Source organism: Diadema antillarum, unplaced genomic scaffold (assembly GCF_040938485.1).
Source record: "Diadema antillarum isolate AM-2024a unplaced genomic scaffold, OU_Dant_1.0 scf00000081, whole genome shotgun sequence".
NCBI classification, from domain to species: domain Eukaryota; kingdom Metazoa; phylum Echinodermata; class Echinoidea; order Diadematoida; family Diadematidae; genus Diadema; species Diadema antillarum.
The window spans coordinates 2,099,567-2,171,655 of record NW_027270970.1 but is presented as its reverse complement, the minus strand read 5'-3'; the positions used below and the strand labels follow the sequence as shown (position 1 = coordinate 2,171,655).

Genomic DNA, 72,089 nt, shown 5'->3' with positions numbered 1-72,089 from the left:
GGGTTAATATTCTTTTATTCTTGCTGTCCCGAAATCTGAAAAGATAGAATGACCCAAATCTGAGATATTTTTTGTCTTGCCCTTGTCTTTACATGCAGGTCAGACTGTTCACTGACACCTGTCTTATAGGGACTTGATCTCTACCTCCGTGTCAGTATATGGGGATATGAAGTGTTGGGACACATAACAGGATTACAACGTATTTGGGCCCATGATTCATAAAAGAAGCTAAATGAATCTATATAAATCAACTGAAGAATTTACTTATATGCTTAAAGGCATTATTTACCATTTGCAGATGAAAATGAAACCCATCAGCTTTAGTGCTTCGAGATAGCTCTAAAATGTGAGTTAGGGATAGAACAACCAATGTAAAAATGTTCATCAGCATAATCAATGTTAAATATTCTTAAAATACAAAATGTGAACAAAGGGTATAATTAAATTCTTTCTGGAATGAATCATCTACGGTTAGGTTTATAGAGAAAAATAGTAATATCTCTTTATAATTAATTAGGCTTGATTGCGGTTTATACATATATATATATATATATATATATGTGTGTGTGTGTGTGTGTGTTATACATATATATATGTTATATATATACACATAATAGTTATATATATATATGTGTGTGTGTGTGTGTGTGTGTTTTATATATATATATATATATATATATATATATATATATATAATTATGTTATATATATAGCGACAACTTTTGAGCAAAGAAAATGGGTTTTCATCGGGATTCGAACCCGAGACCTCCGGATTACTAGACCGGTGCTCTACCGACTGAGCTATTGAAAGCCCTAGATCGGTGTTCGTCCCAAACCCTTAATTCTCTTTGCTCGTGTGGTCAGAAAAGCAAAGAGAATTAAGGGTTTGGGACGAACACCGATCTAGGGCTTTCAATAGCTCAGTCGGTAGAGCACCGGTCTAGTAATCCGGAGGTCTCGGGTTCGAATCGTGATGAAAACCAATTTTCTTTGCTCAAAAGTTTTCGCTATTTATTATTACAATTGTTTCTGGTCAGTTTTTCCTTCCTTGTTTCAAAGTATGTTATATATATATATATATATATGTATATATATGTGTGTGTGTGTGTGTGTGTGTGTATGGTAGGATGTTTCGTGACGCAAGTGACCAACGCATACATTTATCATGTGATAATTCGAACATTTTTTAAATCACTTCTCCAAATAATAAACAGGACTTTTAATCGAAGGATCTACTACTGAACTTCTAGGAGAGTATTCACATATACTTCAGAATATTCACATATTTTGTGTGACCAATTACTTATTGGCCGAAAGAGCAAAAGCAAATAATACTCCCATTCCTCTTCTTGATTAAGTTTTTTTTCTCCATCCATTCAAAGATCTTCTGAATTTATAAACTTTGAAGATATCAGGCAAATGTTTATAAAGAAAACCTTTTCTTATTGATCATGATGTTTTTTCCATCACACCAAATGAGTTTGCCATCAGAGGTGATAATGAGCCTTGATAATGCAACATGGTCGACTCTTTCATCTGTTTCCAACCCCTCCCATAGTGGCAGGGACAATTCTCTTATTCCCGCCTTACCGTCGTAAGGCATACGATCAATGGAACATAAATTGCTCTCTGCATCGTAGCATACAACATACGAGTCATCGGTCAAAGGATCGATAGCCGCAGTTAAAATTGTATTACTATGTTTTATCTTCGTCTGATCACCATGACGATCCACTACCAAAAATGTGTCATCTAATGGCCCACGACAAGCTATGATCTTCCCGCACGTCATAATTCCACGCATCCTGATCCTATTCTCAGACTTACATGAGATCTCACTTTCAATCTTTCCACTTTTCGAATGGATAGCGTAGATATTAGACTGATCAGCCTCACAAGCAAGGATCATACCATTCACATCGACATCAACGTCTACAATGACATCGTCTGTTGACGTGTATGTTGGTATGCCCAGGTGCCTAAGGAGTTGCCACTGCCTGTCGTACAGTGAGATGCACTCACTCAAGACTGGTCCCGAACAGCCTCGCCGCCACTTGCCACAGACTATCGTGTTGTCATCCAGTAGTGTACATGAAACGATACGTGTTTCACTGTCGTTCTGGATCACTTTCTCCGTCTTTTTGGTTCGGACATCTGTCACATATGTTTGCAAGTTGTCAACAGACCTGTCTAAAAAAACCACCTCTTCCTCGTTGATACACCCAGCTATCATTGGGAGTTTTACATCCTCTGGAATTTCAATTGAGTCGCTGAGTTCCCACTTTCCGCCACACCAATCGACTCTCCCCTTGCAACCTTTGCCTTCCTCACTTTTCACAAATCGGACAGTTTTCACTTTGCTTGAGATGGCTTCAGGGTTCTCCTCCTCCTTTCTATCATCAGCTGACCCAACGGCCTGGTTCAGTGACCTTACGACGTCTTTCCCTCCCTCGATCAGTCGTTTGTTACTGAGGAGAAGGGTTTCAATGTCACTCAAAACTTTTCTCATTGCGAGTTGACTCTCCCTAATTTGATGGTTGCAATGTTTGAATTTTCTAGTATACTCATTACGTATGTCTGTAAGTGAGATCGATAGTTCCTCTTGTACTTTGGCTACTTTCTCTCTCTTTGCTTTTGCCTTACTACGGCTGTGTAGCAATCTCTCTTCTTTTTTCTCATTAATTTTAGAAATTTCTTTTTCTGCTTCCCGTTTTATCATGTCTTCCTCGTTTATCATTTCGTCCACTCTCAGTGAGCCTTCACTAGATATCCTTCTTTGACAAGAAATTAAATAATACAATACTTTTAAAGTGCATATTTTTCATATATTTTCATAAAAATCATGGTGTCATATACCGGTGTTTGGCTATCAAGTTTTTAGATTTAACGCATGAGTGAACATTTTCTTGTTTGTCTTTTAAGGCACAAAAGTAAAAATATGCAGAAATTGACATATCGAAATGAATTTGCAAATGACCTTCAAGATAACAATGAGAACAAAATAGACATTCTTTTTAATTAAGGGATTTAAGAATTCATGAGACAAATTCAAGGACGAAATATTATTTCAAAAAATCTTAACTTGGAAGGACATTTTACATTTCTACAATTTTTGTTACTTTTGCTTCCTCTCATTAGTCCTTTGAATATGGATTTTACAGAAGATTCTTCATTTTCCTTCATAATTTTTTCCTTTCTTTATCTTTTGAGGGTTGCAGAGGCATTATAGAGATCATAGGTTGATTTTTGCAAATTAATTTGTATTTCTTATTTGGCTGAATGTGTCATTTGTTACATTGTTATATGGAAGAGCATATTACGCCTGAATAACAACTTGTCCATGTTTCCAATTTTAATGTTGTGCCTTGAAAGAAAAAAAATGATGTGTTCCCTCATGCGTAAAGTTTTCCCTTTTATTGACCTAGTACTAGGCTGATAGCCAATTAAATTACATTTAACATGGTATATAAAAGATTAATATTAGCCGAATAATTTATGAGAAAATAAATTAACTTGAAAAAGTGTTTTCTTTCTTCTCGTTTTCAGAATTTATTAAATATATGCATATAATTATGTATATATATATATATATATACATATGATTATATATATATATATACATATAATTGTATATCTAATATATAATTACATATATATATATCCTTCGCATTACATTGTTTACAGGAGAAATAGGTTGTATAAACACTTGCCTATCAAATGAAATCATAATTCGCAATATTATCCGCTTCGAGTAGAAAGTGCCGACATTAATGAGAAGTTCACTTTTATAATAGATTGTGAATTGAGTGAATACTTATAGCAAATCAGTAGAACACATCAATGAAAGTTTAGGGAAAATTGGACAATCCGTTCAAAAGTTATGAAATTTGAAGTTTCTGCACAGTCACTGATGGATGACAAAACTACCCTTATTTATAGATCTGTAAGGAAAATGAAAGACAATTTCACAAAATTGCATTTTCTTTTTGAAAAAGTGAACATTTGCTCTACTTGTCACTGACGTATGTTAAGGGTAATATTATTTCCCCTGTCTTTTGAAAGAAGTAATTTAAGTACTTTCGTATTATACGAGAAAAGTGAAAATGAGTTTAATTTCGTTTATATTTATTATAACGTTCTACACATGTGATATCACAAGCTGTAGGTCTGACATTGTCATAAGTGCGAGGTACCATGGCTGTACGTTACATGTTTTGTATACCGGTGTGTACATAATGCGGGCTACGTGGAGTCATGTATGAACAGTACCTGTGTGTGTTGTGTGTGTGTGCGGGTGTGTGCACTATCATTACAGCATATACACACCACATTTTATCCAAAATAACATACAAAAAGACTAAAATAATAAGCATTCAACTAATAGTTATCATGTACATGCAGGTTTGGCAATTAGGCACACAACATGTAGATAGATATGATAAATAGATAGAATGATGTACAAAAATAGCCCACTCTGTGTAATATGCATGGATTAAAAAGATATCATGTACCACCGGTTCGGTGTAAAAATGGCAGGGGTAAAAATGGCAGGGGTAAAAATGGCAGAGGTAAAAATGGCAGAGGTAAAAATGGCAGGAGTAAAAATGGCAGGGGTAAAAATGGCAGGGGTAAAAATGGCAGAGGTAAAAATGGCAGAGGTAAAAATGGCAGAGGTAAAAATGGCAGAGGTAAAAATGGCAGGGGTAAAAATGGCAGGGGTAAAAATGGCAGGGGTAAAAATGGCAGGGGTAAAAATGGCAGGGGTAAAAATGGCAGGGGTAAAAATGACAGAGGTAAAAATGGCAGAGGTAAAAATGGCAGAGGTAAAAATGGCAGGGGTAAAAATGGCAGGGGTAAAAATGGCAGAGGTAAAAATGGCAGGGGCAAAAATGTCAGAGGTAAAAATGTCAGTGGTAAAAACCATGGGATCCATGGGTTAAATTACACCCGGGGGGGGGGGGGGAGGTTGAGCAGTCTGGCAATAACCCCTTCCCTGTGTCCAAATATTTTATCAGTTTTATATGTACAATCTTCTTCTGATCAAGTTTGGTCCATATTGGTTCCATGGTCATTGCACCCGTCCGGGGGGGGGGGGGGGGCGGTATTTTTTTTTTTGGGGGGGGGAGGGGGGGGGGGGGAGGGGGGGGGGCTTGGTGACGAACCCGCCCTTGCAGGCTGATGCGCATTTTTGCAATGAGGGTGGCCCCAGTAACTCTGAGGGGTCAAACCTTGTGAGCTATTTAATAAGTGGGGTTTATGACCAACACCTAGCTCCTATCCTAGTACACTGTGATCGGTAACATACTGTTCAGCACAGGTCCTCTGTGTAACCTTTCTGGGATTCCCCGCCTTGTCTGACAACAATCCGCGCATGGCTACTTCACTACAGTACTCTCCGCGTAATCGGGTTTCGCTTAAACGGGTACTCCGTTTAATTGCGTATAGTAATGTCAAAATCAGTTCCAATGCACATTAAAATTACCTGATAATCGGGTTGCCTCTCCGCATAAATGGGTATCGCATTCTCTACTTAGTTTGCAAAGACCAATCATTTGGGGAGTGATTAAACATGAAAACACATGTACTAGTACCAACTTGCCACACGTAGAGGAACATTACACAATGTAGCTGGCACTCATAGTTGCATAGACAGACAGGAGTTGAACACACTTGCGCTCCTCCCTTGCTCCGCAACAACATTCACAATATGAGAAGTTTGCTACGAAATCAGGCCACGCACACCATGCAGCTTCATTATTTTACTCTTCCCCAGTCACTTCTCGAAAAGTAATCCGACGTTCTACGTAACCAATGCACGCAAAGAGACGTGTTCATTTCGGAAAACGCCAAAGTTTCTGAAGATATATTTGTTCATAAGAGTGCAAATCATTGCTCGTGACTGAGCAAGTGTAAGGTACAATGTTCCATGCAAGCACGCGTGTTAAGCATACAGTGTAGGTGCTTGGTACAGTGTACAATGCATGTGCCATACACATTATGTATGTCAATTGTGAATAAGACGTGTTTTCTGTTAATCGGGTAGTCGGGGAAGAAACGCTCTGCTCGAGCCTATCCATGGCCGATTAGGCGGAGAGTACTGTATTGGGCAGCTAAATATCTGAAAAGACAGCCAAACTATATTGTTCTATTATTATGTTAGTCAGTCAATGATATATGTTTCTTATTTGTTTCAGCCTGGCCTTTGCAGAATTTCAGACACTAATATAGTGTAGAGCTTGCATGGCATTGCCAGAATTACATGTACATGCACGTGTGCGTGTTAAAAAACAACAGAAAAGAACCATGCATAGTGGCCAGCTTAGAACAGTGCACCTTGTACAGTACATGGAATGGATGTACATGTATGTACCAAGGAATACGTGCGCTCCATAGACATAGTACACGGGTTGCTCTGTCGTACATACGATTATTGTATACAATTAGTACTGCTGGTGAGCATATTGAATATTTATAACACAGTCATGTGACGTGAAACAAGGCTAAGGGTTTGATCGAGTCAGTGACATGGATATAAAATAATAATAATAATAATAATTGATATGATTTATATAGCGCCAAATCCACTCTGCAGAGTGCTCTAGGCGCGGAAGGAAGAGAAAGTGAAGGAGATAAAGGACATACAAATATCAAGTACATGTAATGAGTAGTGCTTTTAGACTGCTTTTAAAGGAGTCTGATGAAGAACAATTTTTTTACGGCTGAAGGTAAGTTATTCCATAAGGTGGGAGCAGCATGGCCAAAGGCACGTGTGCCCCATATTGTAGTAAATCTTGGAATTATCAGAGAACCGGAGTTGGATGAACGCTACAACCGACGATTAAAAAGGAACTAGATTCTGTTGTATTGAAATATTAAATAAGCTGAATGAAGTTAGACTATTGTGGGTAGAGTGTATTACCTAGTCTCAAAGACCACGCCTATTTACGTCCTTTGTCCGTCTGGTGTATTTATACCCTTATCAATGCTGGCAGACTCAGAGGCGATGAACGCTGCGCACAACCGATGATAAAACACCAAAACGAGTGAAAACAGCAAACAGCAGCAAACTATGTAGATGCATGTCCACACATCACTGGGATTAATCGAAAAGAGGCAATCCTTCTGAGAGTAATGTTCAACTTCAACAGTTTGATGTTAGGAGAACGATGTCCGTACACATTCAGACGTAACGACTTACAGGTTGCGGTTGCTGGACCGGGCAATTCAATGCGGATATGTGCAAATAAATTCAAGTCTATAGCATAGAGATGTATACTAATAATATACTAGAGCGCGGACTGCGTGTGGCGCGTACGCAGTGCTCGTGTGCCGAGATGAAGAGGCCGCGCGCCATCTTTGTCCGGGCAAAAACAAGCATCGGTCCGGGCAGCGCAGTAGTGGTGGACACGTGAACACGTATACAACAAGCGCTCAAACACGTATTGCCTTTCAGCAAAAAGATGAGGGGGTCGGAGATGAGAGAAGGAAACAACTCAAAAATTTAAGTTGCTAGCAATCTCTTATTATGAGTGGTAAAGAAAATGAAAATTAAAAAAAAAATTACTTTATTCTCAACGAGGTAATACTTTCAAGCCGACCAACACGACCATGGTCCATGCAATACAAAGGGTTCTCTTGGTCTCTAGACTGCCGGATGCCCCTTGTGATACAGTATACTGCGTCAATTTTTGTATTTTTTTTTTTTTTTTGCAGTTATATTTTTTTTTTTCTGTATGAGGGGACTGTATTCTATAGTCCTATCTGTGTATACGAGTGTTTCATTGTATTTCTATTTTTTTTTCTGGTGGTGGTGGAAATGAAATAAATCATTTTTATAAGTACGTGTAGGCATATTGGTTCCATGACATATTAATGTTCAAGCTCGAAATGCTAATGTTGAAGCTTACATAAACCCTAACCCAAATCATAACACCCACGGTGACCCTAATCCTAATCCTCACCCTGCCTTTCTTACAAGAACCAAAAGCCCAATCAGACCCATGATGGTAATTCTACTTTCAGAAAGATATCATATGTCCTGTTACCAGGCATAGTAGTACGTATTCTGAGCTTTTCTCACACTATCTTAGTGAAATTAACTGCTGGTATAGCAAAGGGTGGAGGAACGATTTTTTTTTTTTTTTTTTTTTGGTGGGGGGGGGGGGCTCAAGGGCCAAATAGGACACTTAGAAATGAGCACTTTTTTAACTTAAAAAGGGGAGTTTTTTTTAAATGGGGCAAATGCCCCCTCCCCCGTTCCGCCGACCTTGCATATAGTTATGTACTGTATTAGCTATCTATATTATAGTAGCAATAGATCGAGAATAGATGAGGGAGGGCGGAGTGCCCCTGACGAATTTTGCAAGACCTTTTCTTTTCTTTTTCCTTCTTTTTTTGCCTTGAATCAATCTGTTTAACACACACTATAAATGTAATTTTAGTTACTTGTGAAAGGAATCTCCGCTCCCCTTCTTTTCTCCTGTTTCTACATCCAAAAGCAGCACATGAACCAGGCATTTTGCAACATAGATCTATGCTACTTTAAGTAGAATTTGCGAATTTAAGAACATTTTTCGATTTCCAAACTCCGATGGAGACCTTGGCATAGATGCCAGCCTACTGCCGTTGCATCCCGTCGTCGATCTCCCTGCATGCTCCGTAGCGCTACACGTTATCGGTACGGTCGCTAGTCGAAATTTGCCCGGACCAAAATGGCGAACGCCTCCTTCTATCGGTCACAGGGATTTTACGGAGTCCGCCCTCTAGTGTTCTTAGTATACATCTCTATGGTCTATAGCCAGCTTTCGAAAGTGTTCGTTACCGAGAAATTCCCCACTTCAACGCTCAGACGACTCAAAGCAGACACAATACACATAGACTGACAATTACCCAAGCTATTATTATGTGTGTGGAGTAAAGAACATAATACATCGAGTACAATTTCAGCATGAGTTAACAGCTTCAGAGCATACTTGTACACAGGTTCACAACAATAATAATTAGGACAATTCCGTGGAAGACGTTGTTTTAGCAGATTTTCGCCCATATTGCTTTGTTGAGTCAATGGCAGATTTTATTTTGAAGATGGTATAAATAAAAATAAAGATACCTCTTTTTATTTTGATTGGTGTAGTCTTACTTTAGGAGTCAAGCATGCGCATGGGCTTCTGACTGGATCCTAAGAGACTTAGCACCCTAGATCATTTTTTTTCTTTCCATTGTTCTTCCATTAATTTTTATCACAATTTCACGACACTTTGAAGAGTTTACTGTATGGGACTACTAAAAGTGAATAAATTTCTGTCGAAATGTCCACTTTGACGAAAAATGAATTTTTCAGAAGTATGTATGTGTGTGTACATACATAACCATGACTCATTGTATATCGTACGCGTATGGGTAAAATGAACTGACTGACATTTACACTTCCATAACAAAAGCATATCGATTTCATATTGATTCTCATGCGGCAATGGCCCAATAGCGTCGTGATCCAGCGATGACGGCACCAAATCTCTAAAAATTAAAAGGCTCTCTGTCGATTGGCCGATTTTCCGTTAACTTTTAGCGACGTGTTCTACTAATATCATTTGCTGCTTTCACTCCATCTACATTTATGTTTGGGCTTTGGTTTCCTTTAACACGGATTACTAAATATCAGAATGATCACCCTTTGTTGACTGACACGTAGAGTGATTTCCAAATCTATTGAAAACACCTTCTAGTACACGTAACTTTTGAGAACTATATTGTAACTACCTATATGAGGAAACTATCACGCCTAAATAAACAGTACGGTCCATGAGAAGTGTAGTCCAGTCAAAATATGAAATGACCCCCAACTAATTGCAACAGAAACGATTCCACTTGCATTTGACCTGTAAGAGCAACTAAAATAACATATCAAAAGTTCCCTAAAATTCGAGTGGTGGATCAGTGTCTAATTTGCATAAAAATGGCCGCCATACAACCTATTTATGCCTATGTCTCGGGATATATAACCCACAAAAAGTGAATTCCGGTGTCTAAACCTATGTTTTTTAGGTCACGGAATACAATTATGTTATATGTAGCAGCTTTCAAGCATCCCTTCATATAGTTTTTGCATATATTTGCATATAATTACATGCAAAATGGCCGCCATGTTGCCTGCGCAAGCCCGTATCTTCGTATATCATTAATGTAGTACACTCAGGAATAAGTCGCTATAAATCTGGACATAAAACCCGCAGAAAATAGATTCTGGTGTCTAAACCTATGTTTTTTAGGTCAGGGAATACAATTATGACATAAGTAGTAACTTTCAAACTTCCCTTTATACATTTTTTGCATATATTTGCATTCAATTGAATGCAAATATATGCAAAAAAATATCAAAGTCTCAAATTATGTAGTAGGAATCGTTAAAATATTTCATGATTGCATGATATTAATGTATTATAATTTGTAATTTGCCCTCATGTTCACTGCTTATTACTTGTGTCTATGTTGCAAAATCTTCATTTCTTCTTTTTTTTTGCCAAAGGGGGGGGGGGCATGTCATCAAGGTCATGATTATCCATAAGATACTCTACAAAAGTTTCATGAGTTTGGACATATCTCATATAGCTTTCAAAGTGTGCTTACGGTACACAAAAATTGGTCTTAAATCATTCCGCAGATTTTTTTCAAACATCTTTTTTTCTTACCTGCGATGATTTGCATCCATGTTTAGTCGATACTTGTGTCCTTTGTTGCAAAACTTATGGTAAAGGCATGTTTATCAATGAGCAACATATGACCGTGAAAATTTGTATGAAGTGGATTTCGTCATATTTTTGCGCGTTTTCACCCAGAGACTTACTGAAAATGTAAAACATTGTGATTTACAGCCAGATACAAAGAAAAAGAAAAAAAAAGAAATGCCTTAACATTTCTATTACTAGTATTCTGGATTCATCAGTCGATCAATACAAACAGCATCCTTCTCATCGGCTTCAAGCTCATACAACACGACGATCGTATAAATTCTTATAAGTCTTACTTTTACCATTTTTCGTGTTGTATCTGCAGCTTTATTAAAAGAAATGTTTCCTATTGCATTGAGGCTTCGCACTAATAACATTTTCATCAACACACAGGGGTTTTTTCGGAAATGGGAGCAGCGTGAAGGCTGCATTCAATTTTGCTGGCGAAAAAGCAGTCTTTAGTTAGACTAAAAACAAAATACATAACATCATTTTTTGTTCCTAACTCTCACAAAAGGTCCCTTCCCTCCACCTCAGTAGCAGCTTTTCTTCAAGTTAAACAGTGGAAGGGAAATGACATACAATCATTGGAATTGGGACGATTTGAGGAAGATGTTTAATCAAAAATATGTTCTGATCACTACAGACAAAGCTGCAGCTATTAAGGAACTCCTGAAGGAAGTCTGATGCAACTGCAAGACAGGATGTTAGCAACTGGCAGTGTATAGTTGCAGGGCAAACAGATTTGACTGCACACAACCCATACCAGTGTCAGATGCGGGCTATTATATCAGACACTTGTAATGTTATATTTCTAAAATATGTGAGGAGTAAGATGATGCTGTTCTAATTGGTGACTAGGAATAATAAGCATTCTCGAAAGACATCGACACAGTTTACAACAAACGTGAGACTTACCACGCTTCAGTATGAAATGGAGCCGAGATCCTGTTTGCTTTAAATTAATCAACTGCAATTTCACACTATCCTAGTCCAGAATTTGTGGTAAACGCATAAAACACTGTGAGTGTAAGTTATACTTTTGTATACTTGTTTTACACTTTTATCATTGATCTATATTTTCAGAGATCACATTACGTACCTTAAGTATCTGTATTATCACAAGCTAGAAAATGAAAATGATGTACTGGAAACGAAAGAAAGTTTTCTTGAAATCAAGTGACTTTGATCCATTAGATTTTAAACTCATCCTAGCCACAGGTTCAAGACAGCAAAAAAAGGTTCAAGCTACTATTGCAAATAGCCATCATTCTTCTGCCGTCCGGTCGTCAGTCATGCATACATTTTCAAAAACCATTTCCAGGTTCTCTTTAAAAAACTCATGTAACGACAGATTTTCAACAAACTAGGCAAGTCGCATCCCAAGGATGATAGACTTTCAAGGTGTTCAAATAGACACCATGTCCAAAAGGTCCCAGAACCCCGAAATTAAGGAATCGATAATTAAAAAAAATCTCCCCTCACACACACACACACACACACACACACACAAATAGTAGAACCAGGTGTAACAGAGCTAGGTATAATGTACAAAGTTGAATATCTTTGGGACTGCATATAGTTTTAAGTTTACTTTTGCATATAGTTTAACTTCTTTTCGAAATATTACACATTATATGTAAGCGTATATATATTTATATATTATATATATATATATATATAAAATAGCATACATACTTATAATACAGGCCAGCAGTGCACGACAAAAGTTATAGTGCACGCAAAATATAACGATTGCAAACGATAACCCACTATCGATTTGATATCGGTTTTTGCTCCCTCATTTTAATCATCGAGTACTTGAATCCCGCACCTTATCAACACGATTGCTCCCCAGCCGCGATATGTTTTGCTCGATATTATCGTTATTCTCAATTCTCGCAGGCTGGCTATGCCAGCAACTTGTCTGTGTGATGGGACTTGACTTTCAGCGGTAGATTTAAACATGGAAGCTGAAATGAACAGGTTCGCTACTTTTAGAGCGACTGATCTATATAAACAGTATCTTAGACAATAAGGACACAAAGGATGCCATCAAATACGCCCTACGAATTTTGGACTCCTACTGTTCTGAAAAAGGAATCAATCCGACGGATATTACTGAGCAAGTCAACCCAAGATTTGTGCCGCTTTCTCCGTACATTCTACGTGGAAGTGCGCCGTGGAAATGGGCAGCGTGTGGTGTGTACAGTATACGCTAAGCGCTCTTTGATCACGCTACGCTATGAACTTTACTACTACATTCACAGCACACTCTCGGAATCCGCATGTGCAGCAATGGGGCCTGGCACGAGCCTTGTGTTTAAATCCAGTAGATCCCTAATCCTACAAAACATCATCTAGTCCTGGTCCTGGACCCACAGTGCAGTAAGTAGGGCGTCTAACGTGTTACTGTTAGTTGACCTATTGTAGGGTCAAGTGTTAACTAGCTCTGTTTGCTCGTAAGTGACGTACAGTACAGTGTACGTAGATCTAGTATAAAAACGCTAGGCCAGGACCCCTAGGGCCCTAGGCCTAACCTATCGTAGGGCCTAGAAAACGTTAGATATAACCACGTAGACCCTAGACTCTATAGTTGAATTTGGATCTTCAGGATGTTGTCTACACAGGTTCAAAGAAACTGGTATTGCTTGTGTAGACACGTGCAACTGTTAGAAATGATCTAGGCTTATCTTGACTGGGTATGTATGCTATTTTATATATCACATAGTGCATGACATCTTATTGCACTATAACAAGTACCAAGCACCTCCAAATTCTGAATTTGCCCTCAGGCAATTATATTCAATTCGGCCTGCGGCCTCATTGAATATAACTGGCCTTCGGGGCAAATTCAGAATTTGTCGGTGCTTATATTGTTATAGTGCATTCAGCCTCATGCACTATATATATAATATATGTATATTAGATGGCTTAGACAGTTTCTGGTATGTGATTGGTCGAGAGCTCATCACGTGATGCTGTTTGCGAGGATCGCAAATGTTATATTTTCCCAGCTCGTTATATTGACCAACTGGTCAACTGAATATATTTTTTCCATGTGTGTCGCCCTCTTACGGTGGAAAAACAAATAATTACACCAATATAAGGGTGTGGGACCACGTCGGTAACTGAGAGGAGCAAACGATTACTATCGATAACTGCAGTCTGGATCGATATAATCTGTTCCCACTCACCCCCCCCCCCCCCCCACACACACACACACGATACGTGAGAGAGTAGACGGCACGGCGCGGCGCGGAGTAGCGTCATGCGCTAGGCCTGCCTGGATGGAATTCGGGAAGCTAAACGTTACGTAGGGCCTACAGGTGTGTACATAGTAGGCTACCCAATGTACGTATGCACGTATCGAATATCGGTCCGCGAAGTTTGGAACCCGTTTTGTCTATAATAAACGACGACGAGCTCGATAAGATTTGGAGGATAAGGATTCTAACTCCACTAAACATGGCCTAAAACAAGCGAGTGAATAGTCTTGAGACATTTTGTTCAGTTCAGTTCCTAGAACGAGGGCAATTCATATGCGTCTTTGTATTGACGTAACTCAACGAAGAGTTAGACTAACGTTAGATCCAGGCCTAACGTTACATCGAACAAAGCACAAGTGGAACCAGGAGGACTAACTGTTAGTATCACGACATCGAACAGACTGGTTTGCAAATCACTGTGTTTCTACAATGTTCATCTCTGCAACAGAGGGGAAAAAAGACTGATTTTGAAATTGCTGCAGATTCCTGATGACAGAAGGTAGGCCTACGTCTATACCGGTCCTGGCACAAGACAAATTGATTGAAAATCACAGGGTAGGGCCTAACGTTAGGCCTAGAAAAAAGATGATGCACTGGACTGGGGAGCCAATTTGGACGCATGTGATGTAACGTTAGCCTTAACGTTAACAGTTAACCTAATTCAAATTCAAATTCAAATTCAAACTTTATTTTTCACTCTTTTTCCAACAGAATGTACAAAAAAAACACAATATGATACATTTGGCATGCGAGTCTTTGATAATATACATAGTCAGATAGGGATAACAACATGTTCATGTCTTTATGTGTAGTACAAAAAGAAACATTTATACACTCTGTGAAAAAAAGTGGAGGTACCCACTCAAAAGACTATGCTTGTAACATGTGGGTACCTCTGAGGGAAAAGGGGGAAAGAGGGGAAGTATAGGGGGTGAAAAACTTACAACTACAAAGAGTGCGGGAAACTGGGAAAGTCGGGGAAAAAAAAGAAAGAAAGAAAGAAGAAAAAGAAAGCAAAAGTGTGAAAATAGGGAACAGAAAATGGGGAGAAGAGGAAGAGAGTGAGAAAGAGAGAGAGAAAACCTAACTTATTTTGATGCATACACCACGGGGCGAAGCCAGCACAGAGACAAATAGCCACGCGTTTTCGAGAGTGAAACAGTGTTGAGCTGCTTTCCAGCGGAACAGACTGTAACCGTGAGGGCACGTGGGGAATACAAAAATACTAAACGCGGTAAAAAAATGGTCGATGCCTCAAGAGAACGCTGCCTATAATGAAAAAAGATACATTACAGAATTATGTTTATTCGGTTGCATTATAAGACTTCAAAAAAAAAATTCAATCTCTTTTTAAAAGAAAACAATGATGGTGCATTTTTTATGTCCATGGGAAGGGAGTTCCAGAATCTTGGACCTACATAAATGAAAGTCTGTTGAGCAAGCACGGTTCTTAATAAAGGTAAATGAAATTCATTTGACTGTCTGGTTGGATATCCATGATATGTCCGGTTGCGCATGAACATGGAGTTAAAAATAGACGGAAGACCGTTATTATTATAAGTATACATAAATTGCCCGAGTTGAAACAAAAACAAATCTTTAATTTTCAGAATCTTATTATGAAAAAACAAAGGATCTGTATGAGAATATGGAACGGTGTTACAAATAATGCGAAGAGCCTTCTTTTGTAGCAGTAAAACCCTATCCAATAATATTTGATGAGTGTTTCCCCATACTAAAATTCCATAATTTGAATAGGGTAATATCAAGGATGAATACAATGTAAACAGCGAATGTTGAGGAATAGAAAATTTTAATCTATTAATAACACCTATGTTACGTGAAATTTTCTTACAGACATTTTCGATATGAAATTTCCAGGAGAGTTTATTATCGACTGTGATTCCGAGAAACTTGATATGGGAAACACTTTCTAAAACAGCATCACCAAAACAAATATCCATATTCAAATTATCTAAAGTATTACTGAAAAGCATATATTTAGTTTTTTGGATATTTAAAGACAGCTTATTTGCTCGTATCCACTCACATACTTTTTTTAACTCAGAATTAACTGTCTGCACAAGGGTGTTTGGGTCTTCATGCGAATAAAATACATTTGAATCGTCGGCAAAAAGTATGAAAGATAAAACATCGGAAGAAACACAAAAATCATTAATGTAAACAATAAACAACAGCGGGCCCAACAAACTACCTTGTGGGACGCCACACTTAAATTCTCTCATATCAGAGTTATGATTATTCAAAAAAACATATTGTTTGCGATCAGTTAAATAAGTCCTGAACCACTCCAAGGCCTTCCCACGTATACCATAATGAGACAACTTGTATAGTAAAATATCATGATTTATAGTGTCGAAGGCCTTGGAGAAGTCCAGGAAGATACCAATCATATGAGAGTGATTATCTAAAGTATGTGCTACTTTATCAACAAAATTTAACAAGGCGTGACAGGTGCTATGCTTTTCTCGGAACCCAAACTGCGAATTCGTAAAAACACCATACATATTCAAAAAATTCAACGTTCTTTTATATATAATTTTCTCTAAAATCTTGGACAAACAAGATAATAAAGAAATAGGCCTATAATTACTTATATCTAACTTATCTCCATTCTTATATATAGGAATAACTTTAGCTACTTTCATTTGTTCTGGAAACACACCCGTTGACATTGACAAATTAAAGATATGTGCCAGAGGATCCGCAACAGAAGATATAACACCTTTCAAAATCATATTGCTTATGTCATCATAACCTGAACTTTTTTTGTTTTTCAAACCAGATACAATATCAATAACCTCATATCCAGTGGTAGGAGTAAAAAATATTGAATGCGTATTATACTGATCTAAAAAATCAGAAAAATGTTTATTAGTATCAGGAATTTCTTGAGCAATGTTTTCTCCAATTGTTGTAAAATATGTGTTAAAAATATTTGCTATATCCACAGAATTATCAATAATTTCATCATCATATCTTATTTTCGATATACCAGACTTTTCATTTGATACATTCATTGCTTGTTTTAATACATTCCATGTACTTTTTATATCACATCTATATCTTTCTAATTGCTTATAATAATATTTTTTCTTTTCAATACGTATTATCTTAATAAGGGTATTCTTATACGAGGTATATTTCAATCGTGCTTGTTCAGTTTTTTTCATTTTAAATACATAAAACAATTTATTTTTTCTATTTATCGAACGCAACCTAGAGAGTTTTAGACGCTAACAGAGACTTACGTAACGACAAATAACGTTAGACCGTGATATTCTTACGTTTATAGAACTCCTTAACGTTAGATCTATTCAAAATTAGGACTAACAACGAACGTTAATGGAGTATATCTAGTTAGGCCCTGTAACATTTAACATACATAATTAGAATCTAGGTAGAGTCTGGGTTTCTAGGTTCTAACGTAATAGGGCCTACCTGTGTAGTAGAAACAAAATGTCAAATGATAATAATTGCCCAGTAGGCCATAACGTTTAAAGCCTAAAGTTAGATTTGTTTTGTAAGTAGACCCTAAAACATCTGCTGATCTTTTGGACCTGAGCCTAATTTAACTATAGGACCAAAACGTTAGAAGGGCCTACTGTCGTTATTAGAGGACTGAGCCTAGCAACTACACAGTCCAGTCGCCGCTGTACAAACAACTTCAAAATCGCGACAGCGCGCACACAGCGTGTGGTCGGGCTAACATGAGCGTATAAACGGTTTAGTCTACAATGTATACGTCGTTAGTGTAGGCTCTTCTGTAAAGCATAATCAATGGCAAGGCCATCTAATATAACAGATATCGACTGGTAGGGGGTGGAATGTAACAATCTTTGGAACGCCAGGGAGTTATATTTTCCCTCGTGATCATATTTTCCCTCAGCGCTACGCGCTTCGGGAAAATATAATCCCTTGGGAAAATATAACTCCCTGGCGGTCCAAAGAATGTTATATTCCACCCCGTACCAGTCAATATCTGTATAATATATGTATATATATATATATATATATATATATATATTATATACATATATATATATATATATATATATATATATATATACATATGTATATATGTATATATATATGATACTTGTAATCCGCGTGTTGGTACCAGTACAGAAAAGACCAAATTTTCGACGAAAACATTCGTCTTTCTTCACAATTGTCATTGTCGATCCTGAGGAAGACGAATGTATCCGTCGAAAATTTGGTCGGAATGAATAGCACTGTTGACCTGAAATGCATTACCACCCTACTTCGTCATCTTATATATATATATATATATTATATATATATATATATATATATATATATATATATATAGAGAGAGAGAGAGAGAGAGAATATTACGTGTGGGCACTATGTCCCCCACTGAAAGTTGCTGCTTTTATAAAACCAGAAGAGCATTGAGTAAATACATCAGTGGGTGTATTTACTTTTTACTAGCATATCATTTACTAGCATACTTTCGATATACTCATACTTGGGGCTAGTGCCAAATAGAAACCAATTTTCACACGTTCATCTTCACAAAAAGTGTGTTCAATTTGTTATCAAACTTGGCTGGTAGAATATTGGTAAAATGGGTACCATCTACTCCCCCCCCCCCCCTCCCCCAGGCCACAGGATGCCCAAAGGCACCTAAAATCTGATCTAGGTGTGGCCGCCTTGGGGCTGGGACCAAATTATTGGGGGTCACTTTAGATTTTTGATCCTTTTTTTAAAAACACATGGTCAAATTTTCAACAAACTACTGTAGGTGCATTTATCGCTAGTGTCATGAATACTATATGAACATCATGCCTCACTGGGCCCTGGACGTCCCTAAAGGCTTCCAGATATGGCGCTAGAGGTTCCCAACGTCTTCCAATTTCCTCTCATTCAAGTAATAATCTGTAAGAATGCATGGAAGGTGAACTTGAGATACTCGGGTGATTATACGAATATACGGGCTTGCACAGGCAATATGGCGGCCATTTTGCATGTAATTATATGCAAATATATGCAAAAACTATATAAAGGGATGCTTGAAAGTTGCTACAGATAACATAATTGTACTCCTTGACCTAAAAAACATTGGTTTAGACACCGGAATTTACTTTCTGTGGGTTATAATCCAGAGATATAGGCATAAATAGGTTGTATGGCGGCCATTTTGAATTTATGCAAATTAGACACTGATCCACCACTCGAATTTTAGGGAACTTTTGATATGTTATTTTAATAGGTCTTCCGGGTCAAATGCACGTGGAATCGTTTCTGTTGCAATTAGTTGTGGGTTAGCCCACTTTTTGTCGTATTTTGACTGGACTAGTGTTGGGTATACGGCAAATGCGGTGACTCTTAAAACTTTTCAGAAGCATGAAGTCACGCACACTGTGTATTGATACGGGCGCTATGTTATGACTCTGCTGCACTGCTGAGCTCATTGATAATTGTTGTTACAAAATTATCTTCCATAAAGTACCAGTAATTACTTTAACAATTATTGGCAACATTCTTATGTACACTGCTTACACAAACGGTAACAGCTATACATTAAAATTTCGAATGCCATCTTAGAAATGAAAACGGGAAACAGAAAAAGAAAATGGTTGAATCTCTTATCCTTGTGCTTCCGAAGTCTGAAAAATAACATCATAAAAAGAATATCACGATGTAAGATGTTTTTGTCTTTCCCTTGTCTTTACATGCAAGTCAGACTGTCTGCTCACACTAGTCTAGGTACCCCGTGTCAATGTCGGGATATGGGGTGCTGTACAGTTGATGAAGGATGCATGACAAGAAGCACCCTTATGGAACAAACACAGTGTTACCACAGTGTGTTCACATAGTTGACTATGTGTAAACAATGTGTTAACCATGTGTTCACAGCGTTGTCACAGTGTGGTATTTGAGATCACATAGTCTGCCACATAATTGGCATACCGAGCACAGAGTGGCACACATATACCACAGTGTGGTAAAGTGTTACGACAGTGTTGTTCACATAGTTGACTATGTGTAAACAATGTGCTAACCTGTAGCCACAGCGTTGTCACGGTGTGGGAGTTGAGATCACATAGTGTACCACATTATTAGCATACTGAACACAGAGTGGCACACATATACCACAGTGTGGTATGTATCGAACTATGTGTAAACCCTATGTTCATAATGCTACCAAAGTATGGTATTTCAGTTTAAGTGGTTTACCACATAATCCCCACATAGATGACATACTGAACACACTGTGAATCATGTTTGACACAGTGTGGTATATGTTGAACTATGTGTACACTCTGTGTTGATAGTGTTGTCACACTGTGGAATTTCAGATCATTCATTTACCACATAATCCACACAGACTTGGTATACCGGACACTGTGACTTGTGCTTACCACAGTGCGTTATATATTGAACTATGTGTAAACCCTGTGCTAGGTGTTGTCACTTTGTGGGTTTCAAATCATTCACCTACATCATCCGCGTACTTGGCATACTGAACACACAGTGTGGTATACATAGAAATATGTGTACTCCTGTGTCCATGAATGTTGTTACACGGTGGGGTTTCAGATCATTGATTTCACACAATAATATCCATGTACTTGATGTTTAGGAAAAAACACATTTGTTATTTTGAATAACTAAAAAATAATCAAATTAACTTTCGTCACATTTACACAGTAGGTAGCCGCTGAATAACGCACGATTTTGTTAGGTACTGTTCCAAAATATTGCAGGAAACAGCATACAACAAAATCGTATGCCTATATTAGCTACCTACTGTGTAAATTTGTGGAAAGTTATATTTTCATGGGTTTTCAGTTATTCACAATCAAAAACGTAAACTATTTTTTAAACATCTAGTACTTTGACAAACAATGACTCATGTTTACCACATTGTGGTGTATATTGAACTTTGCTATAGTACTATCTGTATAGGATTTCAGATCTTGTACTACCACATGGCATGTTAATCCTTATAAAACCAGGATATTTCTGGTTTTGTTGGGGGCAGGGCATTTGACCAGTGTAGTCAAAGGATTCAAATAGTGTAGTTTATTAATACATGTACATGTATGTATCAAATTAAAAGAATATACCTCATCACTACATTTACTCCCCAGAGATATTTATCAAGTTTGTAAAGCAACTTAACTGGTCTTATTATCCAATGAAGTAATAAACCAATAACTTAGCTGGACAATATACAACACAATTTAAGTACACGGTATAGTTGCAAATGTTCAATACTTATTCATTTTTCTAATTTCAGTTGATACCTTTCAAATTTCAAATACTGACATGGAACGATAGATTCATTTAATGTCAGAATATAACCTATACATGCCATTTATCCAACCTTCAGATGAATAAATCAAGAATTTAATGTTGTGTTAATACTGTTTACGGATGCATAACATCAAACACCAGAAATGATATAATACTAGGAGTATCTGTAGTTGTGAAAAGAGAACAAAAAGTGACATGTTATAACTTCCCTGTTTCTCTCATAAATCACATGCTTTCTTATGATTTCACCAGGAGGTATTGCATACAATCTATTTGTCACACGTTTCATTACTCTGATGTGTCAAACATCAGCATGGCTCTCCCTGTCTCTATTCTTTACAAATGGGCCATCATGCTCTACATACTTAATGAGAGCAAAGGCATCACTATCATCTTCCAAAACCACAAAACCATGTACAAATGCCACTTCATTGTCTGTTACTTGTACACAATAGATTCTTCTGGTAGTGTGCCGAGAATATTCAGTACTATGGATTCAAACTGTGTTTACAACTGCTTTCTAGTACACTTTAATTACAGAAAAATGTCACAGGATATTCTTGTGGTCTTTTTTTTTCTTGACATGCTATACCACATGACTATCACAGGACAATACCACACAGCAGTACCACACAGTAGTACCAACTGAAATAAAAAAAAACAAAGCAAAAAACAAAGCAAAACGCATATTCCAGAATCTCATTAATTGGTGAGTTACAATGTGGTATTTCTGTGGTATTCCTGTGGTATTCCTGTGGTAACACTGTGGTTTTGCTGTGGTATTCCTGTGGTACAGATTTTTGCATAGCTCATGAATATTCATAAAAAGCAACCTAAATTTTAGAAAATTCATATAATACTTCTAAATTCGAAGTATTTATGATGGGGCTTCCTTTGAAGTAATGTCTAATAATGTTTTATACCCATTGTCATAAATTTTGCTATGAAAAGGTAATTTCTTATTCAATAACAGTGTTATCTAGTCAGTAACCATGCCTTCATGCATTACAAATATTTATACAGCTGATGACTATATGTTGACATTTATATTGATACACCCGATGACTATGTGGTGACTACCACAATGTACTGCGGTGGACTATGTGGTGACTGCCATAGTGTGGTAGACTATGTGGTGAATACCAAAGCGTGGTGGACTATGTGGTGACTGCCACAGTGTGGTAGACTACGTGGTGAATACCATAGTGTGGTGGACTAGGTGGTGATTACCACAGTGTGGTGGATTATGTGGTGACTACCACAGTGTAGTGAACTATGTGGTTATAACCCTGTGGTCACAGTGTGTGAGACTGTGGTTTGATTCACAGTGTGTTTAATATGTGTTTTGGACCATGTGGTAACGCTATGTTGCACAATGTGGTGACGCTGTGTTTCACACTGTGGTAAATACACAGTGTTACCACATGTCCCAAAATCACATATTAAACACATATTAAACACATGTGTTCGACACTGTGTTACACATGGTGTTCCACACTGTGTTCGACACTGTGTGCCACACTGTGTTGCACACTGTGTTACATAGTGTGGTAAAGCTGTGTTATTTCCATAAGGGCATTCATATCAAAAGCTCATTGAATCTATACAAATGATCTAAATAATTCCCATATACTTAACGGAAGGACATATTCTTAATTTCTAGGAATATCACTTTGCGATATTCACATATTTTATGTGTCCAAATGTCATCTATAAATGAAAGTCATCAGTTATTGGCCGAGAGAGCAAGAACAAATTATTCTCAAATTCCTCTTTTTCGTGATGAAATTGTCTTGTTTATCCCTTCAACTGAAATATCCTCTGAATTCGTCAACTTTGAGTATATCAGGCTAATGTTTATAATGTAAACCTTTTCTTATAGATCATGATGTTTCTTCCATCACACAAAATGGGTTTGCCATCAGAGGTGAGGATGAGTCCTGATGACACAACATGCCAGAGTCTTTCATTTCTTGTATTCAATCCCTCCCATAGTGGCAGGGATAATTCTCTAACTCCCGCCTCACCGTTGTAAGACATACGATCAATGGAACATATATTGCTCTGTGCATCGTAGCACACGACGTAAGGGTTATCGGTCAAAGGATCGATAGCCGCATACCAGATTGTATCATTATGTTCTATCTCCGTCTGATCTCCGTGACGATCGATTACCAACAATGTGTCATCAAATGGCGCACGACGAGGTATGATCTTCCCACACGTCAAAACTCCACGCATCCTGATCATATTCCCAGATTTGCACGTGATCACGCTTTCAATCTTTCCACTTTTCGAATCGATAACGTAGATATCAGACTGACCAGCCTCACAAGCAAGGAGCATACCATTAACATCGACGGCAACTTCTACCCTGGCGTAGTCTGTCTGCATGTGTCTTGGTATGTCCAGGTGTCTGAGGAGTTGCCACTGCCTGTCGTACAGTGAGATGCACTTGCTCAAGACTGGTCCCGAACAGCCTCGCCACCGCTTGCCACAGACTATCGTGTTGTCATCCAGTAGTGTACATGAAGCAATAAATGTTTCACGGTCGTTCTGCGCCACTTTTTCCGTCTTTTTGGTTCGGACATTTGTCACATATGTTTGCACGTTGTCAAAGGACCTGTCTGAAATGACCACCTCCTCCTCGTTGATACATCCAGCTATCATTGGGAATTTAAAATCGTCTGGAATTTCAATTGAGTCTCTGAGTTCCCACTTCCCGCCACACCAATCGACTCTCCCCTTGTAACCCTTGCCTTCCTTACTTTTCACAAATCGGACAGTTTTCACTTTGCTTGAGATGCCTTCAGGGTTCTCCTCATCCTTCCTATCATTAGCTGACCCAACAGTCTGGTTCAGTGACCTTACGAGATCTTTCCCTCCCTCGATCAGTCGTCTGTTACTGAGGAGTAGAGCGTCAATATCACCCAAAGCTTTTCTCATGGCGAGTTGACTCTTCCTAATTTGATGATGACAATGTTTGTGTTTTCTAGTATACTCATCACGTACATCTGTCAGTGAGATCAATATTTCTTCTTGTCTTTTGACTATTTTCTCTCTATTTGCCCTTGCTTTATTACGGCTCTGTAGCAATCGCTGTTCTTTTTTGTCATTAACTTTAGAAATTTCTTCTTCTGCTTCCTGTTTTATCACGTTTTCTTCTCGCCGCAAGTTGGCGTCCTCGCTACGAATTATCTTTTCGAAGAACAATCCTATTTCTCTTTCCACTGACATCAAGTGATTGGTCGCATCAACTTCTTGTTGCTTGGCATGCTGCTCACGGTTTTCTAATTCAGTCATCTTTTTTGTTGCCATGACAACCATGTCTCTCAGAATAGTCTTTCTCTCAGTGACAATGTCATCCAAGTCGTGTAGAACACATGGCTGTCCGTGTCGGACGGTTGCACAGGACTGGCAGATTCCAAGATCATGAGAATCGCAATAGAATTTGATGGCTTTTGCGTGTTTTTGGCAAAACCAGTTCGTGTTGTCCTTTTCAGTCTTGATTGCAAAGTCTTTCTTTTCTACGCATCCATCACATAGCATTTGTTTTTCTCTCACGTTGTATATCGCTCCAGATTTTTTTCCACAATCGATACTCTGACACTTCTTGTCCTCCTTGAAGTTTGCTGCCATGGTAACGTCGAAGTGATCCCGGTCATCCGTAGATTCTAAAGAAACACCGCAAACCAAAAAAAAAAAAAAAAATCTTTTTAGAAACGATATGATTCGAATTTGTAGAGTATAATTATACACTCCAGGTTCACAAAACAATCATGTGGTCAATTTGGGGCTTTGATTATATATGATTTCATAGATTATTGTACATGTATGAAATACGAATCAATCAATCAATGATAGACGGTATATAGTATAAGAGTCATGGTCATGAAACACAGAATACCCCAGTAAAAAAAGGCCAAACAAACAACAAGAAACAGAAACAGAAACAGAAAGGAAGTCATCAGATGGCGTCAAAAGAAAAAGAGTTGAAAAGACTCACAGAATGAAGATCTTCATTTTTCAAACACCAGTTTTATCATTTGAAATTAACATATTATGTATGAGTTTATCTCCTCTCAATGAGCTTACTCAAATCTGCATTAGGTATCTTTATTCGACAAGAAATTAGATTAAATTGAATAATACATCCTTCGCATCAAATTACTTACAAAGTAAATAGATAATTTTTGCGAACAATATCAAATCACATTTCATAGTACATGTTTTACTAGTCTGGTTTCCAGAGCCTTTGCCAACTAGTCTCTGCGGCGACAAAACCACTTTACTAGTTTTCGACGTTGAGGGCGTCAATATCCTGAATAGAGAAATAGTACGGGCAGAGGGCCTGGAGCTTTTGTGTAGAAAGTGTTGACTTTGAAACATGTGACACTTCAAATTCCAATCCTCAATTTTCTTGCCCGATTTTGATGAATGTGACAACCATTGGTTTGTTTCTATCTTTAGAGACTCTGTTTAAAGAAAACCAAAGCCCAAATATTTAATGTAGATTGAGTGAAAACAGCAATACTGCAGTAGAACATGGTGAAAATTTGAGGAAAAACGGTTCAAAGTTATGAATTTTTCTAATCTAGGTGACGTCATTGATGGATAAAAAGACTCTTGAAATAAATTCATAACGCCATTTTGGATATCCATGTCGAAGAAAATATGAAGAGAATTCTACAAAACTTTAATTGTTCATAAAAACATACATGTTCGATATCGTATAACGGTTAGGATAATATACTTTTCCTCATGGGTTCCTATTCAGTCTATGTATCAGCTGAAGAAGTATACACTGTACATTGTAGTACACTCAAACTCAACTCGACAATGTTTGGTGACACGTTCAAGCACATTAAGTACATCATACACTTGCAAATATCACGTTTTCTAATTTTTACTTCTTGAGTACAATCTTTTAAACTCAGACGTATATGCTTCTACCATGTGGGTACTGTAACTACTGCTGTTGAATTATCATTTTGTACTGTTAGTCTCAGTACTGTAGATAATATTTTGAATTTCCACAGCAACAGAAATAAAACCTGACACTTGAAACAGTATGAGACTCAGAGCGGAACACGCAGACCGACGGTCAGGATCTTTGCGTAAAGCAAGGAAAAGAGAGGAAAAAATAACAGCCAATGGTAGGACGTCCACGTGATGGGAAGTCACGAGGAATTTAAAGAGACCAATCGATCGATATCAAACTTAAGAGTAAGCTTCACCAAACAAAACAACGAGTATTCGGGAATTCGAACATTACATTTCTACTGCTGTCATTTCTCATTAATTGCAAATACTCCTGCTTGCATCTACCCCCCCCCCCCACCTTATTGCAGCACTCTCTATTCAACCCTCTCTGATATTCCCCACCCTATGGGACAGCAACAATGCGCGCATGGCTACATCACTATTGGTTAGTCAAATACCTGAAAAAACAACCAAACTGGACATATGCTTTAGATCAACGTACATTGCTGTATTATTATGTTAACAAAATGTGTTTCCTGTTTGTTTTAGCCCGGTCTTTATTTGCAGAAAGTCAGAAACTAGTGTATAATAATATAGCTTGACAGAGCTTGGTGTATTTGACATTCTAAGAAGCTTAACCATAGACATCGTACACGGTTTACTCTGCATGTGATTATATAGGTGAGCTTGAAATCACTGCCTGAAGACACCCATTCAATATCACACATGTGACGTGCAACAAGACTAATGGATTGATAGAGCCAGTGATACGGATCTAAAAGGACCTATTAAGGGTAATGCTTTGAAATGTGAAGTAAGGTAAATAAATTAAGGCTACATATGGTATTACCAAGTCTTAAGAATCACTCCAATTAATGACCTCTGTTCGTCCGGTGTACATCAATGGAGGCAAACTCAAAGTCGATGAACACTGACGGGCAAGTCAAACGATAATCGAACAAGCATCGGCAAACTATGTTGATGCATGTCCCCACATCACCGTGATTAGTCGAAAAGAGATAATCTTTCTGATAATAATGCTCACCAGTTTGATGTTAGGAGAACGATGCTTGACCGTCGCACACATTCAGACCAAATGCCAACAGGAAGGAGAGTTCAGTTTAATGCGGATGTGATTAGGTACAAAGTCCAGGCAACAAGCCTTTGTTGTGTGTAAGACTTATGAGTAGAGCAATGCCAAGTTTGTCATGGACGTCTTCAACACTTGAGAGCTCATCTTGAAGTGAACCACATAAAACAGACACAGTAGGCACAGACTGACACATACTAAACCTATTTTTTCACCATTGTTTTTTTACATTATTTTTCACCATATCAACAAAGTCTAATACACAACTCCCAAGCTTTCCATTTATTCAAACAGGAGAGAGCACAACCAACATCCATTCAAACACAAAGCGCAGTTTCCATAGAGATAAAGAAAATAAAGAAATGTTGATAATAGCAAAATTATTATTTATACAATAACCAGTATTTACACTTACATTAAAACAGCGTTACAAGAAAGACTCAAATGTCTTACAAAATAGAAAGTGAAATAAACATATCTATTGGACTCGGGTCATGCGTTTCTCTCACCTATATCAAGATCCTATAAGCTGTTTATACTCTTCCATTTCAGGGGCGCGGATCCACAGGAATTCCGGTAATGGGAGGCGCCTTCACAAGTTAAGGGGGGGGGGGCTTTCTTTTTATTTCTTTTGTTTTAACAAAAATACAAAGGAGGCGTGCGCCCGGTAGGCCCCCTCTGGATCCGCCACTGCATTTTCTTCTTTTTTCTTCCTCTCTCATTCTCTCTCTCTCTCCCCCCACCCTCTGTCTATCGCCCTCTGCTTCTCTCCCGCTTTGATCTTGATCTCTCTCCTTCCTCTTTTTTTCTCCCACTCTTTCTTACAATTCTTTTCGTTTTTCCTGTTTTCTTCTTGTTGGTTCTTTGTTTCTGATTATGAATATATAGCCTATGTATGTGAGAGTGTGTGATGTAAGATGATATCCTGTTTTACCTCCTTCATTAAGCTTGGTGCAGAACGTAGCAAACGTCAAACCGTCACGTGCATCAACAAATGAAAGGATGATTCACGTCTGTTCTCCAGGAAATAGCATACATTATATATATTATTATTATATTATTCATTGCCTTTTTTCCTTTTTATATCTTTTCTCAAAAAAAACCCAGCAAATAAAGAAGGCGCACTCCCGGTGCACCTTCTCTGGATCAGCCACTGATCAAGACAATTAATCGCTTTATCCCTTGTTATCATATATATATATATATATATATATATATATATATATACATATATATATATATATATATATATATATATATATGTGTGTGTGTGTGTGTGTGTGTGTGTATGTGTGTGTGAGTGTGTGTATTTACATATACGACACACGTATATCTTACGTGCAGGGGGAAATATTTTACATACATACGAACTGAATAGTATTCACACTTCTGAAGGTCTATAAACAAAAGCATATCGATTTCTTCTTGAAACTCATGCGAAAATGGCCGCATACAGCTTTTCGAGGTTTTGTTGTTGTTGTTGTTGTTTTGTTTTTAACCTTGGGCAAAGGCAAGCATAATTGTTATTATGATTCAACACGCAGTGAGTAGGATTTGAAGAGTTCAAGTTCAAGTTCAAGTTCAATCATAGTTTATTTCCATTCAACGAAAATCAAGAAACATAGTACAAATTTCCAATCAACAGAAATCAAAACATAGTACAAAGTATACATATCATGAAATGATATTGTTCGAACATTTGCAATAGATTCATGTAATATCCGAGATAAATTACATGTATATAACAACATATGTTTATATATATATATATATACAATAATACAAATATACTTCGTGGACGTGCGAAAAATAAATTCGATTATGGAAAATAGTGATCCACTAAAAAGCAAAGCTTGTGGGACGTGGATCGCTAGATAAATAATGAGTAAATAATATATTATTTCAAGGGTTTTTTATAGCTATTATATTTGATATAGATTATTTAAATCATTTGTAAAAAATATATGTGTAGTTATATTGAGATACGCAGGTCGGGAGAAAAGTGTATAAAATATCAATGTTAATGACTGGACACTGTTCACTGAACCACGTGTACCGAGAAAATATGACAAGGACAACACACTCGTACGCACATTACTCACACACATATAAGACGCGAGACAGTACCGAGAGGAGAGAAGACGGTAACAATGCAAGTCTGCGAAGAACAAAAGACAGGAAAGGAAGAAGAGAGAAGAAAGAAGAGAGGTCCGCGTGCAGAACACGCAAAGTGCTGCGACATCAGGACAGGTGAAAGCTCTCAAACATGAATTAAAACAATTTAAATTATCTAAAATTATAGGTAGAGAGTAAATATTTTCTGAATTTGTATTTAAATGAGTGATGGGAGGGTTATTATTTTATCCGCCCATCCACATGAAGGAACTTCTTTCCAAGAAATAATCATAGTATACAAAGTTGGTGTAGGGCAACTTGTCAGTCAGTTACAATAAAACAATTCGCAGGAAGAATTTCATCAATTTGATTGATTACACAGTACCTGCTACGTGGTATGAAAATTAGAATTAGAATTGATTGTCGGGTAAAAGCTCCGTGGTATAGTGGACAGGGTGGATAAGATGTCTGTCCGTGGTGGTCATGAAGACATGTGGGTTCGAATCCTGCTCCAGTACATAAATGCCCATGATTTCTATTCTCATGGCTAATACTAAAATACTGATCAATACAGTGCTTATTTACGTCAATGCAGGGCAACGTGTCAATCAGTTGCAATCACCTACTAGAATCTCGACGGAAGTATCTCGTCAATTTGAAAAACGTTCTTATTGTCTTGGTCATCTAGAGAAACAGAAATCTACAATCACAAAACATTGAGTATATTACTACATTCGGCCTTATTCAATGCTAGTAAAATTCACTGTAAGTCACTGCATTGCCAGGCTGAGTTTGGAGGGGAATTTCACACGGTTTTCATATACTTACACATTGATATTGATAGTGCCAAGCATAGATTTGTGGAATTTATTGTTGTCCTTAATTGAATACTCAAAATTAATCGCACTGTTCAAGGACGATGTTGCAGTGGAGGCTCGCATATTGCAGTAATGTAGCGATGTAATTCTGTTACCATACCAATTGTTTGACAACTTCACCTGTAAAGAATTCATGCAGTCTTTCTTCTTCTTCGTTCTGTTTCTATTCTTTGAGAATCCTATCAAGGATTCTTTGATGATATGAAGCTGCTATGTCATCATCCTGGTTCATGATGATTTTCGTGACTAATTCTTAAAATCATTCTTACTCCTCATCGCAATCACACACACACACACAAATTCTCTACCTACTCTAACATATTTTTTGATGTTTGAACGCTTAAAGGGACTGTACAGTAGTGGTTGACGTGGGATTCATGTTTTGAACATTCCTAAGTGAGGTAATGAGAAACCTCTTATGAAATATGAAAGAGCATGTGATTTTAAGAAGGATTCAACGTTTATTTGATGAAAATTGGTTTTACAATGGCTGAGATATCCCCAAAAGTGATAATAATAAAAGGCGACATGCCCCACCTTTATTAGGATCTCTTTGTTTCACCTTGTTTTTGGATATCTCAGCCATTTCAAAACCGATTTTCATCAAATAAACTTTGGATACCCCTTAGAATTGCATGCTCTTTGACATCTCATAGAGTGGTTTCTGAATATCTCGCAAAACGTTAAAAGCTAAATCCTCACTCCGACCAGAACTGTACACACCCTTTAAAGCCTAAAAATCATCAGGAAATATTCTTAAAGAAGGGGTGACACGAAGAGAGCTGTCCGTTTTTTGTAATCTATCTCGCCCGTTATATATTATTCAAGGATATCAGTAGATCACAGGAAATTGCCTGGAAAGAAGTGGGTTTTTATATCTACCTTTGTAAGACCTGCTGAGAGTACTTTTCGCTTTAGATAGTAACACTGCTGTCACTACTGTCATTTTATTTAATCTTCCAATGTAAGTTCACTCCAATCAAAACTTGAGATGCACAGAATCCCATAAGCACGCAGCTCAAAGTGATAATTTCGTAGGATTGCAACATATCCTGTTGTTATCATTGTTGTTGTTTTAACTCTAAACGTTAACGTTAAGACCAGCACATCTCATCACCACACACGTCACGGGTGTCGTTCACTGGTCGGCACTGGGCGTCATCTGGACCATGCGCATAAACTTTTAGGCGTGTGCGTTTCTCACACCAGTCACCTCCCAGCTCACACAGAGCGCGCTTCCGCTCCTATTCTTTGCTTTCATATTATCGATTGAAAATTAAAAAAGAACAAACACGTTTCAAACAATGAAAATGTGTCATATAAAGCAGAAGGTCTGGCTAAAATGACCTTGTTGTTGCGAGTTAACCTGAAAAATACACGTAGCTCAGATTACTTATGCGAAGCATTCACATCATACTTTATCTGATCCATTGTTTGCCGCTTGTCATCTGTGGACAGGCATATAATTCATTTTGTCTTGTGGACCATTGTTGAGAAACATTCACACTGTTATTGTTATCAACGGAAATCGGTAATCTAATTTGTTCATACATTGGTAAGTATACTGTCATAAGTTTCAATCTATAGTATTAATTAACTATTTATTGAAAACTCATTAAAGGCTTTTGTTTCGTGTGTAATAATCCTGATACAATTCTGGTTTTGAGATATTCACGGATTTGTGAAAACTCGATGAGAAGCAAGTAGAAGGATTTGCAACCCACAAAACATACCAGTCATGCCAGTTTAAACAATAGACATGAACAAGAAAGAATAGTATTCATTTTCTCAAAAGTTAGAGAAGCGGTGGGATAAAAAATGGTGTTGACATAAATATCCCTGCTGGAAAGAACATTGTCTCACAACGTTTTCACACTGTTCGATTATGTAAAAATGGTCAAATTTAACACTGTGGAGATGATTCCACAATATAGCTTGGTTTTCACAAAGTGTTCACATGGTCATGTTCTGTGTCACACTCTGAATTGAGTTCACTGTTAAAACGCTCGAATTCCACAGTGTGACTAGATTTCACACTGTGTTCACTATGTGTCCACACTGAGTTTTTCACACTTGGAACACTGTGTTCTTTCCAGAGCGTTATACTGTGCAAGATTTCTCAATTTGTCAACATGTATCTTCAGGAGTAAAGACAAAAGTAGATTCCGTGGTCTTCCATGAATTAAGAATAATGTCGAACTCCAGCTGTGATATGACACTCTGCTGTGGATTTCTGATATATCCCAGCTTGAAAGAACACAGTGTCCCGCCGTGTGTTCACAATAAGTTCACATAGTATGTAGGCTATGTGAAAACACTCGAATTTTTAGCTTTACTATATAGTAGATCTTTGGTCAATTAATTAGGCTTTACTAATAGTTCTTTGGTCAGTCAATCAAAGTTAAGGCAAAGCGAACACTACCAGCCGCATCACTTAATAATGGATTACCTTAAAGATGATGGGTCGTGGTCGGGGGACTGGGGTGGAATGTCGGTTGAATTCTGGTTTATAGTGGATTTGATATTCATTAAGATCAAAATATAGGAGTAAGAGTTAGAATGCGTTGTTTTATTACTTAGCCAAAATGACTGACTGTTTTAAAGGGGAAGGCTAGTAAATGATCAGTGGGAATCAGTGGAAATACTGGGAGATGATTGTTCCAATCCTTATGGGATTCATTCAAGAGTACATTATATATCTATTGTTGTGTGAAAATTATTTGCTTCAGAATGGTCTCATATTCAAGTAATGTGCAGTTTAATGTTTCCAGGTTAGCATGCCTGGTCAGTGACCGGGCATTAAGCTGCACATTACTTGAATATGAGACCGTTCTGAAGCAAATAATTTTCACACAACGATAGATATATAATGTACTCTTAAATGAATCCCACAAGAATTGGAACAATCATCCCCCAGCATTCGCACTGATTCCGACTGATCAGTAACTAGCCTTCCCCTTTAAGTCACACTATTTATCAGTAGTCACATTCCATTCAAAATTCTGGACAAAAACAACAACGACAAACAAATAAGAACAGGAAGAAAAAAGAGAAAGGGGAAGATTAAACAAAAATCTTGACACTTCAAGATAGAACTAGCTTTATAGATTTGACATATTATTTTCATTCAATACAAATTTTTCATCGATTGAAGTTTTCATGGACAGTGTAAAGAAATCAAAGATTAGGTTCCCCTGGGTTTCTTACAAATAATAACGTGTTAATATATGTACCATAATTGACTCTTTAGGCGAGTGAAGTATGAACGCTTCACGAGGTGCAGGCACCGTGGCAGCCTTCTTGGGCCTGCTGGTCGTGGCGGTGCACCTCCACGGGTCGTCAGCGACTCTAGTACGCTCCATTGAGACTGTCCTCCTGGAGCTGGAGTGGCTGTTTGAGTACGAGTGTCCAGGTCGGTCTGATGCTATTCAGAAACTCAGAGAGCAGATCCACGTGTGTAGGGAGGAAATCTTATCACACAAAGGTAGGAGTCATATTTCCAGTAGAGTAGCGTTTATGTCTTGATGAACTCCCCCTCCAGTCAAAAGAGATGTATTTTCTTTTGTAATTTATACCATTTGATTATCATTACACCTAAAGATGTGTGATAAGGTGAGCTCTTGGAAGCTGAATAAGTATTCTTTAATATATTAAATATTTATTGTCCCCGCCGAACGAGTTCGAGCAGGGGACTATGAAACGGGCTCCGTACGTGTGTGTGTCCGTGTGTCCGTCCGTCTGTCCGTCCGTCCGTCCGTGTGTCCGTGTGTCCGTGTGTCCGTGTGTGCGTCCGTGTGTGATCAAAATCTTCAATTTGCTACTTCTCTGTCATTTATGAGCCAATTTTGATTCTGTTTGCTTTATATGATAGCACTACATGGGAGCTTTGAAACTTCTACACAGAATTTCAGTCGTGACCTTTGACCTTGACCTTTGACCTATATTGTACATTTTGCTACAAAATGCTACTCCTTCGCCATTTCTAACCCGATTTCGATTCCGTTTGCTTTATGTGATGGCGCTAGGTGAGGGCTTCAAAACTTCTACACAGAATTTTGACCTTTGACTTCTTTGACCTTTGACCTTGATTTTTTGACCTATATTGTACATTTTGCTACAAAATGCTACTCCTTCGCCATTTCTAACCCGATTTCGATTCCGTTTGCTTTATGTGATGGCACTAGGTGAGGGCTTCAAAACTTCTACACAGAATTTTGACCTTTGACTTCTTTGACCTTTGACCTTGATTTTTGACCTATATTGTACATTTTGCTACGAAATGCTACTCCTTCGCCATTTTTAACCCGATTTCGATTCCGTTTGCTTTATATGATGGCACTAGTTGAGGGCTTCAAAACTTCTACACAGAATTTTGACCTTTGACTTCTTTGACCTTTGACCTTGATTTTTGACCTATATTGTGCATTTTGCTACAGAATGCTACTCCTTCGCCATTTCTAACCCGATTTCGATTCCGTTTGCTTTATGTGATAGCACTAGGTGAGGGCTTCAAAACTTCTACACAGAATTTTGACCTTTGTCTTCTTTGACCTTTGACCTTGATTTTTGACCTATATTGTACATTGGCTACAAAATGCTACTCCTTCGCCATTTCTAACCCAATTTCGATTCCATTTGCTTTATGTGATGGCACTAGGTGAGGGCTTCAAAACTTCTACACAGAATTTTGACCTTTGACTTCTTTGACCTTTGACCTTGATTTTTGACCTATATTGTGCATTTTGCTACAGAATGCTACTCCTTCGCCATTTCTAACCCGATTTCGATTCCGTTTGCTTTATGTGATAGCACTAGGTGAGGGCTTCAAAACTTCTACACAGAATTTTGACCTTTGTCTTCTTTGACCTTTGACCTTGATTTTTGACCTATATTGTACATTGGCTACAAAATGCTACTCCTTCGCCATTTCTAACCCAATTTCGATTCCATTTGCTTTATGTGATGGCACTAGGTGAGGGCTTCAAAACTTCTACACAGAATTTTGACCTTTGACTTCTTTGACCTTTGACCTTGATTTTTTACCTATATTGCACATTTTGTTACAAAATGCTACTTCCGGCGGGGACATATGTTACGCACTGCGTAATTTCTACTTTTCCTTGTTTATTATTTAAAACAAACAAATAAACAAACAAGCACAGTTATTTCAATTTTTAACAATAGTTGTTATGTAATTTTGTCTCTGAAATTATCTACAGATTACTGGCGTGACATAAGACATGTCGAACATGCTGAGGGAAATTTGCTTAAGCCGGTATTAGTTATCCTATTTGTGACTAGTGATTATGACAAAATATGGTTTTAGGAGTACATTGTAGACCCTGTCACCATGATTACAGTTTCTCCAAAGTTTGGACCTTTTCAATCAATTTTTTGATACTATAATTCTTTGTCTTTCTATATACATGTACCAATCGAAACAACACGGAAAATATCCTATCTTGGGGCTTGTAATTCTTCCGTATGTAGGTGCGCGACCCCCTGGGGTCGGAATAGGACTAGAAGGCAATCATTACCCGCTGGTTCGAGTCAACGCTTCGTCAATTAGCCACCAGTACAACCTGCAATCCCTAGGTCTGAACTCACACCATGGCGCCTGGTGCCCTACGATTTCTGACGAGAATCAGTGGGTAAGAACACCACCTGGTAGTCCAGCTTTTCGAAGTAGATGGAACAATTCTGATGAGGCAAAGTTTTTTATTAGAAGTGGTGATTTCAAGCCAAGTTTATAATATACGTTTATGTTTTTGGAGATATATGGGAAGTGATATACTGTCTTGTACATATTTACAGTTGTTGTATACGTCATTGTCTCTACATGAGTTGTTAAAAAATTGATCAATATTCTCGTCAGTTTTTAGAATTAATAAAGATACGTGGCATGACGACGGTCTACGTCATAAGATGGTTATCATGTATACAGTTAATATGAACATAAATTTGTCAAATTGTTCCTTGAATGTGGTAGCAAGCTAGACATTCTGACTTTCTCATGGCAGTAAACGTTTGTTTCTAGTGTGTTTGTCTATTTACCTGATGGAAATACATCTTCTAATTGATCTCTATAGCTCGACATTGATTTAGGAGCAGAGATGTTCGTGACAGGTATAGCTCTGCAGGGTAATCCAGAGCTTTCCTGCTGGGTGACCAAGTACCGGGTAGAGGTCAGTCCGGATGGTGTACTCTGGGGCTGTGTCCTGGATTCCTACGGTCAGATCGAGGTGAGTTGTGCTGTGGATTAATGATCACTTGTTACTATCTTTATACCTAGAGATTCTTAAGTGAGCATTAATCCTATGCAGTGATGTCTCACAGCACTTACGACGTATTAGATTTTATATGTTCTACTGAACTTTCGTAATGGAAAATGACATAGACACTTCTTGTTACAGGGCCTAGATGGTATAATAGCCTTTTGCCTACTAATAGTAATGACAATGTAGATGCCACGTCCATTACATTTGAAAACGTACAGTATGCCGTTAATGTGTTTGTTCTCTTGGGTAAATATTTCAATGTCGTGTCTGGATTATTCCAAGAAGAGTGGTGACATCAAGAATTCTTTGCTATTTGTGAAACTTGAATGCATGGGCTGCAGAGACGCAACTTTACTAGCCTTTTGCAAAGGCAGTCACTGTGGACTCGCACGAGCGATCTGATCGGAGCTCGCTATGCGAGTCCACTGCTCTCTGTGTGCGTGTCCTCAAATTTATCAAACTGCCTTTGCAAAAGGCTACAACTTTACATAATATTATAGTTAAGTGAATTAAGTTATACAATTTGATGTCATAATTTTGATAGAGATGAAATGAGATGGAAGAGGAGGAATAAAAAAGATAGAAGGGCGAGAAAAAAAAAAGCGAAAGAGATGAAAATGTTTGAAATGTTCACACTTACAATCCCACTAACTGGCTAATGACTATAATGGTCTTCGTCTGTTTTCAAAGTACTTCAAAGGAAGCCAAGACCAGAACACCGTGTCTATCGCAGTATTTTCTCCCACACTCAACGCTCGCTATATAAGAATCGTGCCCAAGTCATGGCAATACTGCATTTGTCTTCGGACCGAGATTTACGTGGAAGAGATCTGTAAGTCGTAGCATATTTTTCTCAAATTGTATCATGTCAACCACCATCACAAATTACTACGAGTACTTCTTCATGTTGACATGTTTGAATCTCTTCACTCATAAAATGTGGCAACATCATGTTCGCGATGACTTTCCTTCAAATGAGTGAACTGTCCAACATTGTTAAAAGAAAGAACAACCATTTCTGAAAAAGAAAAAACAAACACGCTTGAACGGCTCACGTGACAAATAAAGAAAGAGCTTGTTGATTTTTGTTCATAATGATGTTACGTCTTTGTCTTTGCCGTGCTGATGTACAGGATTTTTCACTGTATTCCCGAAAGAGTGGCACTTTGAAGCAACGTGAAATTCCCTCACCTATTATAATCATTTGATATACGGACTTCACGTGCTTCACACGAGAAAAATGTTAGACACTCAGAAAAGCTACAAAGTTTTAAGAGACGTTATTATATCCTTCGTGCTTGTATATAGACTCTCCCATATCTCCCCTGTAGGTCACAGTAGGTATATAAGACCTACTCCACTTCTAGCATTCCATGATTTTTTTTTTCATGCCTTGTGATAGTTCTGGCCTTTGCAATGTTTAAGCCGTCTGTAATTTGAGCACTCTAGACAGGCTTCTGATGGAAGCATCACTACGAGCATTCACATTCATCTCCACAATTAATCACATATTAGGCATTATTAATCTTCCAATATTACATTTTTTTTTTGGTTATAGTTACTTCCCCTCCAGGAGTTCCAATAGGCATTGCAAATGGAGACTTTAGTACAGAATTCATCAGTGTGTCAACCTCAGCATTTGACACCCCACTTAGCAGCATTCGTTTGAACCAGACTCTACCCGGTGGGTCGTGGTGTGCTTCTCCACAAGATTTCTACCCATTCGTGCAGGTGTGTTCCTACGCAGTGAAGTCTATGAACGTTTGTATAATGATAGTTGATGGCTTGTTGGATGACAAGACAGTATATCGTTTCTGTAATTTATCATAATCTATGGATCTTTCCTTTCCTACAGCCTAGTAACAAAGTAAATCATTCACATGCTGCCTCCCATTAAGTTCAATCGGCAGGAATTCAAATATGTATAATAAAAGAGTTTGTTTGCAAAAAACCGATAAGTCCATATTTGCCAAATGGAGATATTTGCGATTAAAGGTCAAGAAAAATAAAGAGAATACTAAGAAAATTTTTGCTTCTTTTGACCATAACTTCAAAAATGTACCTTTATATGTAGTGATCAATATATCATTTGAAAGGTATTATTTTGTACTTTATGACAAAGACCGTACTTCAAAATCTTCAAAAATGGACTTATCGGCTTTTGCAAACAAACTCTTCATATGGATATAATATGACTTCAAATACTGTAATGCTTTGCCTTTACAAGCCTATTGCCCTTTATAGTATTCCGTGAACTTTCAAAACTCACATATTTAAATCGATAGTTTTTTAATAGGTAGGACTTAATTAACCCCTTTTTGAAAGCACCTGTTATTATTTCTAAACCTTCAGTTCACTTTGAATACCATTCTAAAGTTTCGATTTCATGAATGATGTTGAAAAATTCACCTTGTGCGTTTAGCATATCGGTGGTATAACCGATCACAATATGTGTTTCTTGTGACATACCTGTCATCTGTCACCTGATCGAATTCTGCTGGAGCATGGTAGATATTTAGATAGTTTCGAGGTAAGAAATAGATCGAACAATTCAGGGATGAAAAAGCTTAGTTCTCCTCAGACGTTACAGGATAATATTTAGTCAACAAGTAAAATTGTTTGTACGGTAGGATTTTGTTTATAACCCAGTCTAATCAATGTTGTAAAGGCGCTTAATTTATTATGCAAATGCTATGATCTTTCAGCCACTATTCTAGCCAGTACACTCCAAATGCATTAAATGATTACCCTCATACGATTCTATTTCACCAAGGCCTATGGTCATGGTGAAATAAGACTGTTTTTGGGGTCGTGCGTAAATGAAGGATAGTGCATTGAAGATAATGAAATATTTATATTCATATGACATGTGTTATTTATTCATTACATGTTCTCCTTATTAACAGGTGGACCTCCGTTTGATCCACACCATAACAGGTGTTGTGATTCAGGGAAACGAGAGAGGGAAGGGTTACGTCACAAAGTTTGGAGTGGAAACCAGCCGAGATGCCGAGAACTGGTCATACTTTCTGAACTCATACAGCCGCCACAAGGTTTGTATCTTTTACACCTATCTCAGCTCATTTACATTCACGTACAGTCAGTAAATAAAGCGGGAAATTGCACAAATTACTTTTGTATCATTACAAATTCTAATAAAAATGACTTCACTTCGCAATATCATAAAATTTTCGTTGTCACGGTGACTATAGCTGTAGAAGAGAAACTTTGTCTGTATGGATTTTGATGCGACACCGTACTGCAACTTTCCCGAAATGGAAATGTTCAAATGCTGTCTAAACCTATAGTACCCGCATGACACTGTAAGAAAAGATCAAATAATCTTTATCACACTCTTCAATGATTTAAGAAAACAGATTACTTTTTAACAGCTTCTAATCTAGAAAAAAAAAAGAATACCAATAAAATGACCACCAGTTCCGCGCTATTGCTATAAAAATCGCTATGCTTGAAAACCTACAGAAAGCTGTTAAAGCAAATAAATGCTCTTGGCACTCTATCTGATCTTCTATTGTGCCACAGGTTTTCGAAGGCAACCACGACGCCAGTGGCTTAGCGGTGAGTGTGTTTAACCCGCACCCCACGGCTCGCTATCTCAAGATTCACATCGTGGATCATACCAAGCGAACATGTCTGCGACTAGAGGTGTACGTTCTTGAATTGTGTACGCCAGGTAAATATGCCAGTTTACTCTTTCCCTGATTCTCCTTAGCAGAGAACACTATTTTAAGCTAAGCATCCGTATAATTTTCCAAATAAAACTTTAAATATTTAGATTTATAACCGTGATATGTATTACTGAGCGGAAATCGTAATTCATAGTCTGTCTCGGAGTTGGATAATGTTCACATTTAATTTCTCCCATACAATATGATGTCATTTGAATGACTAGCTTTTCTATCGTAGTTACCCTATTTGTATCAATACTTTCAGGCTCGCATGTGAAACATATCAGAAGCATTTTCATGACAGGGTGTTTTAATACTCATTTCCTTTTGAGAACAAAATCATAAAATCAGCACTCAAAGCACATCTTCTAGCCAGACTACTCAGATTGTAGATTTTAGGAATACAATTGAAGGAATCCACAAGTTATCGAGGTCATATGGATTTTTTTTTGTACGTGTCAGGCAACCTTCCAGATGGAATCCCAGCGTTAGGAAGTAAGACAGTGTCTGTCGCTGCTATAACGGCATCGTCGTCCATTTCGCAAAACCCCACGAGTCGTGTACCCCTCAACACTCTACCCGAGCCCCCCACGGTCGGGGGAAGTTGGTGTGCTGCTCAGGAGAGGGAAGGAGAATGGATTCGGATGGATCTTGGTTGGGACCGAAGTATCACCGGAGTTGTCATCCAGGGAGATCCGGCCAGGGATTTCTGGGTTTCTTACTACACTGTTGAATTCAGCCATGACCAATATTTCAGCTGGTTCTACGGCTGGGATCCTGAAGAACCGCACGTGAGTCTACTTCTCTTTCCCAGCTTTAAAGTGTCCCATTGTGAAGGCGGTTCCAGCTACTGATTTTTAATTATTGCGTGGTAATGGTGTGTAAGACTGAAATAAAACTCAATACCGTTTTTAATTTGCTTGCATTTTTAATTAACTAAAAACATATGTCAAAATATATTGTACATTTTTTGTCAACGTTTCGGGAACTATAAGCCCTCACAATTGAAAAGGCATTGTTGCAATGCAGCGTCATCTGTGCAAAAAGGTCATAAGAGACAATACTTAGGAAAGACTTATGTTCAATCTTCTAAAGTTATGGCATCATTGCCTCTCATGATTCTAATCATATGTGTGACGTCATGTTCAAAATTGCACCATGATTAATTTCATTTTACAATGGAGGCTGTAGTAGTCTGACTTTGTTTTGTGTTTGGATTTCCTCTGTTTGCAATGACCCAGTAGTAAAGTTGCAAATTAGTTATTCGTGGAGAGTTATAAAACAAACAACACCTATTGGATTTTTTTCTCCCAATTAATCTACCAACGCTAGCATGTCCATGCATCAATATTTAGCATCTTTGAAATTTTGTCACGTGACATTTTTTCATACTATAATGGACTCCTATAAGATTTGCGTAGAGCACAATTGCGAAAGGAATATCTGTGTAATAACATATCATTATGGCATGATGGTGATATTGCGCATGTAGGCTATACGCCAAGCGAGAAGGTAAAAAGATTCTTCGTTTTATCTTAGCACTTTCAATTTCGCTTTCCTCCTCTCTCGCTCCGTCCGTCACAAAACCACATTTTTTTCCCAGTTTGAAGCACGCTATCAGTCTTAATGATTCTGTAACTAACTTTCTCCTATCTTTGCGTAGGTTTTCAAAGGGAGCGGCAGTAGAAATGGCTACGCCGTTTCAATCTTTGATCATAGCGTCTATGCCAGATACATCACCCTACATCCGAAGAATTGGAGGCTTTGTATATGTCTACGTTTCGAAGTGTATATTCTTCCTGAAGGTAAGCCAATAATAGTTGGTATCAAAGTAAAATGCACTGATTTCCAGCGCTCTTTATACATCGGATTGTTTGGATTGGCAAAGAAACGTTATCGTAGACAACATGACTTCATCTCACGGCCTAGTGTAGAACGTGGAATCTCTTCTTATTCTTGACACACATTAAACAAATAGAGAGAACACACGCAGATTCACTTTTGAAACAGATTTGTAAAAGCACTAATGTTCTGATTTTCAGCACTGACACTGATATCAACAGCATTGTCTCTGCTTCATAGGGAATACTTTTGTAATATTTACTGTATAAAAATATGGACTGAGTCAAGTCACGTGAAACACATCAGTGGAAGTTTGTGGAAAATCGGACAAAACGTGCGAAAGTTATTACTTTAAAAATAAAACAACAAGATCTCAGTTTTGTCGCCGACTGAGAAGAGTACAAGAGTTTGTGACGTCATTGCAGGACAATGCTATAAAGAAAATGTAAAAAAAATCAACATTTCTGGTAAAATGAAAGAGCACTAGTCTTCTCTATCAGAAAGGAGGGGGATAGTATATTATCCGTAAGATGTGTCAGTAACAGGTAAAGGGAATGTCACAGTGTGGTCTGCATAAAAATGAGTTTGTTGAATTTTCTGCATATCACGTATTCATTGTTGATGGTGTCAAAATCTTCAAAGAAAACCAGTTATACTCACCTTTGTGAGAGAAATGGTGATATGTACTATGTTTTTGTAAGTAACAGACATAACAACGAGAAGGGATATTGTCGCGAAGTTCTTCGGAGAATATAGTAAGATTGATGTACTTACAGAATTGAAAAGAAAACAGTTTTCACTAGCATAACAATATTTGAGGCAAAAAGCTAAAGAAATGTTTTGAACAGAAAATAAGTAGAATGGTCTGATAATCAAATTTCTGTCCTTATTTTTTTTTCTTTCACATCATTGGAATTGTTTCCAGTTGAACCAACTCCTCCACCTACACCTGAACCAGGTATGTCATACTATGTGGTAACAGAAAATAAAATGATACAATGATTCAAATGAAGTACAGATAAAAGGCAAGATATATATATATTTTTTTTCCTCAATTGCTAAGATTAAAAATCATCACAATTCACAATTCAGTTTTTTTTTTCTAGATTATGTCTCTCCTGGTATAACGAGAGTATCCAAATGTGAGTAAGTCGAAAGTATATAACTGAAAGACATTATGCAGAGATTCTACATGGATTCTTTTACGCATTTCCTTTAAAGAACAATAATACCGATTATCTCAGCTCTAAAGGTAGGCTGAAAAAAAAGTATTACAACTGCTTAGAAATTCTAAGATTGATTTGTCAGAATGCTTAACGTTTTGAATATATATTCATATATATATATATATATATATATATATTAAACAAAATGATTATCAAAAGGATAAAAAGTATTCGTTTAAGACTGACAAAGTTAAAAAAATTAAATTCATCAAAATAATGATGTATAATTATATGCAACCCATGAATTGCTTGATTTACTTGATCTACTGAACAATCTACAGAAAGAACACAATGTGTATTAGCAGAAAAGTATAACGAAAATTGTTGTCTACATTTTTTTACTGCATTGGAATCGTTTCAGTCCAACCAACTCTACCACCCACACCCGAACCAGGTACGTCATAAATTATGGTAATAGACATAAAACAGTAATTAAAATAAAGTACATATAGAAGACAATTTAAGTAATATGGCGACTTTCCGATTTGTTCTGTACTCAGTTGTTCAAACTGAAAAAAAAAAAATCATAATCATTTTTTTTTTTGAGAAGGTCGCACTAACCCTAGCATGCCCTCTCTTTCTGCTCTTCATTTTGTTGTCACTCTTGCAACATTTCATCGCGCCTGTCTTCATTTGACCCTGGCACATATCATAGATCCCGCTGGACAATTTTTGGAATAAGAATTCACTTCCAACCTTCAGATTTTGTGGAAAGATGTTTTACCCTGCTACACTGCAAGGCATTGGCACTGTACTCCATGTTTTTCTCAGCATTAGAGCCTGCTCACTCAACCCTCCCTGGGATACAAAAGGCCTTGGACTATAACAATCCTCCCAGATGTTTAAGGTCATCCGATTATAGATTGCTTGTTGTTCCAAAAACAAAGAAATAATTGGGAGATCGGTCATTTGCACATGATGGACCTTACCTGTAGAATCATTCGCCTCAAGTTATCCGTTACATTTTGAATGTTGACTCCTTTAAAGTTGCCCTCAAGACTCATTTGTTCGTAACCGTTTTCCAGTAGAATTGTATATTATGATTTTTTTATTGTCATTATTGTCCCCGCCGAGCGAGTTCGAGCAGGGGACTATGAAACGGGCTCCGTACGTGTGTGTGTCCGTCTGTCCGTGTGTGCGTCCGTGTGTGATCAAAATGTTCAATTTGCTACTTCTCTGTCATTAACGAGCCAATTTTGATTCTGTTTGCTTTATATGAAAGCACTACATGAGAGCTTTGAAACTTCTACACAGAATTTCAGTTGTGACCTTTAACCTTGACCTTTGACTTATATTGTACATTTTGCTACAAAATGCTACTCCTTCGCCATTTCTAACCCGATTTCGATTCCGTTTGCTTTAGGTGATGGCACAAGGTGAGGGCTTCAAAACTTCTACACAGAATTTTGACCTTTGACTTCTTTGACCTTTGACCTTGATTTTTGACCTATATTGTACATTGGCTACAAAATGCTACTCCTTCGCCATTTCTAACCCGATTTCGATTCCGTTTGCTTTGATATGTGATGGCACTAGGTGAGGGCTTCAAAACTTCTACACAGAATTTTGACCTTGACTTCTTTGACCTTTGACCTTGATTTTTGACCCATATTGTACATTTTGCTACAAAATGCTACTCCTTCGCCATTTCTAACCCGATTTCGATTCCGTTTGCTTTATGTGATGGCACTAGGTGAGGGCTTCAAAATTTCTACACAGAATTTTGACCTTTGACTTCTTTGACCTTTGTCCTTGATTTTTGACCTATATTGTACATTGGCTACAAAATGCTACTCCTTCGCCATTTCTAACCGATTTCGATTCCGTTTGCTTTGATATGTGATGGCACTAGGTGAGGGCTTCAAAACTTCTACACAGAATTTTGACCTTGACTTCTTTGACCTTTGACCTTGATTTTTGACCTATATTGTACATTTTGCTACAAAATGCTACTCCTTCGCCATTTCTAACCCGATTTCAATTCCGTTTGCTTTATGTGATGGCACTAGGTGAGGGCTTCAAAACTTCTACACAGAATTTTGACCTTTGACTTCTTTGACCTTTGACCTTGATTTTTGACCTATATTGTACATTGGCTACAAAACGTTACTCCTTCGCCATTTCTAACCCGATTTCGATTCCGTTTGCTATATGTGATGGCACTAGGTGAGGGCTTCAAAACTTCTACACAGAATTTTGACCTTTGACTTCTTTGACCGTTGACCTTGATTTTTGACCTGTATTGTACATTTTACTACAAAATGCTACTTCCGGCGGGGACATATATTACGCACCGCGTAATTTCTACTTTTTTTTTGTTATTTTATCATTCATTTTCCTGTGCATGTTTGTGTAATCATTTTAGTACTTCATAACTCACCTTTTCTACTGCGCCTTGAGCATGTTAGTTGCGTGGAATTTGCGCATTATAAGTACCCTGTATTATTATCATTTATTATTATCTAGTTTATTTCACATATCGTATCTTTCCACTTATCTCTCCTATAGTGTAACAACATAAGAAGAATGCGAACAATTCTCAATTACATATACGAAAGTCATCATAATGTTATTCTACTTGAATTCTTTTATTTATTTCCATTAACAAGTATTAACAATAACGATTATCGCAGCTTTAAACGTAGGCTAATAAGTGTTAGTATTACAGCTGAAATAAATTCTAAGATAAATTTGTCAGAGGGCTTAACAGTTGTGTTTTTTTTCTATAAAAACTAAATGATTATTAAAAGTGTGAAAAGTATTTTTTTTTTGCAAAAATTGACAAGATGAAAATTAAATTCATCAAAATTAGATATTTTCAGCTCATTATTAATGAAAAGAAATGTAATGTTAATAGCACCGAGGAAGGGACATTTAGTCAAGGACAGTCACACGAAACACGGACAGATAACATCTACCTCTGCATGTAAATACACATTACGTCAGTCTTGCTGCAAACCTGGGTAACATAAGTGAGCAAGAAAGTAATCTATGGCAATCTTTGAAGCATACAAATGTTGAATAACTTCAATACTGAACAAAAACAAAAGGTCGATACAAGAAATGAAAATGCAAAGGCCGCCAAATATGGCACGTTGAAACAACATCCATTTTTTTGGTTATGCGCGGAAGTCAGTAGCTATACTCTTGTTCCAAGAATGACGCCAATTTGTTGCCAAAAAAAATCATGAAAAAGAACGATAAAACAGATTAAAGTGATTAAGTGATAAAGTAATTTCTTAGCTGTGATAAGCACTGAAAATATTCAAGTACAAACACAGAATCTAGAAAAAGAACACCATGTAGATAAGCAGGAAATATTTAGTAGCAAAAAGCGACAAGAATGATGAAATAAAAAAGAGTGATATGAAATGATAATCAAAATTGATATCTTGATTTTCTTTTTTTACGGATTTGGAATCGTTTCCCGTTGAATCAACTCTACCACCTACGCACGGAGCAGGGACGTCATTTTTTTTTGTGATAATAGAAATGATACAGTGATTCGAATAAAGTACAGATAAAGACCAGGTTGTATGACATGGTGAATTTCCGATTTGTTCTTTTCTCAATTGTTAAGACTTAATTTCATTTTTTTTTAATACTTTAGATAACGTACATCTCCACGTATCTCTCATGGGCTGCGTTTATCAACTTTCCCCTGTTTAAACGGCTTTCGATAGCCCTTTCGATAGCCCTTTCGAAAGCCCTTTCCAAAACCCTGACTGCCTGTACTATTAATGTGCCGCTTGTTTTCTAAGAAGGGACGGCGAAAAGCAATTACCATCATAAAGACATATCTTCCTTTGAGAGTGACGAGTCATGATGTAATGCTACATGAATCAATTGTCTTCCTATCTGTGAGGCAGCTCCAGGTTAGCACATACTTCAAATATTTCTGAGTGGCGGCATGAGCTTTTGGCTGCGTTTATCAACTTTCCCCTGTTTAAACGGCTTTCGATAGCCCTTTCCAAAGCCCTTTAGAAACGGCTTTCAAAATAGTTGCGTTTATCAACTCTCTTCGCGAACACGATTTTTTAACTGGCCTGTCACTGCACAGCTGCATTGCGCAATTCGACCCGAGGAGAAGAGGCCATAAGGGGTGCATTGTTCGTAACTGAAGTACAAGACTACAAAGCCGTTTCAAAACAGCTTTGCGTTTATCAACTTCCAAAAGGCTTTTACAAACAGGTTTCTGAAAACCTGTTTAGGAAACCTGTTTGGATAGCCACAAATTTGGGGCTTTCGAAAAGGCTTTCCTAAAGGGCTTTCAAAACAGCTTTGCGTTTATCAACTCGTAAAAATTCCTTGAAAGCTGTTTGGATAACCTGTTTCTGCCGAGAAAAGGAGTTGATAAACGCACCCCTGGTGTAACGAGAGTAGACGAATGTGAGCAAATCTATAAGTTACATAGCGAATGATGATCCAACAAATGATATCCAGCTAGGAATCCAGCCCGTCACAGCTTTGAAGTATAATAGCAATGTCAATTGACATAACTACGTACATAAAACTTGATCGTTCGGATTCTGAATTGGCATGCCCAAACATTTTCGCGTGATAGCGCTTTGTGAATTTGAATGCACATTAATGAATTTGAGTGACAAAATTATGAAATTGACCGGGAAACCTTATACTATATCCATGATATCTGTTACGGGCAGTGTAAGCCGAACAGGCTACTGAATTGCGATTTTTGAACATTGAAGTTTTCATATCAGTCTAACTCGCGACAGTATGTTACAGCAAACATTGATAGGTCTATATTGGCTCTTGAAATTCATATCGGTAATTATTCCCCACGCTCATATCGAATCACAAGAGGGGATATTGTAGAAGTAAGAGCCCAGAGGAACAAATGGCTGAAATGTCCAGGATTGTTGTTGGTATATTGTTTAGATACCCCCGAGTCCATATCAGAGATGTATGGTGTTTCTCTCCTTTTTAAGATCGCTGCCCAACTGGGATGGTGTTTGAGACTTGTGGGTCAGGGTGCGGACCCGCCCGCTGTGGCGACCCGCCCAACAGTCGTAAATTCTGCCCGACAGTTTGTCGGCCTGGTTGCTACTGTCCCGAAGGCTTGGTGATCGACTGGAGCGGGGACCGGTGTGTTACTCCTGCGCAGTGTGGTAACGATCGTCTTTCAAACCTATATATTACCGACTGACGCGCCTTTCCTCAAAAATCCTAGTCCTCCTTTTTCTTTTCCGTTTTTTTTTTCAGTCCTCCCTCTCCAAAACAGAAACTGGCTCGAACCCTTGCACAACCTACACAACCGAGAATCAGTAGCTACACCTTTTTTAATGGTCAAGGGAAATGCAGTTACTCGGTTACTTCTCAAAACGTTCAAGTCTGATGCAAAGATGAAAACAAATGAAAACAAAGTGAATAACTATTAACTCAAGATAATGCTGTTGCTGTGTGATCTTACGAGACGAAGTAATACTTCCCAAAAGTAAATTACAACTTAGATGACTGTTGCGATAATCTTTGTTCATGCCATTTTCACTTTCTGTACCTGAGGTAATATGTATGCAGTGATTGACAGATGATATCATCGATCTAATCTCGATTTGAAAGTTGTTTTTTCTTTCTTCTGGGCGTATCCAAGTAATCTGAAGAAAAATAGAAAAGTTACTATAGAATGTATTACACGAATGTATAAATATTCATTTGGCAATAATCAAAATAAGTGATGTTCAGGGTGTTATGAATCAATGCAAACTAAACCTCATTGTAAATGTGTTGTGATGTGTGCCTTACGTATGCCTTCCCTCTCACAAACTTTTTCCCCCATTTGATTTTGTTAAGATATTCGTGAGCATTGACAATCAAATTCAGACAACTTACAATAATTATACCTCTTCATGACTTTTGATAGGAGGAGATAATTATGTTCGATTTTTTTTCTTTTCTTTTCGGCACAGACCAATCTGAATAAATTCAAGGGTAATTAAACTGCCTTTGCAATCGACATGAAAGGGTGGTCAAGAAATTAGATATTTTTCTAAGATTTTTTAACCATTATTAAAGAGATATATAGTGTGAAACATTGTTCAAAAAGCCCTGCGCCGACAAAAGATTGTGATTCAGCGTGATTCTTGGTTGGCACTCTTAATATAAGCAGGCTGTGCGCATTGTACTCAGAACATCCGAACGGCAGGGAGAGTCGCTGCAATGTTGCACAATGTGATGTAGAATGTACATTACGCTTCGTTATATCATTATCAAAGCTATCATTGATTTTGCAGTGTTGTTTTACAATCGCTAGTCTATATTAAAATGCTTTGCATTGCCAATAATAAGACTTGAGCTGGGTTATTTCCTAACTTTTCCTTGTATATTAAGTACACACACAAACAAACACAAACAATGTTAGGGGATGCTTTAAAGTGCAAATTTTGGACATCCTTCCCCCGCTTGGTCTCTTCGACGCCCCCTCGTTGGTCATACTCGCTGGTCCCCCAACCATGAACATGAACCGACACCCTTGACTATGACCAGTGGCGGATCTTGGGGGCGCACCGGGCGCCCCCCCTTAATTTCCAAAGCGAAAAAATATATAGCTACAAACGACAGTTTTAGGACTGCATAAAATGTCAAAATTTCAAGCTCGCTCGCTCCGATCGCTCGCATTTAATTGTTATGCAATTCCCCCATGGAAAAAGAAAGCCGTGCCGTAGCAAGGGTTTCTTTTTCCTTCACAATTTCTCATCATTTCTACAGTGAATGTAATGTAAAACTTCAATCAAGCAACAATAATCACATACCATCGCATGCCTTTGTGACTAACTATGAATCAATTCCATGTTTTCTTTTCATGAATACCATTTACAATGATGGTGCTTGAATTCTCTGAGCTTATACAATAATGTCAAACTCAAATACATTGGTAATGGATAAGCTAAACACATTTGATATCCGGCGTAAACTTTTCACATTGAATTCCTACTGTGCTATCCACTACTATGTTACACCAACTGACTTTCTGTCATAGCACTTTCAGCATATTGACATGACACATCCTCTGATCTTTGCCTCTGTCTGGTGTGCTGATCACATAGTTCACATCATTGAGTTTCTTCTTGACACAGTATGGGCCACTGTACTTGGCTGTCAGTGGCTCACCTTGCATGGGCAGCAGTACAAGAACTTTGTCATCTGGTTTGAAGGTTCGGACTTTGACATTCTTGTCTGCCTTTCTCTTCATAGAGTCTTGTGACACCTTCAAGTGTTCCCTAGCTACCCCACAAGCCTTTGAGAGCCTTTCACAAAACTTTGACACATAGTCAAGAAGGTGGACCTCATCATCCTCAGTCATTAATTTCTCTTTGATGAGCTTCAGTGGGCCCCTAATTTCATGACCGTACACCAACTCAAATGGGCTGAAACCCGTTGACTAATTTGGGGAGTCCCTCGTTGCAAACAGCAGGAAAGGGATGCCCTTATCCCAATCCTCGGGATTGTCTTTAGGGTCTGGTGGTAGCGCTCGAACGCACCTTGGGATTGGGGAGGATAAGCTGACGACTTTAGCTACTTCATACCCAAACGATACATCACCTCTTGTATGCCTGACATGAAATTTGACCCTTGGTCAGACTGCACTTCCTTGGGCAACCCATACCTAGTGAAAAACTGCACTAGAGCATCTACCACAGTTTTAGCAATGATATTTCGCCTTTGGATAGCCTCTGGAAACCGTGCAGACATATCCATGATTATCAAGAGGTACTTATGAGCCGACTTAGTCCTAGGCAAAGGTCCAACACAGTCAACTAGAACCCGACTGAATGGTTCTTGGCGCCGTCTGAGACAAGCCTTTCAACCCAGAGTCTGCCTGCTGTACTTCAACCATGGAAGACTTGCTAAGCAGCCCATTCCTGTTAGCCTCGGAGCCTATACAGCAACCCCGTAATTCAAATCCTTGAAGAAGGTTTCTGCCAACCAAACACCGGAATTCTCCTCCACATCAACAGAATCCGCATCATCTTGATCAGCTCTACGAGCCTGAGACCTAGTCACAACACAATCCGGGAAAATCCCAGGAAACTCCTACTGCAACTGCTCAGTGTCAGCAACCACCACTGGTTTATCCGAAACAACTGGAGACACAACCACCTTGTCCCCAGCCAAGTCATTCCCCAAGAGGAAGTCAATCCCTGCCATAGCTAGGCAACTCTCAGGAACAACTCCAACAGTGACAGGACCAGAAACTAGGTCACACTTCAAATACACTCTATACAGTGGAACTGACATATAACTGCCATCAACAGTCTGAATCAAGACTTTTGCGTTCACTGCACTATCTGGTGGAAAAGTCATACCACCATCCACCATCAACGACTGAGAGGCCCCCGTATCCCGCAGGATAACCACTGGCTTACCTGCCTCACCAGAAGTACATGGGGTCACCTCACCATCAAACAAAATGCTACGATAGCTCGTATCCACCTGCTTTGTCCTATCTTTGAATTTGGCCTGTGTTTCACTGAATGGGATACTCTTTTCGGATAGAACACTTTTTACGTGACAAATCCCACCTCCTTTGTTGCACCATTTTACAACTTCCAACATTGCGACTTTACGTGCCCTGTCTTGTGACAATGAAAGCATTTGATGACATTTGTGCTTGTACTGGACCTTTTGTCAGATAGAGGCTTTGGTGCCGACAAATTTCTGAACCAGCATTTCTTGGATTGCTCGACTGATTTTGGTCTCTCTTATTTCCAGAGAAATTCCTGACAGGTGGTCTGTTCTCATTTTTGTGGATGAGCTCATACTCATGAGCCATAAAGGCTGCTTTATGCAAACTTGTCACCTTGTGCAAATACAACCTCACACTGAAAGCAGCACTCTTTTTGAATTCTTCCAAGAGAAAAACCTCACGTAGATTATCGAAATCCTGATCCACTTTCAGGGATCTGTACCACCTATCAAACATCATTAAATTTTCTTTTTCACGAGCAAACTCAACATGTGTCTGGCCTGGTTTGCGGTACGAATTTCTGAACTTGTGTCTGTACGCCCCTGGCACCAACTCATACGCATTCAGCACAGCTTTCTTGACGGTAGCATAGTCACGTGATTGCTCTTTGGAAAGACGTGAGTACACATCGGCTGCTTTGCCAACAAACTTACTTTGAGGGAGCATGGGCCAAAATTCCTGTGGCCATTTCAAACTGTCAGCCACCTTCTCAAATGACACAAAGTATGCATCAACTCTGTTTTACTTCAAATTTTGGTACCAATCGAATGTTCTTGGCCAAATCAAATTCAGAGGGAGCCCTTATCACGATTTCCCACAGTCTGTCCATGATCCAATATTCAAGTTTTTTTTTTCAATTTCTTTTTCCACTTCTCTAGCTCTTTACTCTCTTTCTGTTTCTAATTTCATATTCCCTTTCTCCATTTCCATTTCTTTCTCTTTCAGTTGCAATTTAGCAAGCTCAAGCAGTGTTTGATCTGAAATTTGAGCTTGATCTGAAGTGTGAACTTCTTCTTCGAGCTCCATAAGACCAGCTACTAAGTCAAGAATCTCTGCCTTTTTTACACCTTGTGGAACATCTACACTTAACCCGTTCCATATGGGAACCTGGTGGCCTGCATATTAAGTCTATGGGAATTTCAGAATTCAGTATGGAACGGGTTAAATGCTGTACAATGACAGTCAAATCACATTTGTGTAACGTTTGCAAATCTTTGAGGGACAAATCTGTCCTCTGAACTAATGCCTGAACATCGATTGTACTGATTGACATCGTCACAAGGTATTATAAACAATACATAATCAGTTCAACTAGTATTTTGTGTGTACTGATAGTCTAGGTTCCGGAATGTTCCAAATCCCAAGTTTTGGCTTTAAATTCACTTCCCGGACACAAGCCCCCAAATTTTGTTACAACCAAAGTCACTCTGAGAATGATCGCACAAAAGAAACAATCAAGTGTGGGGGCGCTGTGACATAGTGGATCCGACTCCCGATCGGAGGACCCGAGTTCGAATCCCGTCCAGTGCTTACGTCCTTGGACAAGATGATTTTACCCACTGTGTCCCTCTCGACCCAGGTGTATAAATGGGTACCTGGCAACGCTAGGGTAATAATAATAGCAGGGCCCTTTGGTAGGGCAGTGGAAACACTGAAGAGGCTACCCTGGGTAAATTTTAATTACTGTTTCATGTCTATTACAATTTATGACGTACCTGGTTTGGGTGTAGGTGGTAGAGTTGGTTCAACTGGAAACAACTCCAATGCCGTAAAAAAGAAAATGAAGACAATAGTTTTTGATATCAACCCATGCTACTTATTTTTCTTGTTAACATCCCTGTTGCTTTTTACCACGAATACTTTACTGTTAATATACATTGTGTTCATTCTGTAGATTCTTTAAGTAAATCAAGCAATACATGAGTTGCAAATATACATTATAATTTTGACGAATGAATTTTTGTCAAATAAGACCTTATCATTATTATTAAGTAATGTTCAGGCGGTTATTAACAGTGATATTGTGGGTACAGACAATGATCAATATAACAAAAGCCTTTAAATATATCTCAGCACAATGAGAGTGTGATAACTTACATGCATAACAGCCAAATCTTAAATCACAAGGTCCATGTAATTCCCTGGAAATGTCCAAAGACGATGTTCGATGCATAGATGAATGATCCTTGATGCACCGATGAATGATTCCTCGATGCACCGATGAATGATTCCTCCGACGTTAATCGATAGGTATAATCCGAGATATAATTAAAGGCTTAACTTTTTAAAGATATATATATATATTTTTTTTTAAACAAAATGATTATCAAAAGGGTAAAAAGTATTCTTTTAAGACTGAAAAACAACAGGGATGTTAACAAGAAAAATAAGTAGTATGGGTTGATAATAAAAATTATTGTCTTCATTTTCCTTTTTACGGCATTGGAATTGTTTCCAGTTGAACCAACTCTACCACCTACACCCAAACCAGGTACGTCATAAATTGTAACAATAGACATGAAACAGTAAATAAAATAAAGTACAGATAAAAGATAAGTTATATAATATGGTGACTTTCCGATTTGTACTGTACTCAGTTCAAATAAAAAAAAATCATAATCAATTTTTTAACAAGTATTAACAATAACGATTATCGCAGCTCTAAACGTAGGCTAATAAGTGTAAGTATTACAGCTGCAAGAAATTCTAAGATAAATTTGTCAGAGGGGCTTAACATTAATTTTTTGCAATAAAAACAAAATGATTAGTAAAAGTGTGAAAAGTATTTCTTTTTCAAAACTGATAAAATGAAAATCAAATTTATCAAAATCAGATATTTTCAGCTCGTGCGGTATGAATGACAAGGAAAATAATGTTAATAGCACCCAGGAAGGGAAAAGGACAGTTACATGAATTACCATCAGATACCATCTACCATTCCCTGTAAATACACATTACGTCAGTCTTGATCTTGATTACCTTAATCTGCAAACCTGGGTTACATAAGTGAGGAAAAAAGCAATCTATGGGCTATGGCCAATGGCGTAAATCCGTGCTGAGGAGTGGGGGGGGGGGGGGGGGGGATGATCGGCGATATTCACCATCACCACGATTGTAAGCCCATAACCGGACGGGTGCAGCCAGTGGCGTACCGTGGCGGGTTGGTCAAGACTTGGGGGGGGGGGGGACCTCGTGGAAGAGCAATTTTGAGGGTGTGTATGCATGCGTGCGTGTGTATGTGTGCGCGCGTATGTGCGTGTGCTGTCAGTCTGGAAACTGTAATGGGAACTACAATACATAACGGAATGTGATACATTCCACTGCGCAGTCATTTTTTCCTTATGGATTATGGAATGACTGTGTGAAACGACAAATTACTGGCAACAACATCAGGAGAATTGCATAACAATTAAATGCGAGCGAGCGGAGCGAGTGAGCTTGACGTTTTTGACATTTTACAGTCCCAAAACTGTCGTTCGTAGCTACATTTTTTCGCTTTGGAAATAAAGGGGGTGCACCGGGCGCAACTGCTGGCAATTACTGGTAGCAACAGCCTAGTAGAATGGCATAACGATTAAATGCGAGCGAGCGAAGCGAGCGAGCTTGAAAATTTTTACATTTTACAATTCCAAAACTGCCGTTTGTAGCTATATTCTATAATTTTGTTCGTTTTGGAAATGAAGAGGGGGGGGGGGGCACCGGGCGCAACTGCTCCTGACAATTAATGGCAGCAGCATCAGAAGAATGGCATAACGATTAAATGCGAGCGAGTGTCAAAAATTTGACATTTTACAGGCCCCCAACTGCCGTTTGTAACTATATTTTTTCGCTTTGGAAATTAAGGGGGCGCACCGGACGCAACTGCTGGCAATTACTGGCAGCGACATCAGGAGAATAACACAACGACTATATATGCGAGCGAGTGAAGCGAGCGAGGTTGAAAATTTTGACATTTTACAGTCCCCAAACTGCCGGTTGTAGCTATATTTTTTCGCTTTGGAAATTAAGGGGCGCACCGGGCGCAACTGCTGGCAATCATTGGCAGCAACATCCTAGTTGAATAGCAAAACGATTAAATGCGAGCGAGCGAAGCGAGCGAGCTTGAAAATCTTGACATTTTACAATTCCAAACTGCCGTTTGTAGCTATATTTTATAATTTTTTTTTTCACTTTGGAAATGAAGGGGGGGGGGGGACGCACCGGGCGCAACTGCTGCTGACAATTACTGCCAGCAACATCAGGAGAATGGCATAACGTTTTAAATGAGAGCGAGCTTCAAAATTTTGACATTTTACAGTCCCAAAATTGCCTTTTGTAGATATGTTTTTTTTTTTTTCGCTGTGGAAATTAAGGGGGCGCACCTGGCGCAATTGCTGGCAATTACTGGCAGCAACATCAGGAGAATGGCATCACGATTAATGCGAGCGAGCGAAGCGAGCGAGCTTCAAAATTTTGACATTTTGTTGTCCTAAAACTGCCGTTTTGTGTAGCTATATTTTTTCGCTTTGGAAATTAGGGAGGGGGCGCACCGGACGCAACTGCTGGCAATTACTGGCAGCGACATCAGGAGAATGACATAACGATTATATAATATGCGAGAGAGCTTGAAAATTTTGACATTTTACAGTCCAAAAACTGCCGTTTGTGTAGCTATATTTTTTTCACATTGGAAATTGGGGGGGGGGGGGGCGCACCAGGCGCTACTGCTGGCAATTACAGGTACCAACATCGGGAGAATGACATAGCGATCAAATGCGAGTGAGCTTGAAAATGTTGAAATTTTACAGTCCCAAAGCTGCCGTTTGTAGCTATACTTTTTTGGCTTTGGAAATGAAGGGGGTGCAACGGGCGCAACTGCTGTCAGTTACTGGCAGTGACATCAGGAGAATGATTAAATGCGAGCGAGCGGAGCGAATGAGCTTGAAAATTTTGACATTTTCCAGTCTCAAAACTGCCGTTTGTAGCTATAAGCCCTGCTTTGGAATAAGAGGGCGCACCGAGCGCAACTGCTGGTAATTACTGGCAGCAACATCAGGAAAATGGCATAGCGATTAAATGCGATCGAGCGGAGCGAGCGAGCTTGAAAATTCTGACATTTTGCCGTCCAAAAACTGCCTTTTGTAGCTATATTTTTTCGCTTTGGAAATTGAGAGGGGGGGGGGGGGGAGCGGATCCGTCACTGGTAGTCAAGGGTGTCGGTTTCTCTTCATGATTTGGGGAGGTATGACCAGCGAGGGGGCGTCGAAGCTACCAATTGGGGGAAGGATATCCAAACTCTGCACTTTAGAACACCCTCTAATGATATTGTTTGTGTTCGTGTGTGTGTGTGGGTGTGGGTATAATGTGTTTTATATACATGAAAGAGTTAGGAAATAGCCCAGGTCAAGTCTTATTATTGGCAATGCAAGACATTTTGATATAGACTAGTATGTAAAACAACACCGCAAAATCATTAATGATCTAGCTTTGATATAACGAAGCGTAAGGTACAAAGGTGTACATTCTACATCACATTGCGCAACATTGCAGCGACTCTTTGCCGTTCGGATGTTCTGATGTGTACACTGCGCAAATCCTGCTTATATTCAGAAAGCCAACCCGGAATCACGCTGAATCTCAATAATTTGTCGGCTCCGGACTTTTTGAACAATGTTTCACACTATATACCTCTTTAACTATATGGTTAAAAGAAATCTTAGAAAAATATCTTACTTCTTGATCCCCCTTTCATGTCGATTTCAAAAGCAGTTTACTAACCCTTGAATTACCATTTTGGTAAGTTTTTTATTCTTTTTTTACCAGCGGATGGGGGGGGGGGAGCTTAGCGCCCCCCCCCCCACACACACACACACTTAACAGGGATCAAATTAATGTACCACTCTTTTGCATGAAATATAAAGTATGAGGAAAGTGGCAGCAAAAATATGAAGACTTTTTGTTTTTGTTTGTTTGTTTGTTTTTTGTTCTTTTGCTTGTCAGGGGACTGCCGACTTTTGGCGGAAAATCAGACCTTGAAAGGACAAAGAATTTTTGTTGTTGTTTCTCTTATGTTTTGATTTTCTTTTTTCTTGACTGACAGGTGATTTTGACCCCCCTTTAAAAACGTACCATAGCCCTGAATAATGCCCAAATATATTCAATAAAATGGTAATATGGATCTCCATTTCTTTGTATGTAATAACGTAACGGTATTATCTTCCTGTAGGTATTGTATTTTTCTATTTTCTTGATGTAAGTCAATAAATCAATCATCCCAGGGGCATCGTTCTGTTTTAATGATGGTGGGTGGGGGGGGGGGGGGGGGGGACTTGGAGTTGGAATATCTGTGCGAGGGAGCAGAGCGACCGAGGGTTACAGCTCGTTATTCCGAAGGTTCGTTATTCCGAAGGCTCTTTATTCCTAAGATTCGTTATTCCGAATGTTCATTGTTCCGAATTTCATTTACGGATTAACCAATCTTCGGAATAACGCCACAAATTTTCGAATTAACAAACCCTTTTTCATTTTCGGATTAACGAACCTGTAGATATAGGGAATATGCGTGTTTCGGATTAACGACCCTTCGGAATAATGAACCTTCGGAATAACGAACAGCACCCGCCACCGAGTGGGGGGAGGGTTATACCCCCTCTCAGACGAGGAAGATTTTGCATTTTCAGACCTGAAATTAAGCGATTTGGTGCACACTTTTGGTGAAATTTTGGATTTACGTGTTTACATGCAGGCCTATACTATTTGACGTTGTCAACGTCTGGGCCATACCTTATGTCGATATTACTGTCTTTGCGAGCGAGCAAAGCGAGCGAGCGCTTGAGGAAATTATGTATACATTATCCTACAAGACTGTTCAGCTCTGTTACCTGTCTGGAGGCGGGCGTACGAACGTCATGCAATATGCCAAAATTGATATAATCACATTTCTGCTTCCTCCATTTCCCCCTCAAATTTCGGGGGGGGGGGGGGAATGATTGTACAGGCCACCCCCCCCCCCCCCTCCTCCGTTTCAGGCGGGATATATCCCCCATCCCCCTCCCCCCCCCCGGGATTTACGCCCATGTCTATGGCAAGCTTTGAAATATACAAATGTTGAATAAACTTCAGAACTGAACAAAACCTAAAAGGTCCATACAGGAAATGAAAATGCTAAGGCAGCCAAATATGTCATATTGAAACAACGTCCGTTACATCTATATGCGCGGAAGGCAATAGCTATGAGATACTCTTGTTTCAAGAATGACGCCAATTTGTTTGACGAAAAAAAAGAATCAGGAAAACGAACGATAAAACAGGAATGTTTGTTTTTTTCAAAACATTCCCTTACCGCTTTGCCTCAAATACTTTACTGCTAACATAAAAGGGGACCTGATGGAAAGAGTGATTCCTTAGCTGTGGTTGGTACTGAAAGTATTGAATCACAAACACAACAATACGAAAAGGGCTTTATCACTACGCTCTGATTCTTAGAACAGATCAAGAGTGATTTTCTTAAAGAATCTAGAAAAAGAACACCATGAATATTAGCAGTAAAGTATTCGTAGCAAAAAGAGACAGGAATGCTGCAGCTGAAACAAAAATGAGCAATATGGGTTGATAATCAAAATTGTTGTCTTGATTTTCTCTTTCACGGCATTGGAATCGTTTCCAGTTGAACCAACTCTACCACCTACTCCCGAACCAGGTACGTCATACTTTGTGATAATAGAAATGATAAAGTGATTCGAATAGAGTACAGATAAAGACCAAGTTGTATGACATGTTGACTTTCCGATGTGTTTTTTTCTCTATTGTTAAGATTTAATATCATATTTGTTTTTAAATTTAGATAACGTGCATCTCCACGTATCTCTCCTAGTGTAACGAGAGTAAACCAATATGAGCGAATCTAAATTACATTATCTGAAAGATAACATGATGATATTTTACTTGGATTGTTTGTTCTTTTTATTTGATTTGATTTGATTTTATTGGTTTCTGCATTATATCATTGCTCATGCAGATACATAAACAAATATCATATACATTAATGGTACCATACATATAAATGGATATACATGAACATTAGTTGCTAACAAAATGAGTTTTTTCATTGCCTTTAGAATATACAGCAATACACTTCTTCATTGCCTGTACAATGTCCAACAGAACAGTGATGCAATGAATAACGCAGAAGGGCTACAGCTTAAGCATTGCTTGATTTGCATGCAGCCCTTTTCATTTCCTGTAACGAGTATTAACAGTAACGATTCTCGCAGCTCTAAACGTAGGCTGGAAAAAGTATTACAGCTGCCTATAGATTCTAATGTATAGGTTAGTCAACACGTTTAAAGTCTGAGATATTTCTTTATTAGAGGGTATTTGCAAACTCAGGAAAAATACGAAGCGAATAATCTGTCAAATCAACTATAAAAGAAGGAGAAAAAAAGAACAAAACGTGACTGTTTAGTAAAATTCAATAAGGATTACTTTAACAGACTCAGGGATATATACTCAAAAGGACACGGACGATAAAACATATAAGGCACAGCTAATAACGCTTATTATTATGATGCATACAAGAGCGGTGTGTAAGACAAGATCTCACGCAGTAGACAACACTGAAGAACAAATATAATATATCTTATGAGAAAACAAAGCAGGCAGGAGAACAATTTCGAAACGAGTAGGGGCGCGACCTTAGTCTCCTCAAATACACATAGTAGGCAGTCAATAACATGTGAACAGTGCACACTTTAAAAAATAAAGTACCTTCATTTGGATTGTTCAAGCAAGATGTCTGAGTAAGCGAAAAGGAAAAAAAAGGCGAGAAACACTCATGAAAGTAAAAATAAAGTGGGAAAAGCACGTCATGTAAAAACTGAAGCGTGATATTCAATCCAAATTTCAGGACAGTTATATGCGGAGCTAAACAGATAAGATTTTTTTTTCTGGTATGAAAAGGCAATTTACATTAAAAAAAGTTGTAGAATTTACATGTATAACCTATGAGAGTAACATTCAGGATACGAATATAATTAAAACAAATCAAATAGTTCGTATTATACAAACCCTTTTTCATTTTCGGATTAACGAACCTGTAGATATAGGGAATATGCGTGTTTCGGATTAACGACCCTTCGGATTAATGAACCTTCGGAATAGCGTACCTTCGGAATAACGAACACAGCACCCGCCACCGAGTGGGGGGAGGGTTATACCCCCTCTCAGACGAGGAAGATTTTGCATTTTCAGACCTGAAATTAAGCGATTTGGTGCACACTTTTGGTGAAATTTTGGATTTACGTGTTTACATGCAGGCCTATACTATTTGACGTTGTCAACGTCTGGGCCATACCTCATGTCGATATTACTGTTTATGCGAGCGAGCGAGGCGAGCGAGCGCCTGAGGAAATTATGTATACATTATCCTACAAGACTGTTCAGCTCTGTTACCTGTCTGGAGGCGGGCGTACGAACGTCATGCAATATGCCAAAATTGATATAATCACATTTCTGCTTCCTCCATTTCCCCCTCAAATTTCGGGGGGGGGGGGGGGGAAATGATTGTACAGGCCACCCCCCCCCCCCCCCTCCTCCGTTTCAGGCGGGATATATCCCCCATCCCCCCCCCCCCCCCCCTCACCGGGATATACGCCCATGTCTATGGTAAGCTTTGAAATATACAAATGTTGAATAAACTTCAGAACTGAACAAAACCTAAAAGGTCCATACAGCAAATGAAAATGCTAAGGCCGCCAAATATGTCACATTGAAACAACGTCCGTTACATTTATATGCGCGGAAGGCAATAGCTATACTCTTGTTCCAAGAATGACGCCAATTTGTTTGACAAAAAAAGAATCAGGAAAACGAACGATAAAACAGGAATGCTTGATTTTTTTCAAAACATTCCCTTACCTCTTTGCCTCAAATACGTTACTGCTAACATAAAAGGGGACCTGATGGAAAGAGTGATTCCTTAGCTGTGGTTGGTACTGAAAGTATTGAATCACAAACACAGCAATACGAAAAGGGCTTTATCACTATACGCTCTGATTCTTAGAACAGATCAAGAGTGATTTTCTTAAAGAATCTAGAAAAAGAACACCATGAATATTAGCAGTAAAGTATTCGTAGCAAAAAGAGACAGGAATGCTGCAGCTGAAACAAAAATGAGCAATATGGGTTGATAATCAAAATTAATGTCTTGATTTTCTCTTTCACGGCATTGGAATCGTTTCCAGTTGAACCAACTCTACCACCTACACCCGAACCAGGTACGTCATACTTTGTGATAATAGAAATGATAAAGTGATTCGAATAGAGTACAGATAAAGGCCAAGTTGTATGACATGTTGACTTTCCGATGCGTTTTTTTCTCTATTGTTAAGATTTAATATCATATTTGTTATTACCTTTAGATAACGTGCATCTCCACGTATCTCTCCTAGTGTAACGAGAGTAAACCAATATGAGCGAATCTAAATTACATTATCTGAAAGATAAAATGATGATATTTTACTTGGATTGTTTGTTTGTTTTTGATTTGATTTGATTTGATTTTATTGGTTTCTGCATTATATCATTGCTCATGCAGATACATAAACATAATGGTACCATACATATAAATGGATATACATGAACATTAGTTGCTAACAAAATGAGTTTTTTCATTATCTTTAGAATATACAGCAATACACTTCTTCATTGCCTGTACAATGTCCAACAGAACAGTGATGCAATGAATAACGCAGAAGGGCTACAGCTTAAGTATTGCTTGATTTGCATGCAGCCCTTTTCATTTCCTGTAACGAGTATTAACAGTAACGATTCTCGAAGCTTTAAACGTAGGCTGGAAAAAGTATTACAGCTGCCTATAGATTCTAATGTATAGGTTAGTCAACACGTTTAAAGTCTGAGATATTTTTTCATTAGAGGGTATTTGCAAACTCAGGAAAAATACGAAGCGAATAATCTGTCAAATCAACTATAAAAGAAGGAGAAAAAAAGAACAAAACGTGACTGTTTAGTAAAATTCAATAAGGATTACTTTAACAGACTCAGGGATATATACTCAAAAGGACACGGACGATAAAACATATAAGGCACAGCTAATAACGCTTATTATTATGATGCATACAAGAGCGGTGTGTAAGACAAGATCTCACGCAGTAGACAACACTGAAGAACAAATATAATATATCTTATGAGAAAACAAAGCAGGCAGGAGAACAATTTCGAAACGAGTAGGGGCGCGACCATAAGGGCTTTTTACACTTGTGTTTCTTAACCCCGGACTTTCTCTGACCCAGGACTATCGTTAGTCCCGTACCAATTTTTTCAGCTTTTTACACTCGCCAATTAGTCCCGTACTATCTCTTGTCCGGGGCTAAGGGGAAAACTAACCTTTTTACACTCATATTTCTTAGCCCCGGACTTTCCAAACCACATGAATATTCATAATTACGCTGTGTACTGTATGCGTACACGCACGCACCGGCAGCACTTGATAACCTCGTTTCTGATTGGTCAGTGAGGGTCGCACTTCGTCTCCGTCGCTTAGCCCAGGATTATTTTTTCGTTCTGTTTACACTCACTTGCTTGGCACCGCAATTGCGGTGCTAGCACCGCAATTGCGGTGCTAACCCCTGCTATTTTGCAGGGCCAGATAGTACCGTACTATCGGTGGGGCTAGCCCACTTTGGCAAAAACGAGTGTAAACAGAAAGTGGGCTAAGGATAGTCCCGTACCAACGGTGGGGCTAAGGCCCCCCCCCCCCCTTAGCCCCACCGTTGGTCCGGGGCTAAGCAAAAATTTACAAGTGTAAAAAGCCCTTTAGTCTCCTCAAATACACATAGTAGGCAGTCAATAACATGTGAACAGTGCACACTTTAAAAAATAAAGTACCTTCATTTGGATTGTTCAAGCAAGATGTCTGAGTAAGCGAAAAGGAAAAAAAAAGGCGAGAAACACTCATGAAAGTAAAAATAAAGTGGGAAAAGCACGTTATGTAAAAACTGAAGTGTGATATTCAATCCAAATTTCAGCACAGTTATATGCGGAGCTAAACAGGTAAGGTTTTTTTTTTCTGGTATGAAAAGGTAATTTACATTAAAAAAAGTTGTAGAATTTACATGTATAACCTATGAGAGTGACATTCAGGATACGAATATAATTAAAACAAATCAAATAGTTCGTATAACCATATGCATTTAATGTAAATGTAGAAAACATCATGAAAATGGAAAAGAATAAACAAGAACATATTATATCAGGCTATCTTGATGAGCATGACGCCCAATTCAGACTTTTTTAGAAACAGTACCAAAAAACAAACTAATTTTCTATTTACACTGCGAAAAGCAACGGGAATATAAAAAGTATGAGTAGAATGGGTTACTAATCAAGATTCTTGTCTTCATTTTCTTTTATACGGCATTGGAATCGTTTCCAGTTGAACCAACTCTACCACCTACATCCGAACCAGGTACGTCAAACTTTGTGAAAGTAGAAATGATACAGTGATTCGGTTAAAGTACAGATAACAGGCAAGATATGAAATATGGTGATTTCTGTTTTGTTCTGTTCTCAATAATTCAGATTAAAAATCATAATCCAATTTTTATTTCATAATCCCCAAGTATCTCCATGTGTAACAACAGTGGACGAATATGAGCAAATCTATATTACATAGCTGAATGACATTATGATAGGATTCTACTTGGGGAAAAAAGTCCTTTATAGAGTAACAGTAACGATTATTTCAGCTCTAAACCTAGGCTGAAAAAAGTGCTAGTATTACAACTGCCTCGAAATTCTAAGATATTTTTTTTTTTGACGGAAACAAAAATGTTTATCAACATGAAAATTAATTCATCAAAATTATAATATTTGTATTTGCAAACTCATCAAAATTACCTATACAGTATGGCAGGACTCTGTTGATGCACTTAAAATCTGGTGCAGTCAAAAAAATCAGTACGATTGAAAATACAAAACGAATAAATCGGAACTAATAAAATGATTCAAGCAAATAACAGATATAATCTAATAATATATGTTAACTCTCCGATTTGTTTTTCCTCATTATTTTGTTTAAATTCTAAATCATAATCCAGTTTTTACTCTAGATAACATTATATAACGAGAGTAGACGAATGTGAGCAATTCTAAATTACATCGCTGAAAGACACTAGGATGAGATTCCACTTGGAGACTCTCAGGCACGGACTTAATTTTTTTTTTTTCAGTCAACCTGCCTGATGGCATCCCAGCACTCGACAGCGGAATCGTACCTGTCGATTCCGTCATTGCCTCATCTTCCACAAACGAAAACCCCACTAGACGTGTGCCGCTCGACAGCGAGCCTCAGGACGGATTAGGAGGAAGCTGGTGTGCACTAGACAACAATGATGGACAATGGATTGAGATGGACCTTGGTAGGGAACGGGAAATCATTGCAGTGGTCGTGCAGGGAGATCCCAGCAGTGACTCGTGGGTCTCTGAATACACCTTGGATTTTGCTAATGAAAACGGTTTCACGTGGTACTATGGCTGGGAAGAACCCAAGGTGAGTTCCTGGTACAGCACAGTTCGTGGGGTACGTAATTATAAACCCACAAATATTGTTTTGTCATAGTGACGCAGTTGAGTTTTTTTTCGTGGTTTCAATCTGAAAATCAAAGTTTGAGGTAAAACGTGTTAAGAAAATTGCTAGCTTAAAAGACATTACGTCTGCATCGAACTGGCATACGTTGTTGGAATTGTTTAGTCACTTTCATGATATATAATTGCCTTTATATTCCATAGGCCAATAGCCTCCATAGCTCAAAATCGTATTCAAAAGACTACTTTCATACTATGACATTCGATTTATTCTAGTATTTTCATCAAAGACAGATTTATTGAAGAGGATAAGTCCCTTAGAAGACGGAATAATCAAATAAACATCCAGTATCCATTCTCATTTCACAGAAAATCCAAGGGAGCACTAGTAGCAATCGTTACGCTCCTTTTCTCTTCGACCATGGCATCAGGGCTCGCAGAATCACGCTCAACCCAACGAAATGGAATCACAACATTTGCCTGCGTTGGGAGGTTTACTTCATTCCCGAATGTAAGCTCACAATAGAACAGCAGCATATGAATAATTTCACTTTTGTTTTCAGGCGGGAAAAAAAATCAACACAAAAATTTGTCCAGCAGTTTAATGTCAAGATGTTGTAATATGTAGCTTTAGCGTGAATAATAGTATGCAATATCCTCCCCTGAGGCTGCTTACTTCCAAGTGTCTTTTTGTTCCTTTTCAACTGAACATGATGTCTTTCTATAGACACCTGTTGTAGAAGGATTGAAATTGTTAGACACTTGCATATTTCAATTTCTTGTCTTTTTACATTTATACAATCAAAGAATCAGAAAGCAATAACAAACAAGAAAAACCAAAACAAAGGGCTTACCCGCACTTCTTAGCCCTCTGGTACCATACACACACACTCACAAACAAATTCATTTTTCCTGCTGCCACTTCCGAGATTAAAAGTTTAGGGCACAAATGGTTAGACCCTATGTATAATGATAATAAGAATGATAATAACAGTAATGATAATGATGATAATAATAATGATAACATGATAAAATAATGACAATATAGATGCCACCTGTATGAGAGACACGCGTGGTAAGTACCATGTTTTTGTAAGTATTAACATAACAACGAAAAGGGTTCATGTCGTGAAGTTCTGCTTCTTAGAAAATATAAGAGTAATGTACTCATAGAATCTACAAAAAAAATATAGTGTTTATGAGCATAGCAATATTCGAGGCAAAAAGCTAAAGAAGTATCTTAATTAGAAGATAAGTAGAATGGATTGATAATCAAATTGCTGTCCCTATTTTGTCTTTCACGTCATTGGAATCGTTTCCAGTTGAACCAACTCCTCCACCTACACCCGAACCAGGTATGTCGTACGTTGTGATAATAGAAAATGGGATGATACAGTGATTCAAATAAAGAACAGTAAAAGGCAAGATATATTTTATTTTCCTCAGTTGTTAAGAATAAAAATCACAATTCAGTTTTTATTCCAGATTATGTAGCTCTCCTGGTATAACGAGAGTAAAAGAATATGAGTAAATCTAAATTACATATCTGAATGACATCATGCAGAGATTCTACTTTGGATTCTTTTACACATTTCCATTAAAGAGCAACAATACCGATTATCTCAGCTCTAAAAGTAGGCTGAAAAAATGTAATTATAACAGCTGCTTAGAGATTCTAAGATAGAATTATCAGAAGGCTTAACGTTTTAAAGATTTTTAAAAAACAAAACAAAATTATTATCAAAAGTGTGAGAAGTATTCTTTTAAGGCTGACAAAGTTATGAACATGAAATTCATCAAAATTATAATGTATATTTGCAACTAATGAATTGCTTGATTTACTTAAAGAATCTACAGAAAGAACACATTGTATATCAGTGGTAAAGTATTCGTAGCAAAAAGCAACAGGAATGTTAAAAAGAAAAATGAGTAGCATGGGTTGATAATAAAAATTGTCGTCTTCATTGTCTTACTCTATTGGAATCGTTTCCAGTTGAACCAACTCTACCACCTACATCCGAACCAGGTACGTCATACTTTGTGAAAGTTGAAATGATGCAGTGATTCGGTTAAAGTACAGATAAAAGGCAAGATATGAAATATGGTGACTTTCTGTTTTGTTCTGTTCTCAATGATTCAGATTAAAAATCATAATCCAGTTTTTATGTCATAATCCCCACGTATCTCCATGTATTACAACAGTGGACGAATATGAGCAAATCTAAATTACATAGCTGAATGATATTATGATAAGATTCTACTTGGGAAAAAAGGTCCTTTATAGAGTAAGAGTAACGATTATCTCAGCTCTAAACCTAGGCTGAAAAAAAGTGCTAGTATGACAGCTGCCTCGAAATTCTAAGATATTTTTGTAAGAAGGCTTAACGTTCAAGATTTTTTTTTTAACGGAAACAAAAATGTTTATCAACATGAAAATGAATTCATCAAAATTATGATATTTGTATTTGCAAACTCATCAAAATTACCTATACAGTATGGCAGGACTCTGTCGACGCACTTAAAATCTGGTGCAGTCAAAAAAAATCAGTACGATTAAAAATACAAAACGAATAAATCAAAACTAATAAAATGATTGAAGTAAATAACAGATATAATTTAGTTATATGCATTATGTTAACTCTCCGATCTGTTTTTTCCTCGTTATTTTGTTGAAATTCTAAATCATAATTCAGTTTTTATTCTAGATAACATTGTATAACGAGAGTAGACGAATATGAGCAATTCTACATTACATCGCTGAAAGACACCAGGATGAGATTCCACTTGGAGACTCTCAGGCACGGACTTAATTTTTTTTTTCAGTCAATCTGCCCGATGGCATCCCAGCACTCGACAGCGGAATCGTACCTGTCGATTCCGTCATTGCCTCATCTTCCACAAACGAAAACCCCACTAGACGTGTGCCGCTCGACAGCGAGCCTCAGGACGGATTAGGAGGAAGCTGGTGTGCACTAGACAACAATGATGGACAATGGATTGAGATGGACCTTGGTAGGGAACGGGAAATCATTGCAGTGGTCGTGCAGGGAGATCCCAGCAGTGACTCGTGGGTCTCTGAATACACCTTGGATTTTACTAATGAAAACGGTTTCACGTGGTACTATGGCTGGGAAGAACCCAAGGTGAGTTCCTTGTACAGCACAGTTCGTGGGGTACGTAATTATAAACCCACAAATATTGTTTTGTCATAGTGACGCAGTTGAGTTTTTTTCGTGGTTTCAATCTGAAAATCAAAGTTTGAGGTAAAACGTGTTCAGAAAATTGCTAGCTTAAAAGACATTACGTCTGCATCGAACTGGCATACGTTGTTGGGATTGTTTAGTCACTTTCATGATATATAATCGCCTTTATATTCCATAGGCCAACAGCCTCCACAGCTCAAAATCGTATTCAAAAGACTACTTTCATACTATGACATTCGATTTATTCAAGTATTTTCATCAAAGACAGATTTATTGAAGAGGATAAGATCCTTAGAAGACTGAATAATCAAATAAACATCCAGTATCAATTCTCATTTCACAGAAAATCCAAGGAAGCACTAGTACCAATCGTTACGCTCCTTTCCTCTTCGACCATGGCATCAGGGCTCGCAGAATCACGCTCAACCCAACGAAATGGAATCACAACATTTGCCTGCGTTGGGAGGTTTACTTCATTCCCGAATGTAAGCTCACAATAGAACAGCAGCATATGAATAATTTCACTTTTGTTTTCAGGAGGGAAAAATATCAAGACAAAAATTGGACTAGCAGTTTAATGTTAAGATGTTCTAATACGTTGCGAGAGGTTTTTTCATCAGTTGAAGCTTTAGCGTGAATACTTATATGCAATATCCTCCCCTGAGGCTACTTACTTCCTCGTGTGTCTCTGTTTCTTTTCAACTGAACATGATGTCTATAGACAGCTGTTTTAGGAGGATTGGAATTGTTGGACAATTGCACTCTTTATATTTTTTGTCCTTTTACATTTGCACAATCAAAGAACTAGATTGCAACTTCTATGCCCTCTGGTACAATACACACACACAGACAGAAACAAACAAATAAACACCTTTTTTCCCCTGCTGCCACGTCCGGATAAGAAATGTTAGAGGCGCAATAATAATAATATCATTTATAAAGTTTTCCCGGCTAATTTCGCACTTTTGTCAGTCCATTCGATAAAAGGTTCATTCAATTTCGCAAAAATCATCGTCACTGCCCATTCTGTCGTTCAAAATTGCAACTTGTTCGTTCAATTTAGCGTTTCCATCAATGAAATTCGCACATGTGCCTTTCGAACTCGTAGAACGGGCATTCAAATTGGCACGTGCTCTTCAGTCATTTAAATTCGCCAGCACTGGCGGAAAATGGTATTTCAGTCATTCACTTTCGCGTATGGGCAGTCAAATTCCAAACATGTTCATTCAAATTGGCGTTATGTTATTTTTTAATTTGAACAGGTGAGAACCGTGGTTTATACGTATTTAAATGTTTTTTTTTTTTGTTTCACCCACACACATATAGTAAAGGTATTTTTGACCCTAAATAGCTCAGGTTTGTCATGTTTGTTGTTCTGGGTGGGATTTCACGGAGCACGCGAACGATTTGCGAAGGACGCGAATAGCAAAATCCAGCATTCGTATTTTAGTCTGCAAAAGATCGCCAAACGAACTTCGTCAATTGTTCGCGAATGTCGTTTTTACTTCGGCGAGAATTTCAAAAAAGTTTGAAATTTTTTGCGAACCTTTTCCGCACACTTGGTCGTGATTTGCTCGTGAATTGTTCTCGAAAGTGTCTTTAAAACCTCGTCATATGCGCAAGACCTTCGCAGGACACGCGCGATGTTCGCAAAATGTTCGTGAAACCCCAAACGGACTCCGAAACTTTGGAGAATGTCTCGCGTATGTTACGCGAAATCTGCGAAGTTTTTCCGATCATTTTACGACGTAATCGCAAACTGTTCGCGTGCCTTTTGAGATATTCTCGCGAACGTTTAGCGCACGTTTGGTGGATGTATGACCTATACGTTTTCTACAAATAAAAATCGTAGCATACATCTAAACATCAAACAATTATCAACAACTACAGGAACAAAAGAAATTAAAGACTAGCAAAGAGAAAGTAATGTTTGATATACAAAAAAAAACACACCGCAGAATACACTCAATATTAATCTAAAGTATGCAAAATTTCATTTGAACTATAGAGATTATGTGGAGGAACTGCCAAAAAAAAAATCAAATGCTTTACTAGTGGAGATAGGTCCTAGGAAAAAAAATGTAGGCAAGCAGACGATAGCAAATGAGAGAAAGAGAAAGGAGAAATAGAGGAAAGAAAAAAAAATCAACTCAAGACAGCTTCCACCTCTCCTTGGGTACATTTTATCCCATGATTATTGAAAATTTGTCGTTGGTCGCATTTCCGTCGCGTGTTCTTCGTGTATGTAACATGCTGTACTTTAGCAATGATACACTCGACATTCGCACATACGTCATGGAAACTTCGCACAAATTGCGCAAGAATAGTTTTCGGCTTCATTGTCGGAACGCATTCGGAGAAAAACTTTTCCGAATGTTGGATTTTGTCATTCGCGTCTTTCGCAAATCGTTCGCGTGCTCCGTGAAATCGCACCCTTACGCCCCTCTTCTTTCATACATGTTTTTAGCACTATACATGCACCAGTACACGTACTATAGATTCCCTTCACTTTCATATTTCCAGTCATGGCAGCAAGAATTAGATACAGGCGTATCTCTCAGAAAAGAAAAGAGAGAATCATAGAAGCATTTGAGGATATAATTATAATAACTTTGACAAATTGATGGCAAGAGCTGATCCAAGAACTTTATGCCTTATGATGATTAACGCAATATAACAACCATCAAATGAAAATAATGAAAAATGCAGATGAAATAATTAATCACGATGTAAAATGAAACCTCCTTCTCCCAATTAATGTCAAAATAAACTTAAGACTAATCTATCTGTGAATGAAATAATGCTATCGAACATTATAAACGCATACACATATTTTGAAAGTACTGTTGCAAAGATAATATCAGAATAAAGAATGAATATGCAAATATGAAATGTTATGCTGCTTGCAAACAATACTTATGACGAATGAAAATTAAGAAAAGGAATTAAAGCAAAAACGTGTATCCTACATTGACTGCAGTAAATGTGAAATGTGACGCCCAAGAATGAATTCGAATGAATAAGCGCAGGGTATACGTTATCACGTGACTATATCATGCTAATGAATGAACGATTTTCGAAATGGTGCTTGTCTTACGAATTTGAACTGAAAAAGTGCTTATTCGAACGATGTTAGATTTAATTTGAATGCTCCAAAATGAATTTGAATGAAAAGAACATAAAATTGAAATACCAAACACTTTTTAGGCTGACAAAGCAACGAAAATCAAATTCATCAATAATATAATGTATATTTCCAACTTATAAATTGCTTGATTTACTCAAAGAATATACAGAAAGAGCACGTTGTATATTAGTAGGAAAGTATTCGTGGCAAAAAGCAACAGGAATGTTAAAAAGAAAAATGAGTAGTATCGGTTGCTAATGAGAATTGCTGTCTTCATTTCTTTTCTTT

The 72,089-nt window shown here is 38.0% G+C and overlaps 3 protein-coding genes across 3 annotated transcripts in view; 1 reads left to right on the top strand and 2 right to left on the bottom strand.

The window, feature by feature from the left end:
• The window catches only part of LOC139717705 (uncharacterized), a 24,034-nt gene extending 16,894 nt beyond the window's left edge, over positions 1-7,140 (bottom strand). The window contains exon 1 of the mRNA XM_071629207.1: positions 6,920-7,140. The gene's annotated coding sequence lies outside the window, so the exon portion shown is untranslated. The remainder of the gene's footprint in view (positions 1-6,919) is intronic.
• Positions 7,141-23,009: 15,869 nt separating this feature from the next.
• LOC139717738 (uncharacterized) lies at positions 23,010-24,250 on the bottom strand. Its single transcript, XM_071629239.1, has one exon. The coding sequence runs from the start codon at positions 24,248-24,250 to the stop codon at positions 23,162-23,164; it is 1,089 nt and encodes a 362-aa protein (XP_071485340.1). The 3' UTR covers positions 23,010-23,161.
• A 9,381-nt stretch (positions 24,251-33,631) lies between these two features.
• Positions 33,632-68,683, top strand: LOC139717737 (uncharacterized). The gene is made up of 12 exons (XM_071629238.1): positions 33,632-33,854; positions 35,861-36,021; positions 36,460-36,612; positions 39,555-39,701; positions 40,192-40,342; positions 40,800-41,128; positions 42,001-42,142; positions 48,355-48,534; positions 65,117-65,436; positions 65,841-65,982; positions 66,794-66,826; positions 68,295-68,683. Exons 1-12 carry the CDS (start codon positions 33,632-33,634, stop codon positions 68,681-68,683), a joined length of 2,370 nt encoding a protein of 789 aa, XP_071485339.1.
• Positions 68,684-72,089: the final 3,406 nt, after the last annotated feature.

Coding starts and splice junctions, on each gene's coding strand:
- LOC139717738 (XM_071629239.1), bottom strand. CDS start 24,250: ATGAGAAAAGCTTTGGGTGATATTGACGCTCTACTCCTCAGTAACAGA.
- LOC139717737 (XM_071629238.1), top strand. CDS start 33,632: ATGAACGCTTCACGAGGTGCAGGCACCGTGGCAGCCTTCTTGGGCCTG. Junction 36,613..39,554: donor ATTCCTACGGTCAGATCGAG/GTGAGTTGTGCT, acceptor CCTTATTAACAG/GTGGACCTCCGTTTGATCCA. Junction 66,827..68,294: donor TCCACCTACACCCGAACCAG/GTATGTCGTACG, acceptor TTTTTTTTTCAG/TCAATCTGCCCGATGGCATC.